General features: G+C 36.8%; 2 pseudogenes; one reads left to right on the top strand and one right to left on the bottom strand.

Annotated features, from left to right (window-relative positions):
- The first annotated feature begins 6,222 nt into the window (after positions 1–6,222).
- On the top strand, positions 6,223–6,311 carry LOC118730916 (annotated as a pseudogene).
- A 19,127-nt stretch (positions 6,312–25,438) lies between these two features.
- LOC118729627 lies at positions 25,439–44,636 on the bottom strand (annotated as a pseudogene).
- Positions 44,637–72,089: the final 27,453 nt, after the last annotated feature.

Here is a 72,089-nt window from a genome sequence, read left to right as displayed (position 1 = left end):
AGCTGCCAACTGTCTTCACCCAGTGGAGTCATGTAGACAGCACTATTTTCTTAGGACTGATTTGTGACAACATGTGTGAAGTATTGCTAACCAGGAAAGCTCACCCCAGCCTTAGTGTCCAGAAATTTTATTGGGATTAATCACATAGGCATTGATCACCCACATGACTGACCTTGGCGACTCAGTCTGCTGCCTTCCTCAGAAATCAATCTGATAACAGGACTTCAGGAATACAAAAGAAACCTTCACCATGAATCCCACAGTTAGCATAAACTATCTGGTATGGCCTAAGTCCATAAGTATACAAGAACTGCTATCAGGCAGGACAGTTTAGGTGCTCAGAGGTGGTCACCCGGGAGCCAGTCAAGAATTAGTCTTTTCTTTAAATTGTGCAGTTTGCCCTCCCTCCCTCCCTGCCTCCTTTAGCTGCTGTGTTAAGCCTATACTGCACACATATGGAAAGAAGTAAAGTCCAAATTTCTTCTACCTGACCATTTTGAGGGCAAGTCACTATGTGCTAAGCCCTGTATGCTGCATACTATTATATTAATAAGTTAAAGTTATTGCAAACACATATTTTAGGCATTGCCACTCCTTTTTGTCTCAAGATTATTTTAATAGTCTTTATTTTCAGATTTAATTTACTGATTTCTTTCAGAACTCGAGTAGTTGAATATTTACCTTCTTAATGCTTCCTTCTCATGTGCTTCCTCTAAAAGCCAGTGAGCATTATTATAATCCAGCCTCTTCCTCTTTTCCTTGGCTGACAGAATGTTCAGTATTAAGTTTTATGCTCATTATAGCTTATATTCTGACATTGTCTTTTCTTTTCCCTATTCAATGTGACAGAGTGGAAAGAACATGGCTTTGGAACTCAAAGGTTTGGAATCAAATCTCGCTGGCCTTAGACGAGTCACTTAACCCCTTTAAACATGTGCCCTCATTGGTAAAATGACTTTTCAAGGTTGTTGTAATGATTGGCAGTTAAGGCATAGAGTGCTTGGTGCTTGGCAAGTGCTGATTAAAGAATAACTGTTCTTATTACCATATCTTCCCTTCATTAATGATGTATTATTTCTTTGCCTGAGGTTTGTTGTTATTGTCATCTATTGTTGTTAATGTTAATGTAAACCTCCTGAAACTCTTTGTGAGAGTTAGTCACTTTATACGATGGATGTGTGGATGGGCTAGATGCTGTGTTCTGAAGTCCTTTGCTGCATCTGCACTGAGGCCACCTTGCCATAGTCTGCCCCCCTGCACGCGCTCCTCCCCACCCCTCTGCCCAGTGCCACAGGAATAGTAAGGCAGGCCCATTCTTTTGAAGTGTAGCATCCCTCTGAGGAACACTTTCAGCCCAGTGGTCTTCCTGAACTTTCCTTACAACTGTACTGGTGTCCAAGATGCATCCACCAGACCCCCCTTCCTTCCACCCTCTCACTCGAATCAGACTTGCACTGTGGTCTGATGACTCTCCCAGCCTATCCTGGATCCCATCTCGTTTTCATTCACAGATGTTTTCCATAATAAATTTCTTTCACACTCTATGTCATCTGGGCATCTGCTTCTTGGAGGCCATAGTCTGTTGACCTAAAATGTGGTGATTGACAGAGTGGTACTAGGGCCTTCCTTATACTATGATCCGAGAACTTGTTCTGCAGCAAATATTCACATGCAGTGACCCCAGACCATTTCCTCACTCTTCCTTGGACTACTTGGTTGCATTCTGGAAGGAAGGAGTGGTCCACACAGCTTCCATCTGGATCATGAGATTGTTGTGGACAAAACATACATACACAACCCCACCCCCCCTACACACACACATACACACACAAAAAACAAAATCATAAAGAGGTTGTCTGGTCCTCAAAGGTGGATTGGGCTGTTTAAAACTTCTGATCTGTGTGTTTATAGGCAGCATGTCTCTTCCATAAACTAAACACCTCTCGCTAAGGGGTATTCTTCTTTACTGACTAAATTACATTTTAACATAGATTCTCAGCTGTTTACCTTGCCTTCCTTGATCAATAAGGCACCAAGAGCAAATAGTTTCACATCTATTAGCTGGATCAGTGTGAAAACATTGTTGAGCTTATTATGGTGCTTCTGTTCAGGGAACTGAAACGAATTGAAACTATTAAGAGCCCATGAATTTGAGGCAGTTTTGATGCTATCCTGTCTCAGCCAGGGCTCTAGCTCCTTTGAATATGTCTGTATTAGCAGAACATTACTTGTAATGTATTATACTCAGCTGGCACCATTTACCTGTTTCTAAATATAAACTCCAGTCACGTCCGTGGCTGAGGCAAGGAAAGGCTTCCGGCAGTGCTGAAGCCCAGAGGACGCAGCTGGGAAGAGGGGACTGGACGGACTGAGTGTGTGAAGAGCGCGGTGGGTAGCCAGAGGCAGGCAGTCAACAACAAGTGTGCAACTGGCCAAGATCTGAGCCTGCAGGTAGAACTTCGATGGGAGGGTCTGGAGGATGGAAATAGGCAGAAATCCAAGCACAGCAGTAGGTCAAGGCAGGGAAGTCCCTGTCTGGAGGTAGTGTGGCTTCATTCCCACAGAAGGCAGGGTCTTGGAAGGGAAGCACAGCACAGACACAGACTGGGGCAGAAAAAACCGAAAGCCAATTATTAGCAGAAGCCTGGTATGAAATACCAGGTGCTGGAAATTCATTCTGAGGCCAGAGTGGAAGGAGTAGCTGGCAGTGCTCCAAGGAAAAGCTCTTTATGATCCTTATGACCAAAGAGAAGATGGGTGTCTAATTAGAGTCTGGTGGGGAAGGGGGAAAAGGCAATAGGGGTGAGGAGAGGCTGAATTCCCTATAGGCCTCTTGGTGGGGCTGTGGCAAGAGGAATGAATATTAGAAAAAAGAGGTTAAAGTTAAGAAAGTCAAACAAATTGAGGTACAAGGAAAACAATATGGCAGGCAAAAAACATAAAAAGATCAAAATCTTGAAAAAAGGAACCCCATTTCCTCTGTGGAAATAGGTTTCCTTCCACTCAGCTGCCCAGCCATCTGGGCCTGTGCAGCATGGCTTCCTGCGTGAGGGACACGAAGGCTGCCTAGTCTCCTGTGGGGTCAGCATCCTCTGTAGCTAATGCAGCTCTAGGAGCGATAGTAATTCCTCCTTCCTCCTAATAGGGCTCTGCTAGATGCTCTGTGTCCCAGGTCCCCGCAGGCCCATTGCTGCCTCCCCAGTTGGCAATGCAGCCTGGAGCTTTCTTCATGAAAATGAGCACTGACCTTGGGATTTGTGAATGGCGACATCACTGTCGTGCCCCTGATACACTAAATTGGCCTCTTTTCCTTTCAGAGTGTGTCCAAGATTACCTGTGCATCTTCTTTCTCCTTAATAAGGAAATCAGACGTAGTTCCCCTTTACCATCAGTAGCTCCTGAAACTATGAGCCACTAGGAAGCCAGAGACTTTTGGTTCCTACTCTCCAGCCTGTCACGCATTCCCTCCGTCTTAGCCAGAGAGGTAGCTTCAGGTGTTCAGCCTCTGCTCCTACAAAGACACCCTATTGTCATTTCATTGCTAACTTTTCTTCCTTTCTGGGAACTTCCATTTTAGCTGCTCATTTGCTTAATTACCTCTATTGCTGATACTCACAAAAAAGACTTAACATGTAACAGATGGTACCTTGAGATGGATGGATGTTATAGGTGCAGAACTGTCAACACACCTATCTCGATCCCATTTTAACTTTCACATTAAACCCCCCTGTGGGCTGTTGGTGATGAGCTAAGCTGATGTGTTCTGCAGGAGCCCAGATTCACATCATCCTTGGTAATTCTTTCTCCCTCCTGAGCTTCCTCCTTCTCTCCCCCTTTTACTATATTTGGCTTCCCAGTGCTTTTTTAATGATCTCTGTAGCATCTTTAAAAACTATTCCACCTCATTTAAAATGTGGCATAAACAATGGGGTTTTGACAAATTAAGTAATAATAAGAAAACATTTTCAATATACTGTATTTTTCCATTAAGCTCCCAAATTAGGAGTACCATTCTCTCTCCACAGTTAATGATGTGTTAGCCCTAGTTTCATTAAAAACCTCATTATTCAAAGATTTATAACTCAGCCCAAGAAATATCCCCTGAAGTTGGAAATAGATCCAATCTCAGTTTGGAAACTAACTTTTAAAATATTTAAATGAGGATTGTGTATCCAGCAAAGATAGTGGTTGATAAATAAATGTTTCATGATGATGGGACAAAATCAACAGTATGTAACGAAACACAAGTTATTGTGGAGTGCTATAAAAGGCTGAAAAGTTATGAAGTAGAAAGAATGGATAGTTGGGACTTTGGTCCTGGCTCTGTTTCCAAATTGCAGTTGAGTAATTCACTGGAAATTTCTGGGTTACAGTTACCTCCTCCGTATGAAGAACTAGCTGGCATATGATCTCTACGACACATTCAGGCTCATGAAAAATCAGCTGATTAAAAAGTTTAGATTTAATTCCCCACTAAAAGAGACCAAGGCTTTTTGGAGAAGTGGCTGACTCCAGGCCTGGCATAGTGTGGGTGAGCCTAGAACATCTTTCTCTGCCAGAAAGTAAGGAGGTGCTCAAAAGAGTGATGGAGATATGATAAAAGAATGCAAGAGCCATCTAAAGTGCTCTCACTGGCCAAATCTAGGGCCATTTGAGCACCAACCTACATATAATGGTATTCTGCAAGAGAGAGGCAGAGAGACATAGACAGATCGAAAGAGCAAATGATAAAGCAAAGGGGATAAAATGTTAACAACAGTGAATCTAGGTAAATAATATGTGGACTTTTTTATAATAATATTATTGTTCTTACATATCTGAAATTATTTCCAAATAAAAAGCTTTTCATTTTATTTTTTAAAATAATGATCAGATTTAGAGCTACCTGGCTTTAGAGTGAAAGTAGGAAAAAGCAAAAACCCAGGTGATAAGCCAAATGTGCAATATGAGTTAAAGTATCCTATTCAAATATTGGAACACATATGGAGTGTTGGCATTAGTGCCTGCTGAATTATTTTCATTAAATGGGATTCTGAAAAACTTAGGTATATTTTCAGAAGAGTGACTAGAATAGTAAATGGTTTGAGAATAAGCTATAAAAGAAAATTGAAGGAACTAGCAAGAGAAAACTGAAGTGGGGAGATATCATATATTTCTACCTGATAGTTGATACGCAGTGTCAAATATTTAAAGGGCCAAAAAGCTCCAGACAATAAGATTTATTCATGTTAGCTCCAGGGAATAGGGTCATAGTTATATTTGGCTACACATGAAGAAGAAAGTATTGTATTTTCATTAGATCTTTCCATGAATGAAATAACTACCCAATCAAGAAGTGGATTTTATAGACTATAAGTTTAGACTCTATAGTCATTGATCAGGAATACTGCCTAAAACCGTGGTCGGCAAACTGCGGCTTGAGAGCCACATGCGCCTCTTTGGCCCCTTGAGTGTGGCTCTTCCACAAAATACTACAGCCTGGGTAAGTCTATTTTGAAGACGTGGCATTAGAAGAAGTTTAAGTTTAAAAAATTTGGCTCTCGAAAGAAATTTCAGTCTTGTACTGTTGATATTTGGCTCTGTTGACTAATGAGTTTGCTGACCACTGACCTAAAATATTGTTACTGTGAGGGGATGAGTGGTCTAAATTGGTGCTTCCCAATCCATTGGGTAGATTAACTTTGGAAATCCTTGGAATTATTTCAAGGGATGCTCAAATTCATGTGTACCCAAGTATCTTTAGATCCAAAAATAATGTTCCTTTTATTTGTATGTATTACTATTTTTCAAATGTATATAGATAATACTGATTAATAAGTACTATCATTTGAAGCCTTTCAGAATGTATCCTGTCCTTATAAGGTTACATTTTGTTTCAGTACCCTTCATAAAGTACAATTATAATCATTTGTAAGATCTGTATTTTTCTTTCTTTCTTTTGTTCTTCAATAGAAGAAGGCTTAAAAAATACAGTGAGTCAAACCATATTTTCCCATATAAAGACCCAATAGTATAAACATGTTAGTTGAGCCCCCTAATAGTTTATAAATGCAATGTAATTCTAATTAAAATCTTAATTATTTTTGTGGTGGACAGATGCAGGGAGCTTTGACAAACTGTTTCTAAAATTCAGTTGCAAGAATTAATATCCAAAATTTATAAAGTACTCACACAACTCAAAACTAAAAAAACCAAACAATACAATTTAAAAATGGACAAAGGATCGCTTCTCGGCCTTTTGGCTAAGATCAAGTGTAGTATCTGTTCTTATCAGTTTAAAAATGGACAAAGGAAATGAATAGACACTTCTCCAAAGAAGACATATAGATGACCAATAGACATATTCAAAGACACTCAATGCCACTAATCATCAGATAAATGCAAATTAAGATCACAATGAGATATCTTCTCACACCTGTCAGGATGGCTGTCATCAATAAATCAACAAACAACAAGTGCTGGTGAGGATGTGGAGAAAAGGGAACCTCATGCACTGTTGGTGGGAATGCAGACTGGTGCAGCCACTGTGTAAATACAGTTTGGAGTTTCCTCAAAAAACTAAAAATGAAACTGCCTTATGACCTAGCACTTCCATATGGTAAAGATCAAACCCCAAATACTAATTTGAAAGAATATATATACCCTAGTGTTCATTGCAGTGTTTTTTACAGTGGCTAAGATTTGGAAGCAGACCAGTGTCCATCAATGGATGAATGTTTTAAAAAAAATATTGGTACATTCACGCAATGGAAGACTACTTGGCCATGAAAGAAAAGGAAATGCTACCTTTTGGGACAGTATGGACAGACCTGGAAAATATAATGCTAAGTGAAATAAGTTATTCAGAGAAAGACAAGTACCATATGATTTTACTCAAATGTGGAATCTATAGAACAATATAAATGAACAAACAAAACAGAAATAGACTCATAGATAAATAGAATAGACTGATGGTTGGCAGAGTGGAGAGGAGTTGGGGGATTTAATGAAATGGTAAAGGAATTGTGAAGTAAAGACTGGTAATTATAAAATAACTAGGGACCCGGTGCATGAAATTAGTGCACTGGGGAAGGTCCTTCAGCCCAGCCTGCCCCCTCTCACATACTGGAAGCCCTCAGGGGATGTTCTACTGATGGCTTAGGCCCACTCCCTGTTGGAGTAGTCTGGCCTCCCTTTGAGGGAGGCAACCAGGTGGATCCAGGGAAGACACCAGCCCCATCACCCAGTTACTGCAGCTACTGCCAGTCACCACAGCCACCAAGGTATTTTCATCAACACGGACTCCACTCCCTTCACCATGGAAAAATGATAACTTTCTTTAGGCATTTTCAAGATGTGCCTTTCATAAGATATGTCATTTCTTTCTTTATTTTTCTTTTTATCCTCACCTGAGGATATGTTCCCATTGATTTTTTCCCCCTTCCCTCTGATTCCAGGCTCGGCCACAAAAGGAACAATTTAAGGACAGGGCCTTAATATAGAATACTAAAGCTTGCTTGTTAGGAGCCCTAATATCTCAACTCCTATAGAATGGGGTTTGGGGGAGGACGGGTAATAAGGTCATTCTATATTATTATATAGAATATGCAAATTGCTTAATATGCAAATTGACCAAATGGAGGAATGACCAATGGAATAACTAGTCACTATGATGTACGCTGACCACCATAGTGCAGATGCTTAATGCAGGAACTGCACCCTGGTGGTCAGTGTGCTCTCACAGCCAGCCTCCTGCTGCCAGCCAACCACCCACAGTCCCTCCCCCTGTCTGGCTGGCCCCCATTGGCCCCTAGTGCTAAACCATTTGTAGATGACCTGCTTCTGGGTGGGGGTTTCATATGTAACAGAGCAGTTCCCTCACTGTGATTTATTGAAAGTCAGTCCTTGACATCAGGGTTTGTCTTGCTCCTGTCCTCTCTCTTCCCTGGGGGCCACCTGCCTGCCTCAGTAGAGGCACGGTTGTGAGGGAAAGAGGAGGGAGAGAAGTGGGGAACCATGCAGTGGGGGGATGGCATCAGTATTTGGCATCCATTCTTTCAGCACCCGACCTGGTGACCACCATCTCCTCTTTTGACCCCACTGGGGCCTTCAGGCCTTGGGCTGGGACACAGAACTAGGAGTGGGTGGTGGCAGACATGGCTCCTTTCCCAGGGAAGCTGAGGGCTGGCTCCAAGGGTCCTCGAAGTCGGTGGTCAACCTCCTGTGGTCCCTCCTCCTTGCCAGCCAACCTCCCATGGTCCCTCCCTGCCAAGCATGAATTTGTGCACTGGGCCTCTAGTATTACTATAGTCTTGAAGAATATGCTATTAAAGTCATGACCTATGGAGCAGTAAGCTGCTGTCATCACTGCCTCAATTTCCAGCTGAAAAATGAATGTTGGATTATGCTACAAAAATGCCCCATGTTTAAAATCCCACATTAGTGCATCTACTTGGCAGCACCTAAATTGTACTGAAAATTCTAGTTGCAAAATCAGTGCTGGATTAGTAAGGAAGATTAGGTTAGGAAAGGTTGTGGGTAACAGAGTGCCTGAAACCAGTATTAGCAAGACAAATTTATCATAAAAAAAACCCACAGTAGTCATTTAGTATTTCTATTTTGAAAAATGGTCCAGGGCCACTCACAATAAAAAAAAAGAAAAAGAAAAAGAAAAAGAAAAACAGAAAACCACTAGATCAGAGGTTAGTAAAATTTTTTTCTATGAAAGACTAGATAGTCTATTTTTTTCAACTCTGTGAGCCATGTGGTCTCTGTCCCAACTACTCAATTCTTCCACTGTAGCAGATAAGCAAACACAGATAATCCTATATATATAAAAAAAAGGCTAATATGCAAATCGACTGAATGGTGGAATGACTGGTTGCTATGACATGCACTGACCACCAGGGGAAAGACACTCAACGCAGGAACTGACTCCTTATGGTCAGTGTGCTTCCACAAGGGAGCACTGCTCAGCCAGAAGCTAGACTCACAGCTGGTGAGTGCAGCAATGATGTTGGGAGAGGCTCACTAAGGATGTGTGATTGACTCAGGGAATGAGGCCTAGGCTGGCAGGCAGACATCCTCCAAGGGCTCCTGGACTGCAAGAGAGCATAGGCGGGGCTGAAGGATTCCCCCCACCCCCTGAGTGCAAGGATTTTGTGCACCAGGCCTCTAAATGTGTATGGATGAGTTCCAATAAAACCTTATTTATAAAACAGGTGTGGGCCATACTGGCTCATTAGCTACAATTTGCCAGCTGGTGGTCTAAAGGATAGTCACAGAACTACTTTCTTGTATTAAGATTTTGTAACACTAAAAAATGTGCTGATGTGATTATTGATAGGTGCTTACTTATTGAAATCATTTTTATTGTAACCTTTTAGTTTAAAACTATCATTTGTAGCAATTTCATTTGAGAGTGGAATAATCTGCTGTGTGTTGTCTTTTTCAAAACAGAGAAGAAATTCTTAAAATGCCAAACTATATTACTTTAAAATCCCTTTAAAACCTGAACAGCTCATTAATTTAGACATTTTCACAGGAATGTGTGACAGATCAATATGTTCTGTGCTTATGTCCTTGCCTTGACAGAGGGAGGAGAGTAATCTAGAATTGGTATGTGTGAACCAAATCATGACCTTTTATTAAACTGTCACATTCTATCAACATTGCCGAAGAGCCTGAAAACAGGGTTCCTTTGAGGAAAGCTCCACTTTTTCTCATCATCTCCACACCAATGTTCTCATCTTCCTCCAAAATCACAAGCACACTCTCCCACACATGCACACACTTACACTCATTCACATACGCACACACACAGGGTGCCATTTTTTATGACACAATTTATTAGCAAGTTTCCTCTCTCTGAGATAGTCAACATCATATAACCAATTCCTATGAGCTCATAACCATTATTTCTATTCCCTAATGCTCAAGAGTCCTAGTTAGAATTCAAATCATGTTTAGGCTAAGAAGCTGTCGATCAATATTCCCACTGATGTTAGCTGACCTTAACTCTCCGTTTATCTGACTGGGAATTTTACAGCAAAACAAACATTCTAAAATCAGATTATTTTTGAGATGGAATAGACTCTTGAGATTATCAAGTCCAACCCTTCCTTTTTTAGTAGAGGTGAACTTACACAGGTTATTAGTAGAGCTCAAATCTACATAATCTTTTGGTGATTAAATCTAACAAAGTTTTCTTATACAACAAATGACTTTTAAAATGTTTTAAAAATATGAAAGACCTAGGGAAAATCTTATTGACATTTGTTTGGAAGAGTTAACTTTATATGAATCAGTTTTCACTGTAAGCTGTTCACTCTTCTCTTGTAATGTCATAACAGTATTTTAACTTCTGTAAGGTAAGATAGACTTCTCATTCAAATTTTTTGTAATGTATTCACTATTTGGGGGCCTTAGTAATGTGCAAATGACCAAAGAATCTGTATAGTAAATAGAGCCTCAAAAATTCAACTTCATTTGTGAAGCCAAAGCAGAAATATAAATATAATGTCAAGAATAATTTTTCCATAATTTATGCTACATTGACAGATACAATTCCATTTATGTAGGAAAAACATATTACTTATCCCCTGCTCATGTGCCTTGGATGCATGTACAACTTGAATTCCACTCGCCCACTAGGATAGGAATTAAAATAACTCACGTTGTGAATATTTGGGAAGCTGACCTTCAATCCTGCCATCTTCTTCTGAGTTTTGCCAGCTTCTTCGGTCTGAACATTTGGAAAAAGGATCTTGTCAGCAAAATCTGGAACCTAGTTATCTTGGTGAATAATGGGACCGTCTAGTCTCAGTAGAGGAGATTAATGCTACCTCTGTGGAATAAACTCTGATATCTGGAGCAAATTTAATATCAGAGGCCAAAGTGTTGGTAATGCACTTAAAAATTTGTATTGCCCAAACATGATATATGATAGAAAATTCATCCTTTATAACAGTATAGAAAAAGATCTAGCTTCTACGTTATCTTAAAATTTACTAATTTTTCTTAAAGTGAGACAAATTACACTTCTGTGGTTTAATGTGTATAGCAAGTTTGAGAAAAATGTAGAATATTAGAATATTATAACATTTAAATGAAGATTTTTGATAAATGAATACTAATTATGTACCCTCAGCAAAAGTGTGGAGTAAAAGTCTTAAGTTTGTAGACAGACATGGGATTTTTAATTTTTATCAGCCTAGAATTGAAGAGAATAACAATAATAGGCATTTTTTAAAGGATAATTTTTAAATTTAGTGTTTTGAAAACAAGCTATCACATGACTTCTCAAAATCCAATTAAACCCAAGAGTTCCTTAATAAGTCCAGGACTATCTACAAGATCAACTAATTCTTCATTTACATTTATTAAACTGATGTTGAATTGTAAGAATGGGACATAGTAGGACAGTAAATAAGCACAGCTTAAACGTGCAGTTTTCAAAATAACATGAGATTGACCCTTGGTGGAAGAAGGAAAACTAAGCATAAGTTTGCTTGTTTTGTTATCTCCTCTCCCCTGCCAAACCATAAATGTGCTAAAAAAAAAATTGTTTTGGCCTAGGTAGGGTAGCTCAACTGGTTAGAGCATTGTCCCTGATAAGCCAAGTTTTTAGGTTCTATCCCTGGTCAGTGCACATATAAGAATCAACCAATGAATGCATAAATAAGTGGAACAATAAATTGATGATTCTCTCTCTTCCCTCTTCCTCTCTCTCTCTCTCTCTCTCTCTCTCTCTCTCTCTCTCTCTCTCTCTCTCTTTCTCTCTCTCTCTCAAATCAATCAATCAATAAAAAATAGTTTTAAAATTATTTAAAATAATGAAAATTGTTTTGGCAAATCTGAAACATTGTTGAATTTATGGAAGATACAATGCAGATAGGAGTTTATGTTACCTGTATAATATGTTAACTGCAGGGCACAGACCAAATATCACTTTTATAGAGTTGAAAATAAGATATTTTTTAATAATTAAGGGATTTTAAATAGTTTACTCATATCTTTTATGAAAAAAGTTACTTGAAGATATAGTTTAATGAATAAAAAGAGAATAAAAGAATAAGGAACACTGTGGGTTCATAGAAACAGTGGAGCTAGCCAGAATGAATTGAAAGAAATTCCAGGAAGAAATCTGTGCAGCAGCTACAGAAATACTGAGTACAAGTTAAAACAAGAAGACAGAGGCTCTATGCTAAATGTATGCTGAATGTTTGTTGATGCATAGTAACCTCCATCTTGTATAAAAAAACTGCTGTTTGAAACTCTGCTATTGTTAGATAGTCCCTAGTCCTGTAAACTCTGTCATTGTAAATGTTGTCACTTTAAAACAGTTATTCTGTAAAATGACTTTGTTTTTAGTTCAAATAATAGAAAAAGATAAACTTAACTGTCTGACCTTGCAAGCTAACCATCCAATGTAATCGACAAAAATCGACTAATCCCTGACTGTTTTGGCTCAGTGGATAGAGCATTGGCCTGAGGACTGAAGGGTCCCAGATCCAATTCCAGTCAAGGCCATGTACCTTGGTTTCGTGCACATCCCCAGTAGGGGGTGTGCAGGAGGCAGCTGATTGATGTTTCTCTCTCATCTATGTTTGTAACTCTCTATCCCTCTCCCTTCCTCTCTGTAAAAAAAAAAAAAATCAATAAAATACATTAAAAAAATAAAATAAAATAGACTAATACTGAAAACAATTTATTTTATACAAAATACCTCCATCTTGTATAAAAAAAAACCCAAACTCGTTATCTATTCAAGGTTACAGCTGTCTGTAACAATAACTCACCCAGAGCCCTTTGTAATATCTGCAAACAAAAAGGCTCAAGAAATAGAAATACAGGAGACTTCCTGTATGTGGTGCTCAGAGATTTGGACAAGACACCTCTCTCTGGGCCCCATGCAATAAACGACTCCTAATTAATGGCTTATTAAGGTATCTTGTATCTCATTCACTGATTTAGGATACAACACTGTCACTGGCCATGATTCAGAAGACCCTAGTGTTTCTCAATACCTCAAGTATGTCATGAGCTATGCTTGCTTATAGGAATTGAAAAGGAGTCCCCACTACAAAATGAAGAGGGCCAAGTGCAAAGACCAAGATGGCAATAAGGCATCGTGTGCAGAAAGAACCCTGTGCAGAAGGACCCAGTACAACAGTAACTATCTTACTGAAAATATGCAATTTAATCACTCCTCACTACAGCCTATAAATACGGAGCTCTCCTCTCCAGTTGTAGAGAAGGTGAGGTTAGAGAATGAGCTCACTCCCCTCCAGAACTTGCTTAAAGAGTAAAGTTTCTTTCTGCTCCGCTTTGGGGAGCTCTGTTTCCTTCTGTTGGCATGAATGGCACTGGCAGAAGGAACTTGGTTTAGGTCTCCGATCTTCGAAGGTCAGTAGCATCTTCAAGAAGGAAAATAAAGCCCGTTACCCAAAATTATCAGGTGAAGGCATATGTCTCTTCTGTTAACAAGAAAAAGAGACAGTTAAAATCTCCATGGGGGTGGGAGGAGGAAGGCAGAATAAAAAAGTCAAGATTCATATACATTAACACTAAAATACAGCATGATTTAAGGACCTTCAGTGTATAAGAAAATAGATTTATCATTATTTTGATAGTTTGAATGTCCTCTAAGGAAAAGTTTAGAAATTGTTACATAGGATTACATTTCTTTTTTTTTTTTTTTTTATGAAGGCCATCAATCTTTAGCAAGTCAGAAGTATTTGCATTCTAGAATGTATGCTCTTGAAAGTAAAATGGGGTATGTCTTATCCACTGCTCTCTCCCTAATGGTGAGGCTGGAGTTTGGGATATCACAAATACTCACTAATTATATGCAGACTGACTTACTACGCTGACAATATTGATTGCTTATAAAATAGCTATTCCATATAAGACCTGTTCCCACCCAGAATGTTTTTAAAAGCTCATTCAAAGCACCAATATTTTTAAAGTCATTGAATTAGCCCACTCTGAAAGCTTTTGACTGTGTGTGTGTGTGTGTGTGTGACAATCCCTTTGGTTAATTTCTGTTGAACATGTTTGTAACAGCAGTGGGAGATCTCCTAACTAATATGGAGGGTTTTTTTTTTTTTTATCAGAAGTAGAATGCTGGAAGTAATGGACACTAACTTCTGGAATTTGCTGAGGATAGGAGTCATTAAGGTATAGGACAGAGAGAGTCCTTGCTATCCAGGCTGGGCATTTGGTGGTTCCTGGTAGGTGAGAGAGAAACATTGATCATACTGTGAGCTATGTATTTTGGATGCAGACCATTTGCTGAATGGAGTTAGAGTGTTAAAAAAAAAAGTATTTCTCAAAGCTTTTAAGTAATATATTATAATAAAAAAGCCAAACACAGATTGAGGGCAGTCCATCCCAAAAGCAGACCATAAAGAAAATTTGTTTTTGCTGAAAGATTTTTTTTTCTCTTTATGGCTTGTAATGTACGTTAATGGAGAATACCATAGGAAAAGCTGCATGACCATCAGCAGAGGCAGATGGAACCCCATCTGAAGTTTGGTTTGAATGCTACACACATACTAAGAGGGCCTAAATATTTTTATTACTTACATAATTGAGGTCTCTGAGAAGAGATCAGGGCAGGCCTCTCAAGCAGGTCAATATAGGTTAGAGAGCAAGAAAAGGCAACTGACGTAGGTTGTTATTGTGGTTTGGGGGTGGGACTGGGGTAAGGGTTAGGGCATTATTTGAATCTCCCACTGGTGCTAAAAGAAGAAATACCAAGGCTTTATTTTTTAATTAAATGTATTAGGGTGACATTGGTCAACATGAACATACAGGTTTCAGGTGTGGGTTTCTATGTTACAAGATGTGTATATTGCCCCATGTACCCACCACCCAAAGTCAAATATAAAGTTCACCATATATTAGAATCTCCTTCTCTCCCCACGCCCTTCCCTCTGGCAATCACCACACTGCTCTTCGTGTTCATGAGTTTCAGTTGTATATCCCACATGAGTGAAATCTTACGGTTCTTAGCTTTTTCTGACTGACTTATTTTACTTTGCATAACATTCTCATGGTCCATCTTTTGTTACTAATGATGCTATTTCATCCTTTCTTATGGCTGAGTAGTATTCCATTGTTTTATATATATATACCACATCTTTATCCAGTCCTCTATCACAGGACACTTCAGTTGTTTCCATGTCTTGACTGTCATAAATATATATCTTTCTGAATGCATATTTATCCAGGAGAGGGATTGGTGGGTTGTATGGTAACTCTATTAATATTTTGAGGAATTGCCAGACTGCTTTTCATAGTGGTTGTACCAGTGTACATTCTCATCAGCAGTGAATGAGGGTTCTCTTTTTTCCACATACTCTCCGACATTTATTGTTGCTTGTCTAGTTGATAATGGCCACTCTAATAGGTGTGAGGTGGTATCTCATTGCAGTTTTGATTTGCATTTACTAATTACCAGCGAGGTTGACCATCTTTTCATATATCTATTGGATGTTTCTATGTCTTCTTGGGAGGTGTGTATTTTCAGGTCCTCTGCCCACTTTTTGATTGGATTGTTTGCTTCTTTAGTGTTAAATTTTATGAGTTCTTTATATATTTTGGAAATTAAACCCTTGTCAGAGCTGTTTGTAAATATAATCTCCCATCCGGTTGACTGATTCTTTGTTTTGTTGTCAGTTTCTTTTGCCTTTCAGAGGAAGCTTTTCAGTTTTATACTAGAGGCCTGATGCATAAAGATTCGTGTAAGAATAGGCAATCCTCCCCCTGGCTGCCAGCACTGCCTTTGCCAGCTTTCCATCTTCTCATGCTTCCTAGAGTCCCGGAGCACTACCAGAGGCCCTGGCTGCTTGGCACCCAAATATGCAAATTAACCTGCTGTCTTTGTTGGGTTAATTTGCATACTCACTCTTCACTGGCTGGTAGATGTTGTGAAGGTACAGTCAATTTGCATCTTTTTCTTTTATTAGTGTAGATAGTTCCATTCTTATATATTTTTTTGCCTTTACCTCTCTTGCATTTGGTGTCAAGCTCATATTATGTTCTCTATGAACAAGATTCATAAGTTTAGTACCTATTTTTCTCCTATGAGTCTTATTGTTTCAGGTCTTATATTTAGATCTTTGATCCATTTTGAATTCATTTTTATACATGGGGACAAATTGTAACCCAGTTTCATTCTCTTGCATATGATTTTCCATTTTCCTAGCACCGTTTTACTTCATTATGTTTCTGGCCCTTTTATAAAAAATTATCTGTCCATATCCATTTGGTTTTATAGCTGGGCTCTCTATTCTTTTCCATGATTTGTGTATTTTTTTCTTTGCCAATACCATGCTGTTTTGATTATCATAGCTCTGTAGTATAATTTGAAGTTAGGTAGTATGATACCTTCAGCTTTGTTCTTTTTTCTCAGGATTGCTTTGGCTACTCTGTGTCTTTTGTAGTTTCATACACATCTGATGATTTTTGGTTCTATTTCTTTAAAAAATGACATTGAGATTTTGATGGGGCTTGCATTAATCTGTATATTGCTTTGTATAATATATTCATTTTAACTATTGTATGTTGATTCTTCTAGTCTGTGAACACAGGACATTTTTCCATTTTGCTGTATCTTTTGCAATCTCTCTTTTTAAAAAAATTCTTATTGTTGAAAGTATTATATATGTCCCAAATTTCCTCCATTTACCCCTTCTAGCTTACTCTTGCCCCCACCCCAGGCCTTCACCACCCTCTTGTTTCTGGTCATGGGTTATGTATCTATGTATACAAGTTTTTGGGTCAATTTCTTCCTTCTCACCCATCCACTCCCATCTTATAATGTTTTGTAATGTTCACTATATAGATCTTTCATGTTCTTTGCTAATTTATTCCTAGTTATTTTATTCTTCTGGTTGCAATTATAAAATAAATGTTTTCTTTTTCATTTCTTTTTGTGAAGTTTTGTTGTTAGTATATATACAGAAAAGCAATGTTTTTTTTTTTTTTTTCACACTAATTTTGTATCCTGCAACTTGACTGTAATTGTTTATTATTTCTAATTGCTTTTGGTGGCATCTTTACAGTTTTTTTTTCTTGTGCCTAGTCTTTACAGTTTTCTATACAGCATCATGTTGTCAACAAAAAGTGAGTTTTACTTCTTTCTTCCCTATTTGGATGCCCTTTATTTATTCCTCTTGCCTTATTGCTCTGGCTAGGACTTTGAACACTGTGGGGAATAAGAGTTGTGAAAGTGAACATTCTTATCTTGTTTCTTATCTTAGAAGAAAAGCTTTCAGTTTTTCAACAGTAAGTATGATATTAGCTGAGGGTTTATCATAAGTGACCTTTATTATGTTCAGGTACTTTCCTTCTATTCTTTTTTTATTGAGTGTTTTAATCATAAATGGATGTTATATCTTATCAGATGCTTTTATGTATCTATTGTTAAGATCATGTGATTTTTATCCTTTCTTTTGTTAATGTGGTATATTGCATTGGTTTATTTGCATATCTTGAGCCATTCTTGTGGCCCTGTAATGATCCCAATTTGATTTTGAAGTATTATTTTTTGATGTACTGGATTTTGTTTTGGATTTTTGCATCTGTATTCATCAGAGATATTGGTCTACAGTTTTCTTTTTTGTGTGTGTTGCCAATATAATCCTGATGCCAAAAGCTGGCATGCTTTCTTATCAGCTTGTGCAGATATTGGGCACTAAGGGAAGGGGGAGGCATGAAGCTTAAGAGTTGCCAACAATAAAACATAAAAAAAATGGAGTAAGATTTCTTACTACTAAAGCTAATATTTTATGTTCCACTTCCACATAAAGTAGAACAAACAGAGATATAAAAAACAAAAGATTTAGCAAAAGATAAGATTGGTAAAACTGTGTCGCTAAGTCCCTTGTAAGAAGCTCTCCTAAGATTTCTCTGCTCAATGAAGGGGAGAAACATAGCGCATTAATCAGGTTGAGGGTGAGTGGTCTTTTCCCTTCTAAGATTTTTTGTTTCACTCTAACTTGAGGAAGGATCATGAACAAAGGGCAAATAGGAGGTCATGTTTATTAGTTTATGAAATTGCCTAGGAACAGATACACTGGAAGCCCACTCAGTTATTAAAGAAAGTATATTGCCAAATAAATTTTAAATATAGTGCCACAAACCTGTGACTGTTCAGTTTTTAAGGAAACATTAAGACCTGTGAGGAGGTGGGGTGTTAAATCTCTGAAGATACTAAATTTACAGCTTAATACAGCAACTGATGAGACTTAAGGTTTTCTCCTTTGATAAGTGACTAAGTATGTTTCATGTAGTATTGGGCATGTTTCAAAGTCCTGTTTAAAACAAAGTTTTTATGGTTGTTGGGTAACAAAGATAAACAGTGTTTCCTGCCTCCTTAACAAGTGTTTCTTTCCTTATTTCTTCCAACAGTATCCACATTATGTTTAGGTATTAATATACATATTATTGGCTTCACCCCAATCCAGGAGAGGAATAGTAATATATTTCAGGCAATCATGAGAACTTTATTTTTTCCCAAATAATTAGTTTATGCATTGGCATATGTTACAAAATTATGCAACCATAATCCTGGCCAATGAAATGTGAGATGAATCTTCTTAGGAGGGTTTCTAGAAAAAACTTTACCCACTGTTTAAAAGGAACATTGGTAATGACTGGCTCCTTTTTTATTGTATGTTGTTTTGTAAGGATATAATACCTGAAACTCCTGTACTTATATTGTAACTTTGAGGGGAAAGCCACAAAAATTATAGAAAAGTATACCCAAAGCCTAAAAATTCTTTAAATTCAAAATTAACTAACATAGTTTACTTATTAGGGGAAAATAAGCCCTTCAACTGTTTAAAAAACTTTTAGATAGATATTCTGTTACTTGCAGCCAAATGCAACCTAATGGAAATAATTGGTATTATCATAATATTATAAATACTGTTTTTTCATTTCAATATTTAGACTCAACATATAAAAAGAGCATGGAATAATTCATAGTTGTAAATTTTGAGGTAACTATTCATAAAACTTGATAGTGTTTTTCCAGAGTTGATGGCTCAAGAAAGAGAAAGCTTCAGTCTAGTAAACCTGGCTTTAAGCCTAAGTCCTTGTGTGTTTCTGCTTGCTCTCCCTCTGCCATTTGCCATCACCATAAGAACATGCATGAGCTAGTCTGCTGGAGGATTAGAGACACATGGGGCATATATCCCACCTGAGACCAGATTAGATCAACCAATGCAATCTGACCTTCTCCCCTCATGTAAGTAAGCAGGCACAACCAAGAGCAGCAAGACCATCTAACCAATGACCCCAGAAGCGTAAGCAATAAACACTAATGTTGCATGCCATAAGGATATCTCAATAGCTTATTATGCAGCTTTCTTATGGCAATAGAAACACACACACACACACACACACACACACACACACACACACACAAGCTGTTCCATATATTCTGATTCTCCTTTCAGACACATGGTAGGATTGTTTTCCCCTTATTTATTGCAGTTAAGCATGACCATGTGACTTTCTTTAACAAGTGAAATGTAAATATAAGTAATATATGTTTCTTCTGGGTGATGGTATTTAATTACCTATGTAAGACCAGGGAGCTCATCTTACTTCTATGTGGCGATGGTGCTAGTATGTGTTAAAATGTAACTGATATTAGCCTGGGTCTTTAGGTGACTATAAGATCAAGATCTACCCTTTGGACATGTGTAGACATGTGGAGTGAACTAGAAGTAAATTTGTTTTGTGTTAAGGCACTGAACTTTGAGGGCTGTTTATTCTAATGGTGTATTATGGCACACTAGTATACTGACTGGTGCAGGGAATTCATCGAAATGGTGACATTTGAACTTGGATTTGAAGGTAAAGGAGTTATTTGTGTGATATCCAGAAGAAATATATTCTAGGCAGAGAGAACAGCCAATGCAAAGTCAGGAGTGTGCCTAAGGTGTTCAAAAAGACCTATGTGAAGGGTGGGGTGAGGGAAATACAATAATAATATAAGATGATGTTAGGGATGAGAAAGTGGGATTGCAGGTCACATAAAACCCTGCAGCTCATTCTAAAGACGTTGGCCTTTAATCTGAGTGAAATAGGGAGAACTTGCAGAAGTTTGAGAAATAATGACATTTGTCTGACTTAGGTTTTCACAGTGCAAAGAATGAACTGCCAGGATATAAACAGGGGAGGGGCATTTAAAAACTGTAATCCAACAAAGCGATGATAGTGCTGGCTGGGACCAGGCAGTAGTTGTGCAAGTGATAAGAAGTGGTTGGGGTTCTGTACGTATTGTGAAGGTAGAGTCTATAGTATATTACTGGTGGAATGGGTGAATGAGAGAGAAAAGGAGAAATAAAGGATGATCCAAAGATTCTTGGTCTCATGCAAAGAAAATATGGAAGTAGACAAAGGTCTTAAAAGCCAGGAAGTTTGTATCTTAAGATAAAAAGAAAATCAATTTTTGGCTTAAGCATAACATGATTTAGAGGTTGTGAAGTCAGGAAAAGAATGTAGTAGATAGATAAAGATGATAACATACAAAGAGGGTGGTGTCAGATCAGATGGGAGCATTAAAGTAAGAAGGGATCCCAAGTAAATCTAAGGGCCATTAGACTCTGGGAATGACTCACACTGTTACAAAGGAGAAGAAAGACCAGAAGAGGAAAGTGAGGAATATGTAAAGGGGTACATAGTGCTTGTAATCAAAGTTAAATTTGCAGTTATGAAGAGCATTGTCACAGCCCTTCAGCAGGTTCAGGGAGAGTTTTGGCTCACCATTTCGTTAAGAAGATGATGCAAAAATCTCTTGGAAGTGAGTGGAAAAAATGACAGCATAAACCACCGCAGGGCTTCCCTCCTCTTTCCGGCTCATGCTGCTTTAGTTTAGAAAATGTTTTGATGTCAAGCAGAGGAACAGAAGGATAAACAGGTTCAGTGTCTTAACTAGAGTAGGCTTGAAATAAATTGACTGTGCTTAGCAACAAAGGAATAAATGCATCCAATCCACTGATAAAAATATGTGCTTTGACCTTATCAGAGAAGGATAATAATAATCCTTTATCTTTGTAAAGGACTATATGGTAGAAATAAAACTGAAGATTGCAAGACATGGAGGTGTATTTTTGTAGTCCAAACCACATTTCATTCTAGGTATGCATTCTAAACTAAGCCTTTCCTGAAAAGAATAATATCAATGACAACAAAATAACATTAAAAAGAATATAAAAATAAAGCTAATTTTTCTCTTGCGAGACAGAAGTTTCTAATCCATTCCTGGTCCTGCTGGTTAAAGAGAGAACACTTTGAATTACCATGTAACTTGTCTTATCTTTAAGTGTGAGAATTGATAAGTGCATTCATATAGAAAACTCTGACTTCTTAGATGGCCTCAAGGCCATTATGGTCTGTCCTCTATCACATCTCCAATGTCATCTCACTCCACTTCCTTCTCACTCAAAGGATGGCAACCACACAGCCCTCCTATTTCCAACACGCCAAGCCCTTGACCACATTAGAACCTTCACAGCTGCTATTTCTCTATCTGCACTGCTCTTTCCAAGCATTTCACATGGCCAATTCCTTCTGTAAAAGTCAGGTTCCAGTCTAGAAACAGAGTTCACACTGAATAGTGCACATGAAGAAACTTTAGAGGTGAGGCACCCAGAGAATAGCAACACCAATAAGCCATTACACACCAAGGGCTGAAGGAACAAGAGGAGGCAGTGGGATTATCTGAGCCTAAGGTAAGCTAGCCCCATGAGGAAGGAGTTTTCTGCTGGGGGTTATAGTTGTGAAGGATGCAGCTACTGCCACAGATGTGACACTGGATCATGGAGAGAGGATGAAGGGAAACCTTGACACCTGTATCCTTCTGCCCCTCAATCTAAGCCACTGTCTTACCTTGGCAGACCTCCACAGGAAGCCTGAGAACAGTAAGTAAAAGTCATGCAATTCTCAGGGACCCAGCATTCCTGGGAACCAGCAAGGTTCAGAAAGTCAGAGAATGATTGAGAGGGTGTGTGTGTGTGTGTGTGTGTGTGTGTGTGTGTGTGTGTATGTGTACGTACCTGTGTGCGATGTGGGAAATGACAATTACTCAGTACACTGTTCTTTCATTACCTGTCTAATTATCATCTCATCATAAAGGCCTTCCTTGACCATCCTATCGTCCTTTCTAGACTTTAAATTTTCTTTCATTCTCATCTGTAACTATTGTATTATCTGCTTATTTATTTTTTTTCAAATGCTCTTTCCTCATGATAGATGACAAAGCATCATTAAGGGAGGCACCCTCTGCTTTGCTCTGGGTAACTGGTGTCTGGTTTAGATCCCTGGCATGTACCATATACTGAGATATCTGTGGAAAGGAAGAAGGAAGGAAGGAAGGGGGGAGGGAAGAAAGTAAGGTAAAAGTTCTTTTTGTGTGTGTTTTTAAAAATAACTTTTTTAACTTAGTAAATGAATTCGGCAATGTGGCAGGATACAAAATTAACACCCAGAAAATCTATGACCTTTTTATACACCAATAGTGAATTTACAGAGAGATTAAAAAAGCAATCCCATTTACCATTGCACCAAAAATTAAGATAGCAAGGAATAAACTTAACTAAGGAGGCAAAAGACCTATACGTGGAAAACTATAGGACACTGAAAAAAGAGATATGGGAAGACATAAACAGATGGAAGAACATACCATGTTCATGCATTGGTAGAATCAACATCATTAAAATGTCCATACTACCCAAAGCAATCTATAGATTTAATGCACTCCCCCATTAAAATACCAATGGCATATTTCACAGACCTAAAATAAATGCTTCAAAAATTCATATGGAATAAAAAAAGACCCTGAATAGCTGCAGCAATCCTGAGAAAGAAAAACAAAGTAGGAGAGATCTCAATAACAAATAAAGCCAGTGTTCTCAAAACTGTCTGATACTGGGACAAGAACAGACATATAGACCAATGGAACAGAACAGAGAGCCCAGAATTAGACCCAAGCCATTATGCTCAACTAATATTTGACAAAGGAGGCAAGAGCATACAATGGAGTCAAGACAGTCTCTTCAATAAATGGTGTTGGGAAAATTGGACAGGTAGATAAAAAAAAAATGAAAATAGACTACCAACTTACACCATACACAAAAATAAACTCAAAATGGATAAAGGAATTAAATGTAAGATGGGAAACCATAAAAATCTTAGAGGAATACACAAGCAGCAAAATTTCAGACATACATTGTAGCAATATCTTCACTGATACAACTCCTAGGGCAATGGAAACTAAAGAGTAAATAAACAACTGGGACTACATCAAAATAAAAAGCTTCTCCACAACAAAAGAAACCATCAACAAAACAAGAAAGCCCACTGCATGGGAGAACATATTTGTTCATGTTATCACTGATAAGGGTTTAATCTCCAACATTTACAGGGAACTCATACAACTTAACAAAAGGAAGATAAACAACCCAACTGAAAAATGGGCAACAGACCTAAATAAGTACTTTTATAATTTATAAAATATAAAATAAATCTGTTTGTTGAAGTTCTCACTGCAATAATCTGTTCTTCTCCTAAGTTAATTGAGTATCCTTATAACCAGTGCTTTGAACTCTGCATCTAGTAGATGGCTTGTCTCCATTTTTAGTTCCTTTCCTAGTTTTGTTCTGCTCCTTCATTTGGAACATGTATCTTTGTCTCTTTCTTCCTGGTCTTGGTAGAGTGGCTTTATGTAGTAGGTGTCCTGTAGACCAAGCAGAGCAGTATCTCTGGTCACCTGAGCTGGGTGTATCAGCTATGTCCTTTGTATGGGTTGTATGTGCCTTCCTGTTGTAGTTGAGCCTTGATTACTGTTACATCAATGGGAGGGATTGATCCTTAGACTGACTGGCTTTGAGGACTGGCTATATGATAGTGGAGGAGCTGTTGCGCAAGGGCTAACCCTATAGGATAGGATTCACTTTGGCAAAGCTCTGGTGTCTGCTGAGTCTGCCCTTTGGGTGTGTCCTTAGTGGAGGTGGTTGGGTGGTGTCCTGTCGTGATCAGAAGTTGGGCCTCAGGTATCTTGTTTCTGGGATCTTGGGAGGTGCTCTGATGCAGGTCAAGGTCAGCCTCTGTTTGTGCCACTTAGTATGAGCTACAAAGTGAGCTACAAAGGAGGTGCCTGTGAGAGGCTAAGCTGTGAACTATGGCTGTCCACCACTTGTGCCAGGCTGGGGCTGCTTAGAAAGAGATACTGGGCATGCTAAGCCTGGATGTTTCTTGTTGAGATTTGTGAACCTTTGAGAGATTTTGGAACAATCCCTACCCATTCTAAGACAGGATGTTTGTGTATGGAAAAGCTACTGGAAGTGGCTTGGGTGAGCCCACAAGTAGGGTGGGACCAGGTGTTCGGGAATCACCGGGGTGAAGCGAATGGTGTTAGCCAGGTTGATAAAGATTTGATGGCCCCTTGTGCCAGCTGGAAGCAGGAAGGGCTCGACAAAAGTACAATGACTTCTTCCAATACTTCTGTCTGGGAGAAAGTTGCCCCTCCAGCTCTTATTGCAAAGCAAGACAATTCAGCCTCGGATGCTTTTCAAGCTTCTGCCTAACATATGAACTCAGAACAAGTGAGTCTGTGTGTGGGCCCTTTAAGAGGAAGGTCTGGGATTCCTGCAGCCCTCCTTCTCACACAAACAGAATTCCCTCAGTCACAGCCCCCTCTGGTTTCACAGTCAGAAGTTATTAGGATTTCTCCTGGCCCTGAAGGTCTGAGCTGGGGAGCTTATGTGGGGCTGAAACCCTTTGCTCCTCAAGAGGGACCTCTGCAGCCCAGACATCCCTCCTGATTTTTGTTTTTCCCACTTGGGAGTGAGACAAGGCTGTCCTGCGTCTCTGCCCCTCCTGCCAATCTTGACCTGGCTTCTTTTGTATATCCTTAGTTATAGGACTTCTGTTCAGCTAGACTTCAGGTGGTTTTGGGTTATGGTTTTTCTGTAGCTCTAATTTTTTAAAAAAAATATATTTTATTGATTTTGTACAGAGAGGAAGGGAGAGAGATAGAGAGTTAGAAACATCAATGAGAGAGAGTCATCGATCAGCTGCCTCTTGCACACCCCCTACTGGGGATATGCCCGCAACCTAGGTACATGCCCTTGACCGGAATCGAACCCGGGACCTTTCAGTCCCCAAGCCGACGCTCTATCCATTGAGCCAAACCGGTTTCGGCTGTAGCTCTAATTTTGATGTGCTCATGGGAGGAGGTGAGTACAGTGTTTGCTATTCCACCATCTTGACCAGAAGTCAGGAAAGTTCTCTTTAAAAAGATAAAGGTATATGTGTATGTGTGTGTATGCACATGTGTATTTTCTTTCTTTCTTTCTTTCTTTCTTTCTTTCTTTCTTTCTTTCTTTCTTTCTTTCTTTCTTTCTTTCTTTCTTTCTTTCTTTCTTTTTTTTAGAGCCTAGTGGTTAGTTTATTACAAAGTTCAAGCTGAGAGCTGTGAATGTACTACATCCATTTAAAATAAATAAATAATTTATATGAACTACAAATCTGGCATAGATATAAGATGTGAAAATCAAAATCAATGACTTGAACCTGTATGTTTCATTTGCTCATAAACTTGCACACACTAATATTCTGCAAAAAAAGGCAACTGCAGCAAAAGAGAAACTGCCTTTTTGCAAATCAGACTAAAAGCATCCCTCCAAAGAGGATGAATAAACATGCATATATGTATAAAGTGTTACTGTTCAACACAAATGTTATTTTTAGGAAAAAAATTAACTGCATAGGTTAAAAAACAAACAAACATACAATGTGCAATATCTTATGCCATCAAAGCACCAAAATAAAAAAAGAAACACCAAAAATCATTGTTTTTATGACAATTAACATACACAAATAAGAAATACTGATCAAAACTCAGGAGTAAATACCTGGACCGAAACAATGTCCATTGCTTGGGGAATTTTTTTTTAAATTTAAATGTCTCTTCTTATCTCTGAGGAAGCTGGCATAGGTGGCAGTGGCTCTGTCTGAGCAGGCCCCCTCTGAGCAGTCTCCTTCTGAGCAGGCTTGCTGCTTTTTCTATGTGACTTATTTTTCAGAGTTTTATTTGTACTTTTTTCCCCCACACAGTATTTCGCTTTTTATTCTCCTCCATTTTGTTCTCAGACGTTGGTATGTCCTGACTATTTTGGGGTTTGCTTTCTGTTTTTTTTTTTTTTTCTTTCTTTCTTTTTTTGTCACAGGTTCCTCATCATTAATAGAATCTTGCAAGTAATGCGCTTCAGCTTCCATATTCCTTTCTTGATTTTATAGCTTTGTTTTTGTTGTTGTTGTTTTGTTTTGTTTTCTGAATTGGCTCCTGAATGCACATCCATCTCTCTAGTTTCCATTGCTGATTTCTGAGTTCTGGTAGTCATCTGGATTAAAGCATTATTATAAGGCTTTTTCTCTTTTGAAGCATTATCCTTTTTTTCCCACTTTTAGAGACTTCTCATTTTTCTTTCCAGCTACATCCCCTTTATTTTTTTCTGCACTGTTTCTGTTTTTGTTGTTGTTGTTGTTGTTTTTTCCTATTGGCATTATTATCAGGCAAGTCAGCTTCTTGCTTTTTGTTTAATTAGGACAAGAGGGATTCTTAGATTTGAAATGATATTGCAGATTACACTTCTTGGAAGCTGCATAACTGCATACAGGACAATTGAATTGCTGTGGATTAACATGAAGCTCCAGATGTTTTTTGAAGTTATGTTTATCTGCTGTTTTATAGTCACAGTGCGGGCAGTTAAGAGATGTAGGCCCGTTGTGAACCCATCCTGCATGGCGAGTTACTTCATGTTGATTGAAGGCCACATAACTGCCCTGACGGCATTTCAATGCCTTCTCACCCATCTAACTCACGCTCTAGCAAATATTTCCAGGATGTATCCATACCCCACTGAATGAGTATGCTTATGTCTAGTTAGATGAGTCTTCTGAGAACTTGAGTAAGGGCAAAGTACACATTTATCTGGGCATTCTATTTACTGTATAAGTTTGAACATACTGAACATAATGTGTGTGTTTTTCTGTCTGAAAAATAGTGGCATTTTCCACACATGTACACTTTCCTTGGAAAATGGTTTCTTACACGTTTTCTCCAGTGATATTCGCTACTGTGGTATACGTGTAAATGATGCACTTGTAGACTCGCTCATTATCACCAGCTCTAATGTGGCATTTCAAGTGAGCTGTATAGTGATCCTGTCAATTGGTATTGTGGTCACAGTGGCCACAGCCATCAGAGTGAATGGGGCCTTTGGAGAAATCTCCCTCTTTAGCTGTGGAAGAGCCAGATTCCCTGGCCTTTGCTTGCTTCTCTGCAGTTTCTTCCACCAAAACCTTGTTGGTACTATGAACTCTGATGTGATGAACAAATGTTCTTCAGATTCTACTTCTTATTGGCATGGCTTACAGTGAAAGGGTTTGGTATTCAAGGTGTAGTTGTTTGTGGAGAAAGCTCTTTATTTGAGCTGTAAATTTCTGGGGCAGCTGATACCTCAAATACAGGCTATAGTTCTGCAACACTGAGTTCCAAACTTTCCAGTTCCATGTTTTCCAGTCCATTGGGTTTGCCTTTTATTTCAGGAGACTCCTCAAGTACTTCTCCATCACTATTTGAAGAGTTGTTATCCCCAACAGGCATCAACTCTGCCCTCTGCCTTTCTTCACCAAGTAGGTAAAGCAGCAGCCATTTGCTTCCCCAGTTAAGGCCACATGTGCCAACATGATGAGCTGAGGAGCAGCCAGTGTAGCTTTGGAGAGGTCATGCAAGTCATATATGTTGCCACTTCCATTGCACAGCCCTCCCTCCTCCTCCAGAAGTCTGCTCCAGAACCTGGGTGGCTGTAACTGTATTCGCCTTCCTTGGCCAGGAGGGGCTGGGGACCTGGCATCGCTGCTCCATCTCCCACTAATTTTCTTTGTTGTGGGAGTTTCAGAGGAAGGTGGGAAAGTTGGATGCTGTGGCCTTCAATGCCTGCAAAGGGCCAGGGATGGGGCTGCAGAGTGCTCAGGCTGCAGGCTCTCACCCTGCTATTCTGGCTGCCATTACTGAGGTCTGGGACTCTGAGCATATGTGTACTTTCAAAATATTTACTTGTCTCACTAAAAACAAGACAGAATAGTTAGAAAAATCAAAAACAGAAAATAAATATAACAACTGAGTTGGAGAGCAATGATAAAATAAAAAACAAAATTATTGATTGTTTACTCAGTACCAGGCATTTTGTACATTATTCCACTTAATCCCTGAGATAGTCTTACAAGACAGAGCATATTAACATTATTTTTTATGTGAGCAGCACAATTTTCAGAGATAGTAAGTGGCTTATTAATATTGCCCAGATCCTGAGGTGTGTTAAACCCATTTGACATGGCTTAGAAGCTTGAGTTCCTTCATTAGCCTTTGGGAATTCTGTGGAACACAGTAAGGATATGACGCTCTTTTTCCCTTCTTAGAAGACTCAGCATCATGTGTTTCTGGTTTTTATCTTAAAACTAGATAGAGGTCTGGCGCATGAAATTCATGCATGGGTATAGTCCCTAGGCCTGGCCTGTGATCAGGGCCATCTTCCCCAGCTGGCCCAACACCCTGCCACCACTCACCCCTGGTTCCCATTTGCCATTGGGCAGTTAGAGCCTGCCAGCTGGCAGGCAAGACAAGAGGTGGTCAGTGCACCTCATAGCGACTGGTTGAGCAGTCATTCTGGTTGTTCCACCATTTGGTCAATTTACATATTACTCTTTTATATAGATAGATTATATAGATATAGATATAGATATAGATATAGATATAGATATAGATATAGATATAATATTTATCAATCTGTCTATCTAAAAGTGGCTTTTGTGAAAGGTAATTTAGCAAAATGCTTTGTTTAAGGAAGGAAAGAAATCCCAATTATGCTATAAAGATGTATATCCTTGAGAACACAAGTAGGCCAGGTAATAGATTGGATGTTAATTGAGGCAGATGCCTTTGAGAATAATTTTTAATCTATGAATAATAAAATTAAGTGAGAACTCTTTCTCCTCCTCAAGCATCACTCACCTGTCATTCTCTTGCAGTTGTGAGAGGAGCAAAAACTCTACAAATAGAATCTCTTTGCTTTGTCCAAAAATGGTCCTTCAGACCAACTAACTATTCAAACATGCCATATAGTAAATAATGTACAAAATAATTACCTCATTCCATTGTCATTAAATTTTTACAGCATACATCAAATATCCATAGCACAGTGGCTAAGATGTGAATATAGATGTAGTGTGAAAGCAAAATGAAAAAATGAACATTTAATATGTAAATATGTGTTATATATAATTATATAAATACCATATATATAATGGCTTAAAGTAATAGCTAGCATAAGTAGCATACTGATTTGAATACAGAGGAGAGGAATATGTTGGAGCATTACAGTTTCTCTGTTATCTTTTTCATTCCATTCTAAATCATCCCCCACTATGCTAAATTCATTAGTAGTGTGTTTATTCTACTGTTTCTCCTCTTTTAAAATGTTAGAATAGCCTTTTCTAAAAATTTACTTTGTGTTTTAAGCATAAATTAACTTATTTCATTTTTCCTTGTTAAAAAGTTGAGAGTAAATGTTAGACTATTGCCTTGCACTGAAAACTCATAAAGTATAAGAACCAAGATTTAGGAAAGTTATACTGATTTGCTTCATTAACTAATACTAATGAGCTAATTTGAGTTTGAAAAATTTCTGCCTTTACTTACTTAAGGCAACTAACTTTTTAAACTATTTCAAATTATAATTTTTAGGTAATAAGTTACTTATCTATATCTAAGTAACTAATATTTGAAATATGATCGTCTCAATAGGAAGTCTTGTGCCCTATCAGACAATGCATTTCAGCTCTATCCTTTGTTATTTATCATGGAATTTGTTTTAGTTCTCCAGAATGATATAAATAACAAATCTTAAGAATAGATTTGGCTTCTAGTATAGTTGTAGTAGATTGTATTTTCCAAAGCTTTAAGTATATTGGGCAACTGTATCTCCCTTCCTTGAATTCCGGTAGAACCTTGTGACAGTTCTGATTAATAAACCAATATTGCAAAAGTGATGCTATTTGGATTGCAAGTATAGATCATAATAGCAATACAGCTTTTGCTTTGCTCAATACAGCAGTCACTTTGCTGCGTGGAGAGACTACATGAAGAAGACAGCCAAGAACCAGCATCAATTACTTGATATACGAGTAGACAAGTCTTTAGCTGATTTCACCAGCCATTGAGCTGTCCTGGCCCTACCCCAAGTTGGGTAGAAATGGGCTATCTTCATTGAACTTTGGCTAGTTTTTAGATTCTTGAACAAAATAAATATTAGGATTGTTATAAGCTAAGTTTTATTGTAGTTATTTGAACAGCTATAGTAACTCTTTCGATAATATTAACCATTAGTTAGCTTCTTAAAATAAATTAGATAAAAGCCAAATCACTTTTCTTACAAACACAAAGATAACCAAGTATTTAACATTTTATGCTTTCCCACCTGCCATTAGCATTCTTAAGCAAATAGGAATTACTGTTTGGGATTAGCCTTATAATATTATACGGGTCAGGATTGTTTTCTAACAGTGATAAGAAGATAATTTTGAAGAAAGTGTAAAATATTTTTCAAACCACTTTCAAACATTTGGACTAAAATATTTTCATTTCTCTGCAATTTTTATTTTTATTTTTAAGACTTAATTATTTTAAGAGATGTTGATTCACAAAATTGAGAGGAAGGTACAGAGGATACCCATATATCCTCTGCTCCAATGAATGAAAAGCCTCTCCATTATCAATATCCTCCAATAGAGTGATCATGTGGCCTGCAGGACCTGGCTGAAACCAGTTCTCCAACATCCCCTGAGGGGTCCTGGATTGTGAGAGGGCTCAGGCCAGACTGAGGAACTCAACCAATGCATGATCGGGCCAGAGAGGGACCACGGGAGGGCTCCAGGGTATGTCTGTCCCATTTCACTCAGTCCCCATCTGCCAGATCCCAGCAGCAAGCTAATCTACCAGTGGGAGCATCTGCTCCCTGGTGGTCAGTGCACATCATGGCGAGCAGTTGAGCAACCTTAGCATATCATTAGCATATTAGGCTTTGATTGTTGGGTTGTTCTGCGGTTCAGTCTATTTGCATATTATTCTTTTATTATATAGGACTTTAAAAATTCTTTGCATATTTTGGATAAAAGTCTTTTATCAGAATTTTTTTTTTTTGCAAATGTTTCTCACAGGCTGTCCCTGTCTTCTTATTAACTTGTTATTGTCGTTCACAGAACAGAAGTTGGGGTGGTGGACACACTAAACAGTGTACAGATGATGTGTTGTAGAATTGTGCAACTGAAATCTGTATAATTTTGTTAATCAGTGTCACCCCAACAAATTCAATACAAAAGAAAACTATAAAATAAAAATAATTAATTTTAATGACATCTAGTTTATCCATTAATTTTTGCATGAATCATACATATTTAAAAAGTCATCACCATATCCAAGAATATATAAGTTTTCTCCTATGTTAACTTTTAGGAGTTTTATATTTTACATTTAGGTTTGTGATCCATTTTAAGTTAGTTTTTATGACGGGCCTATACCTTGAATACTTTTTTTTTTTGTATGTGGACATCCAGTTATTACAGCATATTTGTTGAAAAGCCTGTTCTGACTTCACTGTATTGCCTTTTCTCTTTTGTCAACAATGTATTTCTGTGGGTCTATTTGTGGGCTCTTTCTTCTATTCCACTGATCTATTTGTCTATGTTTTGCCAATATAACTGTAGCTTTGAAGTCAGGTGGTCAGTTTTCCAACTTTATTCTTCTCCTTCAGTGTTGTTTTGTCTACTCTGGATCTTTTATCTTTTCATATAAATGTTTGAATTAATTTGTCCATATTCAAAATAACTTGCTAGGATTTTTATTGAGATTGCATTTACTCTATAGGTCAAGCTGGGAAGGACTGACATCTTGGCAATATTGAGCTTTCTTATCCATAAACATGGAATATCTATTTATATAGTTCTGCTTTGATTTTATTCATTAAAATATGGTAGTTTTTTCTATCTAGATCTGGTACATATTTTTTAGATTTATACCCAAGTATTTTAATTTTTTGGTGTTAATATAAATGGTATTGTGTTTTATTTCAAATTCCACTATTATTGCTGGTCTATAAAAAATTACATTTGTATTTTAACCATGTATCCTATAAATATTACTATAATAATTTTTTAGTGTTTTTGAAATAGTACTCCCTAAATCAGTGTGATGCGTGGGGAAATTTTGAGGTTAATAGATCCAGATTCAGATGTTGATGCTATCACTTAGACATATAATATTTTAGTTGTTCAATACTGATAGTTGTTAATATTTCTTCTATATTAAATACATATCTTAGATTTAGAACACTTTGTAATAATGATATTTGGAATTAGAAATACCAACTTTTTTGAATCAAATGTTATTCTAGGAGTACTTATTATGCTAAAGTCATCCTTAGTAATTAATTAGCTTATTAATGCTTTTACATGTTTCCAGGCTAATAAACCTGGACTTGCCCTTGTACTTGAACAACAAACATTTTATAGGTGAGTTGGGCATTACTGATATCTTGACAATATTGAACCTTATCCATAAACATGGAATATATAATAGTAATACCATTTGTAGTGAGTGTCCACCAAGTTAGAATTAAATCCTACCTAGAATATATAATATCTGGATAATCTATAATATCCTTTTTAGATATTTATCTACAAAAACATCTGAAGGAATTGGAGCTTTATGAAATCAATGTATGAGATAATTATTAAAAAGAAAATTTAGCTATTAAATTTATGTTTAATGTATTATGGCCTATAATTAACTTAAATAATTTATATGATGAAACAGAATATAATATTGTTCTGATACTAATTTTCAATTTCCATTGCTGCAAGTTAGAATCATTAATGTATTTAATGATTTTTCTCTTCTCTGGTTTAGATTTGTCTTCTTGAGTCAACCATGTTCTGGCAACCTTTGTCTGCTTAATGTACTGCAATTTTTTCAAGGTGATGATACAAAAAACTTTTTTAATGCCATTTTTGAATAAGAATTTTTCTTCAATATTACAACATGCCCAACAAGTGCTAGTCACCAGTCACTTATCAATCAGCTCAAGAATGTCACAGCCCTGCTCTCCATGCTGACCAATCCTGTATCATTAGTCTTCTGCCCTCTCTGTGTCCTATCTAAGCTGTGATGAAGTGATGAGGGTGCTTACCTCTTTTCCAGGATGAAAAATACTTGTATGATTAAGATTTCAAAGTGAAAATAGGTACCTTTTTTAGCAGAAACAAGACTGTTGTTATGCCTCCTGGTTAATTCTATTAAGGGTCCTCCTCAGCTGCTCAGTTTATTTACATCCACTGTAACATGACTGGCATTTTAAGATTTTGTGTGTCCTGGAAAACATCCCTTAAGATGATTATTGAAACATAATTCTAGGGAGAGGTAAGTTGGCCAGCACTTTCCCTTGGAAATTCTTACTTATGGATCTACAGCTCTGGGAGATTCTGTAGTAAAGACACTTAGCTTAACCTGAAATGTTCCCGACTTAATTTGAGCTAGACATTTATTTATTTTGTTTTTGCAAGATATGCATTAACCTTTTCAGGGACTTATCACCAAAGAGAAACATTGGGAATGCTGATATAAGGTTTTAAGGTAAAAAGCACTCCCATTAAAACTCTCATCTAAAAGCACAACATTTCTGAAGTGCATTCAGAGACAACCACCTAATTTTACTGAAAAAGAAGCTAATTTTTTAAGTAGTTAAGTAAAAGACAGGTTGTTTCATGTTGCTGAATGCTGAAAGAAGTGCTGATGTGACCTCATGTTTGTAAGAAACAGAAATCTCATTTGTTCAAAAAGGAAAATGCAATCTCTGTGTGTGCATGTTGTGTATGTGTGGGATTGTGCATGTTATGGGTGCATAGATTTGAGCTGGAACTCAACAAAGATTCTGAAAAGATGTGGATAGTTGAATTCAATGTGTATTCTGGCTGAGTTTACAAGATTGACCCCCCAGATCTGTTTTCACAGTCTCTAATATCACTGAAGTCATCACATTTTGTGGTCTGAGAAATAGAAGGTCTACTGGTTTAAGTACAAGTCCAGAAACACAGAACCTCTTGGTACTAATCCAGTACTCATAGTTCTTAAGAAACTTTAAGGATAAAACTCCTCTCAGTAATTTGGATGTCAATCAGAGAAATTAAGACAGTGGCTTCATTCTATTTCATTTTCCTTTGTTACCTGAGACTATGGTGCCACAATGAATCCTGCATTCTTACTTAGGCAGCCCCAGTTGTTGGCTACAGTCTTCCTGAATATCCATGACAAAGATTCTCTTTGTAAAAATTAACTGCCAAAGGACATGTGATTTTAAAGGGTTTTCCATGTTAGTCAGCAAACAACCAAAGTGCCCAACTTCCTGTTGCAGCTTATTAACAGGCTAAAATCTTGTTAAGTTGGAAATTTTCTCCATGTGGTTCTCTAGAGCTTCTGCTGATGAAACTTTAGCAATCCAATTGTCTTTTATGACTTTAAGAGATCTTTATCACAGCTTCATTGCTTTCATAGCCAAAAGCTCTTCAGAGTGAAGCTATTTTACCCAAACACAAGTCTGATGAATATGCTTACATACCTATTATATAGAAATTTTAGCAGGGAGAATAATGTTTTCATTATTTCTAAACTGATTTGAATGATTCATAGAAATTGAAGACTGAAGATTTCTATCTTACTTGTTTGTCTTCAAGAGGTGATATGCACAGTTATAAATGTGAGGATTTGTTTTAGAATCCAACTGAACCTCATAAAAAATCAGGTTGAATCCTGATTTAGTTTGACACTTGTGACCAGTTCTCTAATGTGGAGAAATGGAGTGTATTGTTAGGTGGTCTAGGATATCCTTATGTTAAAGCAATTGAGAATATAAGATCTGACAGCAATGTTTCAAAGAAAAGATTCTGTGTTTTGATTAGGATGCTAACAAAGCCTGTATAATATGTTAATTCTAAACTGGATCAGAGGCTCCTAGGCAAGCTATTAGCTACTGAGCCCTGCTGCCTGGGTACTGCCTTCCATTTCCACTCACTATTCTTGTTTAACAGTCTCTTCCTTCTCTTCATTTTTAAAAATATATTTTTATTGATCTCAGAAAGAATAGGAGAGGGAGAGAGATAGAAACATCAATGATGAGAGAGAATCATTGATCAACTGTCTCCTGCATGCCCCCCAGTGGGGATCGAGCCCACAACCCGGGCATGTGCCCTTGACCAGGACCCTTCATTCCACTGAGCCAAAGCTGCTAAGGCTCTCCCTTCTCTTCTATTCAAATTGACCTACGGATTCATATAGAATTGACCCTTGAACAACAATGGCTTAAGCTGCGTAAGTCCACTTATGCACAGATTTTTTTCAATAAATACTTTTACTGTTTTTAATATGCAATGGGAATCAGCAGATGTGCAGGGCCAATTGTATGTATTAATTTACACCATTTTACATAGGGGACTTGTGCACCACAGATTTTGATATCTGCTGGGATTCCCAAAGCTGGTGAATGCCCCTAAGCCCTGTGTGATTCCAGGGTCAACTGTAACTAGGTTTAGAATGTGTTAGAAGTGCTTGATGGTATGTGGAAACAGTCACGCTGAGGAAATTGATTTGTTCAAAGTCACATGGTTATTAGGTAGCAGAGCTAAAATAAAATCTATTAATTCTCAATTTAGCAACTTTACAACTCTGCCATCCTTCCTTCCTGTGCTGATGAAACCCAGGAAAGTGAGGGATAAAGGAGGGAGTGAGGAAGTTATGTAAGATTGCTGTGTAGTTTGAAAAACATGTTGACAATACAGAATTGCAGGAACTATGCATAGACTATAAACACAAACACATTAGGATGATTATAGAATATTAACTTGCATACATTAAATAGACATTCAAATTAAGTATAATAGTTCATGTTTTCTTATCCATAAAACTATAATTGAAAGAACTCTGAAAATAAAAATAATTTTTCCAATTTTTAGGAAAATCATTTGATAACACCTAACTCATATTTAAAAGGCCAGTTATAGAAATAATTTCCATTTTAGTGTGAATATTAAAACTTTTTCCATTTTAATATTAACATGTTTGGTTTTGAAGGTCTTTCATAAGCACCTTATTACTTTTTAAAAATTTTAAAAATTCTAATTTTATCCCAAAGGTTTTGAATAAAAGACTATGGGCCTATCTTTTATCTTGTATTTGGGTAAAATTTATACATTTTATAAATTAATTGTTTTTAATAAAAATTACACATGCTTATTATAAATAGTTAAGCAATAGAGAAAAATGAAAGAAGAAAGTTAAAAGTTAATCCAATTTCTACCACCCAGAAATAATTTCCATTTACATCAGGTGAATATGATCTGTACCATTTCTCTATACATTTACACTGATAGCAAGATTATTAGGCATAATTTTCTAAAATAAAATCATACTATATAGTACAAAAATATTTTATCATAAGAGCTATTAGTTTATACAATATTTCTCCAAGTTTAAAGAAAGATAATGAAAACATTATGATATTATAGTCTCGGTAAGAATATATATTTTTAGTTATATATTTCAAGTTTAGGCCTATCAACTGACTTTCTACTATAAATATGAGAAAATTGATCCTCTCGTACTCATCCTACCTACCTTTCTTTCAAATTCTTGATTTATACATATATATTCCGTTCATTTCTCATAACTCTCTCAGTTTTACAACATTTAATTAATGAATTATATGTTGACTGCCAGGGCTTTTGTTATAGGTCTTCATATCTGATTTTTTATTTTTAATATTGATTTATTCTTAGTTGAATAGATAAATGTCAAGCATTTGTTTTAAGTGAGGCTCCTGATATATGTTTTCTCTCATGTTTGAAAATGTCTGTACATACTTTCAAAGACAACTTGGCTGGGTATAATATTCTTGGGTCTAACTTCAAAAATTTGTAACAAAATTTTGTACTCATATTTTGGTATTAAATATAATAGAGAAGTATAAAAACAATGTAATTTTAAAGTTGTTTTTAATAATTTGAGTTTCCCACAGGGATTCCTGTGGGATCCTTTTTTGTCCTTGAATTGCATTAACTTTTCAAAGGTTCAAGACTTTATTTTGAGAATATTTTGCAATACTATATGGAACTTATGTGTCATTTGTTCTGTTATTTTTTAGAGACATCAAATAGACAGACAATGTTTAAATTCCTTTATCTTCAATATATGCAATCTTATTTCTAACAACTTTTCTTAATTTTTATATTATTTTGTGATTTTCTTTTGTTTTCAAACCACATGGTTGTTTTTATGCACATTTATTCTAATAGTTGTTTCTTATGTGGTTTTCGGGCCTAAAGCCATTTTTGTTTTTCTCTTCTATTTCTCCCATCCAAGTACTTACCAAGCCCAACCCTGCTTAGCTTCTGAGATCAGACGAGATCGGGCGCGTTCAGGGTGGTATGGCCGTAGACTCTCTTCTATTTCTTTCCTGAGTCCTGCCAGCTTACTTTTCATCTTCTGTTTATCATTCCTTCCTTGGTTCTGACAACTTTTCCTTGAGCTGTCTTTTAAGAAAAAATCCTGATGTTTTAAATTTCTTTTAAACAGATGATCTATTCCAAATTCACACACTCTTTACCTTGACAAACTTCAGGCCATTCCCAGGCAACCATCCATCCTTGCTGCACAGTCTCTCACCTTTAAACTTTACCAGACTAGTTTAGCAGTTGTACTCCATGAGCTGCTGAGAGTGAAAGGCTAGTTGTCTCAATGATCACCTTAAGTACACATCACTTTGCTTGATGAGATGAGAGAAGCAGGCCCTCTCTTCCACCATGGCAGAGTGAGGGTAAGAATGTAAATATGAGAGAGAAATGCCATAGATGTCCACTACCTTTTTCTAGAAGCATTCTTCTTCTCACTTTAATTTCAATCTATGTATTCCTCTGAGGTGAGTGTGGCTGAACAGAAGCAAATTCAATTTTCAGCCACATCCTTTGTAAATACTGAATTGGTCATCTGGCACCTCAATTTGGGAATATTGGGGGACTTGTTTGTTTGAGGTCTCTGCTAAAACTGAGTCATAAAATTTCCCATTTTGATAGTATGTTACATTTTACTTTAAGAAAAATCTCCATACATGGAGCCTGAAGAAGTGTCAACTCAGCTTCCTTCCTAATTTGGTGCAAATTTTATTCTATTTGGTAAATATTTATTTTGGTTTGTGGTTTGGTGTTGCATATTTTTTTTTCCCTCTCAAAAAATGGTAGTTTAACTTTTTAAAAATTCTTTTTGTTGTTTTTAATGGTTATTAAGGCAACAGAGAATATAAAATATGCCATTGTTTTTTATCCAGAAGCCTATATTTCATGGTGGTTTTATTGCATGTATCCCCTGAGGTATCTCAATGGAAGAAAGTCCTATTGTTACATTAAAATATTATTAATGATGCTGTTTTGGAAATGAAATTCTTCTTGTGTCATCAAGTATTAAGTAAAACATCACGGATGGTTTACTTAATACTAAGACCTGGTATCTCATATGTCCTATTCTCTATGTGGCTTCTATTGGCAGTAAAGAGGGAGAAACAGATTCATTTATTAAATAAAAGCAGAATGATTTGGTGTATAACTTTTTACTCAAATTATTTCTTAAAATTATTTAAAGAACTATTAACATAATCTATTAAAGTGTGCTCTTTGTTAAACCCATAATCTCTATTTTTACCTAGGGCCCATGCAACATATATTTTACCTCCAACTTATTCTCCATTAGGATTTAGTAGTTCAAATATTGTATGGCTGGATTAGGTATATGTCCAAAACCGAATTCCAGATATTGGCTCTAAACCTCATTCTTTCAGTTGCATAAACCTATAATTTTGGTGTATTTTTTATTTCTCTAATTATACTCATTGATCCGTCAGCAATTTCTGTTGGCTCCATCTTCATGAGTACATTAGTTTCCTAGAGCTGCCGTAACAATGTACCACCCCGTGGGTGGTATAAAACAACAGCAATTTATTTTCTTACAATTCTTGAGGCCAGAAGTCTGAAATCAAAATGTTGGCAGGGCCATGTTCTCTAAAGGCTCTAGAAAGAACCTGGCCTTCTTTCTCACACCTTCTGGTGATTGCCAGCAATTCTTGGTGTTCTCAGCTTATAGATGCATCTTTCTGCTGCCTCCATCTTCACATGGCCTGTCCCCGAATGTCCGTCTCCACATGGTCTCTGCCTTCTCATAAGGCAACAATCATTGGTTTTATATCCACCTCGGTCCACTATGACTTTATTTTAACTTCATCTACCACATCTACAAAAACCTTATTTATGAATGAAGTCTTATTCTGAGAGTCCAGGGGGAAGCAGGAATTTTTAGGGGATTACTCATCCAGTACAATGAGATTTCTAGGATTTAAATTCTTCCCAGTGCCACAATCCTGGAAAAGCCTCCTATCTAAGCTCTAAGCTTGTCTCTGTGACTCCCAACCCCAACTTTAATATATTCTCAATGCAGCAGTCAGTACAACACAAAGGATACTTCAGATGATTTTATTTCTTTGTTCTAACCCTCTAGGGCTCTAGGCTTTTTAAAAGATGCCTCGTATATACACAGCTGTGCATGATTTGACCTCTGGCTACCTCTCTAACTTCACCCCTTTCTAGTTTACCCTTCATTCAGTCCAGTCCTGCCACACCAAGCTCCTTGCTGCTCCTCAAACATGCCAGGTGTGCTCTTGACTCATAGCCCTTGCATTCTGTTTGCTGTGCCTTGAATGCAAATAAGTACTTATTTAACTTATTCATTATCTCTCTATCTCACTGACATGTAAACTCCAGTAAGGAAGGGATTATTATTTATTTGCTCACTATTGTATCACTAATGTCTAAGAGAGTGTCTGGTACATAGTAGGTGTTGAATGGGTATGTCCAGAATGAATGAATGAATCCACAAGTCAAATTCCCTTACTTGCTCCAAATTGTTAACTGAAGTGACACTATCTCAGCCACTATCCAGAATCATGGCTGTGTCCTGACATTACCAGTCATTTTCTCTACTTTATTTTTCTTTGTAATAGCATCTAGTATTTAATATATACTCAATATATATTATAATATATTCTGTACTAGTAGCCTGATGCATGAAAATTCGTGCAAGAGTAGGTTTTCCTTCCCTTGGTTGCCAGCATCAGCTTTCCTCTGGCACTGGAGACCTGGGCTTCCCCACTCTGGCCTGGCTTGGTCAGGAAGGATGTCCGGAAGACCTCTGGTCTAATTAGCATATTACCTTTTCATTATTATAGATGGCTGGATTAGGTAAATAGATGGTTTAATCAAAACTTTCCATTAGATAAAACCTCCTTATATCTTATTATTTAGATATATATATAGTACTTATTTCACTTTTTCATTACCTGTCTACCTCACTGACATGTAAACTCCATTAGGGGAGGGATTATTGTCTATTTGCTAATTGTTGTATCACTAATGTCTAAAAGAGTGTCTGGTACATAGTAGGTGCTGAGTGGGTATGTACAGAATGAATGAATGACCATGTTCCATATATAAATCACATCAGTCATATTTTTGGCAACAGAAGAATGTTTTAAATTATGCCTTCATCACATTTCATGAAGCGAGAAATAGATACTGGTTTAATTTTAAGATCCCTTCAAAACTGCCACTGAGCTGCCAGGCTTCCTCATAGTTACTCGCTCCCATTCTCTTAACATGAAGATTCCCTTTCAGATTCTGTGGGGGACATGGAAGTAGATTAAGAGGCCCATAGTAGTAAAGGGCCTTTTATTTGAAAAGAGGGAAAGTGAATAGAATGAAGGCCTTCTTTCTTTCCTCTGTGATAACCAATTGCTTTTTAATAAGTGATTTCCATTCACAGGGCAGTTAACTTGGATTTGTCCTCACACTAAATACAGTCATTCCTAGAATATGTTTTATTTTTAGGTATTGAGAGAACCTATGACAGCAGTAGACACAGCTTGACATTCTTTGATTAGTATGGAGACAAAGGTTGCTGGTAGTTACACATCACTTACTTTTGGATACTTCAAGGGCAGGGTGAAGGAGGGCAAAACAAGATCAATTAGATAAGCAGAGGTAAATTGGCTATTTAATCAAGTACCTAAGCCATGAAGCACACAGTTCTCTTAAGAAACGCCATTACCCTTAATAGAGTTCTTTAGAACATCTTTAATTTTTCTAATGAAGACAGAAAGCCCCATTTTTGATAAGCGCTTTTCTTTGCTTGTCTGACCACAGATTATCTATTCAATTCAATCACCTAGAGGGTTGATGCTCTTCTCCTTTGTTTCTCATAGATTTATATCCAAAGGATATCTCTCCAAATTATTTAATCAGATTTTTCTGGCTCTGGCCAAAATAAGTGCTTAAACATCCACACTTAATACATTTCCCTATGATATTCACTTATCTAAAATTACCCCTTAACTGGTAGGATATATAAACAAAAATACTATTAGACAAAATGTTAAATGGACTCAAACCATTTAGAATGTTTTCATGCCAACTCCTGAATTTGCTTCATCTCCAGTGAGCAGTCTAAAAAGATAGAATTGAATGTTTACTACAACTAGTCTGAAAAAGTGAAGGAAAAAAAAAAGGTTGAAGAGGTGACAAATAAGGTAAAGAAAAAATGTTTCTGTCTTTAGTGTCGTAAAGTGCACAAAATCCTATGATTTTTTATTTGGTTCATGAATTTCTCAGTTTTTATTGAAGGAAATTAGACCAATGCATTTGGAAATAATGGTTCTATGCATTTTACACAAGTTGGCTAAAATAGTGTTGAATATATTAATTAAAATCACAATTTATTTAAAGCTGGGTTTATGAGATATAATTTACATAGAAGAAATATTACTCTTTAGGGTGTACAGCTTTACAAATGTTGGCATATGTAAATATCATATAACCACCACACAATAAGTACATAGAGCATTCTATCACTCTCCAAAATGCCTTGTCTCTATGGAGTCAACACCCTTCCTCTATCCTAGTCCCTGGCAGCCACTGATCCTTTTCTTCTCCCTATGGTTGTACCTTTTCCAAAAATGTTGTAAAATTGGAATCATACATTAGGGAGCCTTTTAAGTCTGGCTTCTTTCACTTAGCATCATACAGTTAAAGTTTATCCTTTTAGTCTTGAAGAGTATTTTATTCTATGTAAATAACAAGTTTGGTTGTTCATTCACCAAATGGTTATGGACATTTGGTTTGTTTGCAGATATTATGCATTAAACCAATATAAAAAATGTGCACAAGTTTTTTGGCATACGTATATTTTTTGCTTTTTATTTTTCTTAACTTAGGAGTGGGATTGATGACTTATATGGTAATTGCCTGTTTAACTGTATAGGAAACTGCCAAACTGTTTTCTAAAGGGCCTGCACCTTTTGCATTCCTATCAGCAATAGACAAGCATTCTGTTGCTCTGGTACTAACAATTGGTATTATCATTAAAACTTTTTTTTAGCCACTTAATTGGTATGTAGTGATATATTATTATAGTTTTACTTGAATTTTCCTTTTGACTAATGATTCTGAGCATATTTCCATGTGACCATGTACAATCTGTGTATTATATTATATAAAGTGAGTGTTTAAATATTTTGTCCATCTTTATTGAACAATGAGTGTTCATTATATATTCCAGATACCAGTTTTATATTCCATATCCTTTTGCAGAGGAAATATTGATTTTTACCCAAAATTTGGTTCAAGATATGGAAATTTATAATGGCACACATACACCAAGAGGATAAGAAAGGGTTCATTACTCACATAATGAAGCTTTCTGGGGACAGCAGGGCAGACAGGCCCAAAAGCTGATTAGAGAGCATAGAAATGAGACTGGCTTGGAATTTATGTGTAAAATAGTGGGCTGAGTGAGGGTTCTCATTCCCATGGACCAGGGCTTGCATGGTTTGATATCCCACCAGTGCTAAAGGAAGTAGACCTGGGCTTTCTGATCGGCTTACACAAAGTAGATAGAAGTCAGGGGAGCACCATGGTGCTTAAAAGCTGTTAGCTGTCAGGTCCCAAAAATGGAGTCCAACTAAAGCACAAGACCATTGTCATATATGAAAATCACATTCTTAATATCAAAAGGAACGACTCAATAACATTTCATGTAAATGTATCTAGCACATAGATTATACCTGAATCTTAAATGTACTTCAACTTTTTTTAAAAGATTATCATGGAAGAATTTATTATTTAGGTATTCTCTTGGGGAAATGTCCATTCTAAATGAAACAGGTTCATGTCTTAGGAAAAAAGGGCTATGAATATAGGAAATAAAAACATGGATAACTATGAGAACTGCAAAATCTATTTTCCCTATTGTGAAAACAGAACTCTATCCCCCTCACTGACCACTCAGTGGAATCACAGCACAGATCAGTGTTTTGATAAAATGATTGTCGCAGGTCCTGCATTTTAGTAAAGATCTGAGGTCTGACTGGCTGAATGGCTGGCTGTAATGCAGTAGGTCACATTCCTGCAGGATGATTATAATTTAATTGCAAAAGTATTATGCAGAAATTCATCACCTGTTAAAAATGAGCTGAACACCTATTGTGTGCCAGGCACTTGCTAGGTTCTGCAAAGTTAAATAAAATACAGTTGTAGCTGTCAAGCTATCTAATGTTTATTGAAAATGAAATACTTGAATCACATCATTGTTGAAATTGCTTGAGGTTGATTTTGAAAGGCATATAAATAAAAGAGTAGACTGGCAAATCATCCTTACAACTTCAATCCAAACTGAACAATTTTTATAGGTAAATGCAATGGAATAGTTTTGGACTCCATTCTCTGAAATATGCAAGCCGACATGGCATTTGGGAATCTCATTTTCAATAGACATCACTAACCAATCTAATGAAGCATGTTCCATATACTGATGAAATTCAATCTTTGAAACAGACAAAATGTGTTTTTACATCTCACTACATTGCTATATTATAAAAGTAATATTCTTGCCAAATGTTTTCTCATATTGGGTCTAAATTTCTCTCTTTTCCTAGGTGATGTGAAGGTAGCCATTTTATGATCAACACACAGGGAAAACATAGGAAAGAAGATGAAGAGAGGGAAGTAGTGGCTAATTATTTATTCATTTGTAGTCATGGTTGGATCAAGGCTCACAGGTGCCCCAAGCAAATTAATCATTAGAAACACCAAGCATGCTAATAACATGGAGTCCTTCCAATTTTGTTTAACCTTTTAAAATATTTAACTTTAGAAAGGAGGAGTAGAGAAGTAGGACTACTATGAATGTAATTAGCTTCTCTCTGCTTTACATCAATGGTTTTCAAAGTGTGGTCCCAGGTCAGCAGCATCAGCCTCACCTGAGAACTTGTAAGTACTTCCAATTTCCGGGCCTCACTCCAGACCTGCTGAGTTGGAAACTCTGTGATGCCCAGCAATGTGTTTTTAATATGCCTTCTAAGAGACTTCTGATACATGCTGAAGTTTGGGAATGGCTACTTTGAAGAGATTGAGCTCTGCCATAAACTCATATTCTCATTCAGAAAACCAGACTTATAATTTACCTATCTACACATATTAGACGATGTAGCAGACAACTATTGCTACTCAAGCATGTGCTTTGTGGGGCCAACTTTAACCCCTACCCTTGCTTCTCTTCAGACTACACCATTCTATCTGAACACATACTGGTAATTATCATTGAGAGGAGTTTTGTTAAATACAAAAATATTAATTAATATAATTTGTTAAATACAGAAACATCCTATTTTGTTACATTTCAGTGACATTTTAAGATCCTTGATGTATTGGTATCTTTATTTTATTTTGTTTAAAGTATTACAAATAGTAGTACATATGTCTCCTTTTTTTCCCCCACTGACCTTCCCCTGGCTTCCCCTACCCCCTGGAATACCATATGCCCTCACACCCAGTGTTTTTCGTCCATTGGTTATGCTTATATACATGCATACAAGTCCTTTGGTTGATCTCTTACCGCCCCCAACCCTTCACAGCCTTCCTGCTGTAGTTTGATAGTCCGTTCTATGCTTCTTTGCCTCTGATTCTATTTTTGTTTATGAGTTTATAATGTTCTTTATATTCCACAAATGAGTGAGATCATGTGGTATTTTTCTTTCACTGATTGGCTTTTTTCTCTTAGCATAATGCTCTCCAGTTCCATCATGCTGTTGCAAATGGTAAGAATTCCTTCGTTTTACAGCAGTGTAGTATTCCATTGTGTATCTGTATCTCAATTTTCTAATCTACTCATTTGCTGATGGGCATTTAGGCTATTTCCAAATCTTAGCAATTTGAATTGTGCTGGTATGAACATAGGTGTGCATATACAGTATCTTTTCTGATTGGTGTTTCTGTTTTCTTGGGATATAGTCCTAGAAGTGATATTACTGGGTCAAAGGCAGTTCTATTTTTAATTTTTTGAGGAAACGTCATACTGTTTTCCACAGTGGCTGCGCCAGTTCCCACCAGCAATGAAGGAGGGTTCCTTTTTCTCCCCATCCTCTCCAGCACCTGTTGTTTGTTGATTTGTTGATGATAGCCATTCTGACAGGTGTGAGATGGTACCTCATGTTGTTTTGATTTGCAACTCTTGAATGATTAGTGCCTTTGAGCATGTTTTCATATGTCTCTTCAGTTTCTGTATGTCCTCTTTCAAAAAGTGTTTACTTAGGTCCTTTGACCATTTTTTGATTGGATTGTTTATCTTCCTTTTGTTAAGTTCCCTGTAAATGTTGGAGATTAAACCCTTATCAGAGATAACATTTGCAAATATGTTCTCATATGCAGTGGGCTTTCTTGTTGTTTTGTTGATGGTTTCTTTTGCTGTGCAGAAGCTTTTTATTTTGATATAGTCCCATTTGTTTATTTTCTCCTTAGTTTCCATTGCCTTAGGAGCTGTATTGGTAAATATATTGCTACAACAAATGTCTGCTATTTGGTGCCTATGACTCCTTTTTATGATTTTTCTTTCTTATGTTTAAGTTCTTTATCTATTTTGAGTTTATTTTTGTGTATCTAGTTGGTGGTCTAGTTTAATTTTTTTTGCAAGTATCTGTCCAATTTTCCCAACACCATTTATTGAAGAGACTCTCTTGACTCCATTGTATGTTCTTGCCTCCTTTGTCAAATATTAATTGAGCATATTGGCTTGTGTTGATTTCTGGGTTCTCTGTTCTGTTCCACTGGTCTATATGTTTGTTCTTGTGCAAGTACTAGGCAGTTTTGAGAAGAGTGGCTTTGAGTATAGCTTTATATCTAGTATTGTGATCCCTCCACCATTGTTCTTCCAATACTGTGTCAAACAGGAATGGTGAGAGTGGGCATCCCTGTCTTCTTCCTATTCTTAGGAGAAATGGTTTTAGTTTTTACCCATTGGTTGTGGGTTTGTCATATATGGCTTTTGTTATGTTGAGGTATGATCCTTCTATTCCCACCTTGCTGAGAGTATTTATCAAGAAAGGGTGTTGGATTTTATCAAATGCTTTTTCTGCATCAATGGATATGATTGTATGTGTGTGTTTTTTTAATATCTCAGTTTATGTGGTGCATCACGTTTATTGATTTGTGGATATTGTACCATCGTTGCATCCCTTGAATAAATCCCATTTGGTCATGGTGTGTGATCTTTCTAATGTAATGCTGGGTTTGATTTGCTAGAATTTTGTTGAGGATTTTGGCATCTATGTTCATGAGGGATATTGGCCTATAATTATCTTTCTTTGTATTGTCTTTATCTGGTTTTGGGATTAGGGTAATGCTGGATTCGTAGAAAGAACTTGGAAGTGTTCTTCCTCTTAATTTTTTGGAATAGTATGAGGACGATAGGTTTTATTTCTTCTTTGAATGTTTGATAAAACTCCCCTGTGAAGCTGTGTGGTCCAGGGCTTTTGTTTGCTGGAACTTTTTTGATTACTGCTTCAATTTTCTCCATAGATATTGGCCTATTCAGATTTTTTTATTCCTCCTGGTTCAATTTTGTAAGGTCATATTTTTCTAGGAATATGTCCATTACTTCTAGGTTGACCAGTTTGTTGGAATAGAGTTGCCCATAGTATGTATGTATGTATGTATGTATGTATTTATACTAGTCTTCATATATCTGTGGGATCTGTTGTTATTTTGCCTCTTTTATTTCTGATTTTGTTTATTTGGATTCTTTCTCTTTGCTTCTTGGTAAGCATGGCTAGAGGTTCATCAATCTTGTTTATCCTTTCAATGAACCCACTCTTGGTTTCATTGATTCATTTGTATTGTGTTGTTGTTGGTTGTTGTGTGTTTTTTCTTCCCCTTTGTTCTCTATGTCATTTATTTTTGCTGTGACCTTTATTATTTCCTTCCTTCTGCTTACTCTGGACTTTTCTTCTTACCCTCTTTCTAATTCTTCGTGTTGCAGAATTAAAAGGTTTATTACCAGTTTATTTATTTATTTATTTATTTGTGTGTGTGTGTGTGTGTGTGTGTGTTTTAATGCTATGAGCTTCCCTCTCAGGACTGCTTTCACTGTGTCCCAAAGATTTTAGATTGTTGTGTTTTCATTTTCATTTGTTTCCCATATGTTTTTTATTTCTTCTCTGATCTCTTTGGTAACCCACTCATTGTTTAATAACATGCGATGTGCAGCTTCCAAGTGTTTCAATTTTTGTGATTGTTTTTATTGTAGTTGATTTCTAATTTTATGCCATTGTGATCTGAGAAGATGCTTGATATGATTTCAATATTTGTGAATTTTGAGACTTTGCCTATGTCCCAATATGTGGTCTATCTTTGAAAATGTCCCATATGTGCTTGAGAAGAATGTATATTTTGTAGTTTTGGTGTGGAATGTTCTAAAGATTTTGATAAGGTCCATCTGATTTAGTGAGTCATTTAGGATTGCTGTTTCTTTGCTAATATTTTGTCTAGATGATTTATCCAGTGATGTTAATGGGGTGTTAAAGTCTCCTATTATGATTTTTTTTTTTACTGTCAATCTCTCCCCTGATATTTTACAGTTTATTTATTTATTTTATTTTTTATTTTTTATATAATTGGGTGCTCATGCATTAGGTTCATATTGTATTGGTATCTTGACCCTTCTACAGTAACTTTTCGTGGTCCTGTGCTACAAAATGGCAACTCTATGAGGCTATTAAAAAAATCTCCTGGAGTGGTGGAAAGGGTGGGAAAACTGCTTTACTACCAATACAATTGTTGGACTGTTTGTATATATTTCTCCCTTAAGAGTAATTACAATTGTGCTTATGCAATGGAGTTACTACTGTTGGCTTTAAGGAGAAAACCAGAAACTTGACTTAGATAACATGATTAAAAGGTAAAGTTTCTTATAGGTAATACATTTTCACTTTAATTTATTCAAAAAAAGATATTGTGCCCTAACCGGTTTTGCTCAGTGGATAGAGAGTTTGCCTGCAGACTTAAGGGTCCCAGGTTAGATTCCAATCAAGGTCATGTACCTTGGTTGCAGGCACTTCCCCATTAGGGCATGTGCAAGAGGCAGCTGATCGATGTTTCTCTCTCATCGATGCTTCTAACTCTCTATGCCTCTCTCTTCCTCTCTGTAAAAATCAATAAAATATATGTTAAAAAAAGATATTGTGATAACAGATTACATAATTTATACCTCTCAAGAAATGAGAAAGAAGAACAAGAAGTAGGAAGGAAAATCAATATATCCATATCTATAACCATATATATAATATTGTTTTATGTTATTATTTTATGTTAATTTCAGACAGAGAAACTTCAAAATAAGGAAAGTTACCAGGAATAAAGAAGGGGATTATATAATGGTAAAAGAGTCGATTCTTCAAGATCACATAACAATCCTTTACCTATATGCATATACCTAGCAACATGGGCTCAAAGTATGTGAGGGGGGGAAAAATTGAATTACACAGAGAAATGGGGAAATCAACTTACAGTTGCAGACTTCAACATCTCTTTATCAGAAATGGACAGATCCAGGAGGCAGAAAATTAGTAAGGACATAGTTAAAATTATAATACCATTAATCAATAGCTGGACATAATTGACAGCTATAGACTGCTTCTTTCAACAATGGTAGAATACATATTTTTCTCAAGCCAAGCTCACATGAAACATTCACCAAGACAGACCACATTTTCAGCCATAAAAACACAGCTTAACAAAGTTAAAGAATATAAATAATTTTCAAGAGAAATTTTAAAATAGTTTGAGCTAAATAAAAATGAAAACACAACATATTAAAATCTGTGATAAACAGTGAAAGCATAGCTATGGGGGAAATTTATACTTTTGTATAAAAGTCACTTTGGAGAACAGTTTAGTGCTCTCTTATAAAATTAAAGAGACTCGTACCATCTGATCCAGAAATCATGCTCCTTGGAGCATATCTAAAGAACTGAAAATTCATGTCCACACAAAAATGCACATAGGTGTTCACAGCAGTTTTTTTTTTTTTTTAACTTGGAAGCAACCAAGATGTCTTTTAGTATTAAGTAGATAAAATGTGACACATCCAAACAATGAAATATTATTCAGTGCTAAAAAAAAAAAAAAAAAAAAAAAAAAAAAAAAAAGAGCTATAAAGTTGTGAAAAGACATGGAGGAACATTAACGAATGCTTCTAAGTACAAGAAGACAATCTGGAAAGGATGATTGCTGAATGGTACCAACTATATAAAATTCTGGAAAAGGCAAAGCTATGGCGGCAGTAAAAACAAACAAACAAACAAACAATAATCAATGGTTGCCAAGGATTGAGAGCAGGGGGAGAGCAGGGGAGTAGGTGGCATATACAAGATTTATAAAGCAGAGAGAATACACTATATGATACCATAATGATGGATACATGTCATAATAAGCTTGTCCAAACCCACAGAATTTACATGGAGTGAACTGTAATGTAAACTATAAACTTTGGGTGGTTATGATGTATCAATGTAGGTCTATCAGTTATAAAAAATTATCACCCTGTTGGGGGATGTGGATAATGATGAAGGCTATGCATATGAGGGGCAAAGGGCAGATGGGAACCATGTTTACCTTCCTCTCAAACTTGTTGCAAACCTAAAACAAATAGATTCTTAATTTTAAAAAAATGTGAAGAAAAATTTATATGAGTTATGTAATTTGTTTCTATTTTACAGATAAGAAAACTAAAGTATAAAATACATCAATTTTTGCAATGTTCTATGTTTAATAAGTGGATTGGTAGGACCAACCCATCTCTGACTCCATACCCCATGCCCTAAATTTTGATTTGATTTTCACAAGTGTTAAGTCAAAAGGGAATTTTAGACAGAAAGAAAACATGTAAAAAATGGTAAGGTTTCTTAAAAAACGTATCTATTTAAGTACAGGTAATGAGGTGGGAGGCAGAGTGATAGGTGAAGTATGAGACTAGAATATGTTGGGATCATCTTGTAGGGAGATTTGAATGTTCTGTCGGGAGTCTGCAGACAAAATAGAGAGAATGACAAGTTAAGAGGAAGTTAGGAGATATTTTGGAGATAAAATTGGCCTGGCTGACTTATCAATTGGTATGATATGGGAGGAGTGTCTCATATAAACAACTTAGTCTGATGGTGTCACCCAAGTTAAGGAACAAAGGTTGAATAAGTTTGGAAGAAAAAAGCACTGATGTGTTTACTTTAAATATATGAAGTTGTAGGTGCCTATGAACATATCCAGGTAGAGATGCTCAATTGGGAATATAATGTGAGGCTCAGAAACCAGATGAAATCAGGAAGTTTAAAATTGAGAGTCACCAGAAGATCAATTTTTAAAAAATGTAGTTTTCTGCAACATTGGAAATGATACTATCCCCTTGGGTGGGGATGGAAGATAGAGCATACAGAACAAAAGGAGAAAAGAGCCATATGGAAACTGACCAAATGGAATAGATAAAGAGAAACCCAGTGGAAAAGACTATGAAATAGGGGTCAGACAGAAAGAAGGAAAATGCAGGCAGCAAAATAGGAAGTTAAGTGAAAGGAAAATTTTCAGAAGAAAAGGGCAGTCCCCACCATAACTGTGGCAGTGCTGGTTCATGGAACCTTATATGAGTAGATGCTTATGCAGATACTGAAGACCAGTCATTGTCCTGTAAGTACAGAACTAGTCCCTGCAACATTTCTTGAATTTCTTACTCTATCTCTATAGTTACTCCTCATTGACAGGGTCAGACAAAGTTATAATGTAGAACTTCAATAATTATTAGCATAGGTCCTATTCTAGTTAATATATAACTGTACTAACTTAAAACCATTTGGTAGTGAAAAGCCTAAATTATGCAACGTTTTAAAACTGGTTATATAAAATCAGTTTTTAAAAATCCATGGTTTATAAAGGATTACGAAAGTGAGACTCGCTAAAGCTGCCTTGGTGGACAAGACAGCAGGCAACCTCTGTGTTTTGCGAACAGACACTACTGAAAGACAGAAAGAATTTTTAGAATTTTTGCAATTTTGTTTACAGTTTTTCTACACTTAGGAAATCCCTTTTCAAGGATAATTTAAACATTTTAGCCTCATTTGAAAAACTACAATTTTTATTATTTGGCTCAATTTGTGAGGTTTTACTACTTGTGAAATTTTCTACTCCATTTTCTGCATGACCCTCCCTCCCCACCCTTTCATCTCCTCCCAAATTCTTTCTTGCCACTCTCCTGGGTTTTGACAGACCATCCCTTCAATTCTGATGGCAACATTTCCAGTTAAATAACTACACTCTCCCACAGTGCCCCTCACATGTCTGGGAGATTGGCAGATTCTTGTTTAGAGGATTGGAAACAGCTGAAAGTGACATTTAAGGATTCAAAAACAACTTGGTTGGGAAATAAATCTTTGACTGGGGAAAAAATGACTCTCTTTGCCAGACAATAGCCTTATAATTTATCATTTATTGGAAAAGAAGACTGCATTTCGAGAATCACATCAGACTAAAACTGATTATGGATATTAAGCAATGTCTCTATGAGCTATTACTCATCATGTATGTGCAAGCTGAGTGCCTCTGGAAGGGGGGCTGATGAGTCATTGAATATGTTATATTGCACTGTCGTAATTGTAAGTGTCATAAACAATGGTATATGACGGGGTTAGAGCGGATTAAAGAGAATGAAGTGTTTTGTACAGTCTCCTGTAGAAAGAAACAAGACATTATTTCATTTTGACATTAACTATTGATTTGTGGTTTTGTTTATAGTTCCTAATGGTTATGATCATTTCAAAGAAGTATTCATGGCTTATTCATTTCAAAATCCACCATAAGTGATAGCTTAAGCTGCTCCAACTTTGATATTGCTTCTGAAACAAATAAAAGAGTTTTGTTTCAGTGTTAGGAAAATAGAAGAAATTCAAGAGAGCTAATCCAAGTGCTATGTACCCAAGACCCCAAAAACTTTAGACACTGGATAAAAATTATAATGACCAAGAAAAATGGGGCAACTTTCAGCAGTGAACTCACAGAGCCAGTCCTTCCCTTTATCCCTTTGGATATTTGTCACTTTTATGTTATATTTACTTCAGATAATGTTTTAATTACTATACTACTGTATACTAGAAACATCTCAAAACAGAGTTATATCTTACACATTTATTTTCTATCTTGTTAGAACCTAGCTCAATAACTTGTTATAAGCTGCAAAAATATTCATCTATTGCTTATTGAATAACATTAGTCACTATATTTATTACAACGTGTTTCCATTTCCTCAATCCTCTAAAAAGACAAAACCTTGATTACACAATGTTGCAGTATGGTGAACTGAAAGTTTTTAGAATGGGTATATGAAATTGTTTACATTTTCCCCACTAGTCTTTAGTTTTTACTTAAAGCAACGCTGGTAATATGTATACGTTAAAAACCGGTGCATGAAATTCGTGTATGGGGTGTCCCTCAGCCTGGCCTCCACCCTCTCCAATCTGGGACCACTTGGGGGGTGTCTAACTGCCAGCAGTCAGACATCCCTTTCACAATCCTGGACTGCTGGCTCCTAATCACTCTTCTGCCTGCCTGCCTGATTTCCCATAATCACTTCTGTCTGACAGCCTGATAGCCACCTAACCACTCCCCTGCTGGCCTGATTGATGCCTAACTGCTCCTCTGCTAGCCTGATTATCCCCAACTGCCCTCCCCTGCAGGTCTGGTTGCCCCTAACTGTCCCTTCTTCTGGCCTGGTCTCCTCCAACTGGCCTTCCCTATTGGCCTGATCATCCCCAACTGCTCTCCCTGCTGGCCTGTTCACCACCAACTGCCCTCCCCTGACAGCCATCTTGTCGTGGCCATCTTGTGATGATGTCTCAGAGGCCATCGTGTGTCGATGTAGTGTGATGTCATCTAGGCTTTTCTTATATAGGATCATTTCTAAAGAGTTTTACTTTTGATGAAGAAAGTATACCTTTTAATGTATAAAGAAATCATTTTAAGATCATGCCTTTCAGGAGCTCAGAACTTGCTGTTCAGAATATAAGGCAATAATAATTAGGGCCCAAAATTCCCTCTGGGTATCTCATTAAATGTGAGTATTTCTTAAGGGAAAAAAGTGTCTGTTAGTATAAATCTTGCAAATGCAAATAGACATGGATTACAAAATAGCAGGGCTAGCTCTTGAAGGACCCCAGGGACTAGACAAATACATTTTGAACATCCTCCATCCTCTTTTTTCTTCTTCTGGATATCCTTCCACAATGTTGATATCAGAAAGGAAAAAAAAAATGACAAATAAATATCCAGAAATTACATTAAAAAAGCAAAGCCATACAATGTAGGATAAAATTTATTTAAAAATTTAAAGCAAAACAGATTAAAAAAAACCATTACAAAACAGCAATGTAAAAACAGAAAAGATTAAAATAATATATATTTTCTGGTAAGACTGATCTAGAAAAATCAGAAATATCACAAATGAAAAGTATAACTATACTGAAATGTCAAAGGAATGACCCTTCAATGTTGAAATTTGAAGAATTAGTGATAAACTACTTGGATCATATGGGGAAGATTTCTTTTTGGCTAGAAATTATTGCTCCATGTCTCACTTAATAGCCAAGAATGATTATTATTCATAAGCCAAATGTCATTATATTAAAATGACTAAAGCTGAGGAATGTGCAAGATTAACTCTCAAAAATGTTTATAAATGACAAGCTGGATCTTAATAATAAAGAATCATCAAACATGAAACAACTAAATATGAAACATTGGGCTATAAAAATATTTTATTCCTAAGGTCTCTCAAAATCCTAGCCATTGCTCAAAGTCCTTTCAAGGGCTATCTGTTTCATCCTACTTTCTTTTATCCTTTCCTTTTAGATATGATCTTTTTCTCTTATGAACACCTATAACATTTTGTGTTTGTTATTATGAGTTGTAAGTAACCTTTTTCTTCTCATGCTTATCTATACTAATAAAAGCCTAGGGGGCCCTTGCGCACTCACGTCATCACAAGATGGCTGCCCCATGTCATCACAAGATGGCCGCCACAAGATGGTTGCCCCCATGTTGTCACAAGATGATCACCCCATGTTGTCACAAGATGGCCACCATAAGATGGCTGGCAGTGGAGGGCAGTTGGGGGCAATTGGGCTGGCAGGGGAAGGAAGTTGGGGGTGATCAGGATGGCAGGGGAGTGGTTAGGGGCAATCAAGCAGGCAGGCAGACTAGTGGTCAGGAGCCAGCAGTCCAGGATTGTGAGAGGGATGTTTGCCAGTTTAGGCCCGATCCTGCAGGGATTCCTTTGGGATTGGGCCTAAACCAGCAGTTGGACATCCCTTGAGGGATCCAAGATTCAAGAGGGTGCAGACTGGGCTGAGGGACACCTCCCAGTGCATGGATTTCATGCACCAGGCCTCTAGTGGTATTATAAGCTTCTTGCAAGGATGGTCTGGATCTTATTCTGTTTGTGAACCCTGAGAAAGAAGAGACCTACTAAGAAGAGACCTACTAAGAGACCTCCTAGTAGCTAAATGAGTCTAAATTTAAAATACAGAGCCTAGCAGCCATTTCTATACAAGGGTTTCTCATGTAACTGTACTTCAGAGAGAGGCTTGAACTGAACTGTCTGTCTGCATTGTGTTTCTGCCATCTGAACCAACCCTTATAAAGGAGTTCCTGGAATCCTATTTTAACCAATAGGACTAAGACTTTCCCCATCCAATCAGAGCTACACAGAATTGTCAAGCCAGAGCAGCTATATTCTGACCAATCAGGACAGTTCCTTTTAGACTAATCAAACTTCGAGGATTAGGAGTCCTCATTTGCATGAGGGCAGACCAATCAGGGACCAGAGATGAGGACTTCTGTCCATATAAACCAGCTTCCTTCTGGCTCTGGGAGTGCACTTTCTCTTTCTATTGAAGACTGTGTTTCCATGGCTAAGCTAAAACACTAAAAGTGTCTTGCCAAAGAAGAGTGGGGCAGACCAGCACAGGCCAGAGCAGACTGGTCAGAGTGCAATGGAGCAACCCAGCATAACACAAAGGAGACAGCAAAAAAAAAGCAGAGCCAGAGTAGACCATCCAGGAGCAGAGCACAGTTGTCTAGTGGGAGACAGACCTGGCCCAGGGAAGCCTGGTCCCTGGGCTGCCTCACAGCTGTACTGTATGACAATTAAGCTGTTTTACATTGAAGAAAGTTTCCTTGTTCACTGCACCCCAAATTGGGGATTTCTGTTGGCATTAAATTGACACCAACTAACTACCATTGGTTGACACATCTAGGTAATTCTAGTAGTAGAAGAGTCAATATTCAATTGTGATTAAAATTTCAGATGATCGGTGGTCAATAACTCCATGGGATTGGGTCACTAAAAATAGCACTAGTTCTTTGACAGGAATTCTGGGATATGGAAAGTGACAAAATCTTAGAGAAGGAGCAGTGACTAAAGATGCTTCACTACAAATCACACCAATATTGTTTCTAATGTCAGGGCCTTCTTAGGACACTTCCAATGATTGGTGGAAGTGACCTTTGTTGAATGGTCACTTTCACCAAGGACAGCACTGGGTGTGTAAATACAAAGCTAATATAAAATATAAACCACCACCCTCTACCCCCAAAAAAAGGATATAGTCTAGTGGTATAGATAGACAAGTAAATCCCAATGCAATTAAGATATGATGTAGTAAGAAGTTAGAATATGTTATAGAAATACATGGCAGGATATCTAAGCAAGGCTTAGGTCTGGAAGGTTTTGCAAAGAAAGTTAACATTTGAGTAGAGTGTTTAAAAAATAAAACTTACAGTTTATTTTTAAATTTCAAACTTTAAAATCTCTGGAGTGGTTTTGGGGATAGGTATGAGAATTTATTAAAGGAATACATGATCTCTACGAATTCAGAATTTAAATAGAGTTTTGATGGAAAGGAAGGAGATAGCTAAATGACAAGGTTGGGAAGGAACAGAGGGTCCAACATGTGCAGACCTTGGAGAGTTTATTTTGGAAGCAGCTCTCATGTTTCCGGTAAACCTTCTGTTTCCAAGCTCTGAATGTCCTGCTCCTTCAACTGGGAGGCTTGCAGCAGCAGAAATATATTTTTTCACAGTTCTGGAAGCCAAGCATCTGAAATCAAGGCAGCAGCAGGGCCACACTTTCTCCAGAGGTTTTTGAGGAGAGAATTGTTCCCTGCCTCTTCTGGTGACCGTGGGCATTTCTTGGCTTCCATCTCTATGCAGCTACCTCCTCTTTTGTCTGTGTCCATATTCTGTGTGCTTCTTATAAGAAAACCTGTAAATTTGGATTTAGGGACAACTAGGATATTCCAAGATGATCTGCTCATATCTAGATCCTTCCTTAATTACATCTACCAAGATTTCTCCCAAGTGAGGTCACTTTTACAGGTTCAAGGGATTAAAATGTGGACATAACTTTAGGGGGGCCACCATTCAACCTATTACACTTGGCGACTATAGGTCTGATTTCCAACTAGCATTCATTGTCTACCAGCCTTGCCTTGCAGAAGCGCTCAATAATGCTTAGTATCTTTTTATAAGCTCATAATTTAAACCATATTTGTCTGTCATTTTCCCAGTATCTTCATACTGTTCTTTACATTTTTATATTTGGTTACAAATTTAACAATATAATTTGGTTCTCAATTCCTTGGGAAATTGATAAGTTTTGGGGGACATGAGTTTTATTAACATTTTGAAACAGCTTTTTAGATTTCTGGTATTCCATATAATTAGTTTTAATAACATTGACACAGAGTTTACAAACACAGTTACAGGTACTTTTGCCGTAGCATCTTTGCCATAGACATCTTTGCTACAAACATGTTTGTCACAAATATTTTTACCACATAACTAACTGGCCATAAGGAAATTTTACTGTAAAAAATGATAAAACTGGTTGAAAGTTATTTGTTTTTGTTTATTTTTCTACTGAAAAATCAATCAAGTGCCTTCACCAGACTTGATGTATTTAAACTAGCTGTCAGTTTGGTTTCATTTTTCCAACAAGTTCTTCCAGTTGCTCCCATTTTTATATTGCATATAAATGTTAGCTAGCCCCCATAATAATCTATAGTGACTAGTAGATATAGTGGTGCTATTCAAATAGCATTTCATCCAGGTGATGATGATTTGCCCCAAGAGTTGGATTCTTATTTTGAATGTACTACATTGGGAGGAGAAACATAGGCCAAGTGCTCTCTTTGAGGGAGCAGCTAGTTGAACCCACATTTCCTATAAAATTAAGATAAGCAGTAATTTGACCATTATTGCAATGAAAAATACTTGAACAATTTTTTTGAAATTTCTGACAAATTTTATTTCATTTGAGCATAAGATAAAAAAAAACCACAGTTTAGTAAATATACACTGAAAATTTCAACCTGATTCCATTTTGCTCCATAGCACTTACATTTTTTTAATTTAATTTTATTTTTTTATTGTCTAAAGTTTTACATATGTCTTATTTTACCCCAATTGACTGCCCACCCCTGCAGCCATTCTCACCCCAGGCAAATCCCCACCACCCCAGTATCTGTGTCCATTGGTTATGCCAATATGCATAAAGTCCTTTGGTTTCTTTCTAATCCCCACCCCCTACTCCTATCATTTGTCTCTATTCTTCTTCATCAAATTATGTTGATCATTATATCCCAAATATGAGTGAGAACATGTAATAATTATAATAATTATCTTTCTCTGACTGGCTTATTTCACTTAGCATAATGCTCTCCAGTTCCATTCATGCTGTTGCAAATGGTAAAAGTTCTTTCTCTTTTACAGGAGCATAGTATTCCATTGCTGTAGATGTACCACAATTTTCTAATCTTCTGATGGGAACTTAGGCTGTTTTCAAGTTTTAGCTATTGTAAATTGTGCTGCTATGAACATAGGGGTGCATCCATCCTTTCTGATTGATGTTTCTGGGGACATAGTCCTAGAAATGGAATTACTGGGTCAAATGGGAGTTGCATATTTAACATTTTGAGGAAACTCCATACTTTGGAGAAACTACTGTCTTCCACAGTAGCTGCACTAGTATGCATTCCCACCAGCAGTGAAGGAGGGTTCCTTTTTCTCCACAACCTCACCAGTACTTGTCATTTGTTGATTTGTTGATGATAGCCATTCTGACAGGTATGAGATGGTATCTCATTTTTGTTTTGGTTTTCATCTTTCAGATGATTAGAGACTTTGAGCATGTTTTCATATGTCTCTAAACCTCCTGTATGTCCTATTTAGAAAAGTGTCTATTTAGATATTTTGCCCATTTTTTAATTGGATCATTTATTTTCTTTTTGTTAAGTAGTATGAGTTCTCTGTAAATTTTGGAGACATAACCCTTATCAGAAATATCATTAGCAAATATGTTCTCCCATAGAGTGGGCTTTCTTGTTGTTTTGTTGATCATTTCTTTTGCTGTGCAAAGGTTTTTATTTTGATGTGGTCCCACTTGTTTATTTTCTCCTTAGTCCCCATTGCCCTAGGAGCTGTGTCTGTAAAGATATTGCTGTGACAATGTCTGCTATTTTGCTACTTATTGAGTCTTGTAGGATTTTTATGGTTTCTCATCATACATTCAAGTCTTTTAACTATTTTGAGTTTATTTTTTTAGTACGGTGTAAGTTGGTGATCTATTTTTATTTTTTTGCATGTATCTGTCCAAATTTCCTAGCACCATTTATTAAAGAGACTGTTTTGACTCCATTGTATGCTTTTGCCTTCTCTGCAAATATTAATTGAGCATAATGGCTTGGTCGATTTCTGAGTTCTCTGTTCTGTTCCATTGGTCTATATGTCCGTTCTTTTGCCAGTAACAGTACCAGACAGTTTTGAGAACCATGGCTTAGTAATGTAGCTTGATATCTAATAATGTGATCCCTCCAACTTTGTTCTTCTTTCTCAGGATTGCTGTGGCTATTTGGGGTCTTTTTTTATTCCAGATGATTTTTTGGAGAGTTTCTTCTATAATAGATCTTTGAAATATGCTGTTGGTATTTTAATAGGGATTGCATTGAATCTGTAGATTGCTTTGGGTAGTATGGACATTTTAATGCTGTTGATTCTACCAATCCATGTACTTGGTATGTTCTTCCATTTGTTTATGCCCTCTTCTGTTTCTTTTTTTTCAGTTTCTTATAGTTTTCTGAGTACAGGTCTTTTATGTCCTTAAGTTAAGTTTATTCATAGGTATCTTTATTTTTTGGGTGCAATGATAAATGGGATTGCTTTTTTAGTTTCTCCTTCTGTGAGGTCATTATTTGTATATGAAAAGGTCATTAATTTTGTATCTTGCTATATTGCCCAATTCATTTATTAGGTCTAGTGGTTTTTGGGTGGAGTCTTTGGGGTTTTCTATGTATAGTATCATGTCATCTGCGAATAAAAACAGTTTTACTTCTTTTCCAATTAGGATATCTTACCATTTATTTATTTTTCTTGTCTTATCACAATGGCTAGCACTTCCAGTATTACATCGAACAGTAATGGTGAGAGTGGGCATCCCTGTCTTATTCCTGTTCTTAGGGGAAATGAGTTTAGTTTTTGCCCATTGAGTATGATTTTGGCTGTAGGTTTGTCATATAAGGTTTTTATTATGTTGAGGTATGATCCCTTTATTCACACTTTGCTGAGAGTTTTTAACAAGGAAGAGTGTTGAATTTTGTCAAATGCTTTTTCTGCATTAATTGAGGTGATTATATGATTTTTTTTCTCTCAGTTTGTTTATGTGATGTATCACATTTATTGGTTTGTGGATATTGTACCATCCTGGCATCCCTGAGATCTTTGACATGGTGTATGATCTTTCTAATGTAATGTTGAATCTGATTTGCTAGAATTTTGTTGAAGATTTTAGCATCTATGTTCATCAAGAATATTGGCCTGTAGTTCTATTTTTTTTGTGGTATCTTTATCTGGTTTTGAGATTAGGGTAATACTAGTTTCATAGAAAGAGCTCAAAAGTGTGCCTGCCTTTTGAATTTTTTTTGGAATAGTCTGAGGAGGCTAGGTTTTAGTTTCTCTTTAAATGCTTGGGAGAACTCCCCTACTCCTTGGAAAGCCATTTGGAACAGGGTTTTTTGTTTGTTTGTTTGTTTGTTTGTTTGTTTACTAGGGCTTTTGTTTGCTGAAAGATTTTTATTGTTGCTTCAATTTTTTTTTGTAGTTATTGGCCAATTCAGGATTTTTGCTTCTTGTTGATTGAGTTTTGGGAGCTTATATTTTTCTAAGAATGTCTCCATTTCATCTAAGTTGTACATTTTGATGGAATAGAGTTGTTCATAGTATTTTTTCATAATCATTTGTATTTCTGTGGGATCAGTTGTTATTTCACCTCTTTCATTCTGATTTTGTTTATTTAGGTCCTCTCTCTTTACTACTTGGAGAGCCTGGGTAGAGGTTCATCAATCTTGTTTATCCTTTCAGAGAACCAGCTCTTGGTTTTGCTGAACCTTTGTATTGTTTTTTGTTTTTGTTTTGTTTGTTTTTGTTCTTTGGTCTCTACAACATTTATCTCCAGTCTGATCTTTATTTCCTTCCTTCTGCTTACTCTGGCTTTTCTTGTTCCTCTCTTTCTAACTCTTTGAGCTGTAGGGTTAGGTAATTTATTACCATTTTTTCTTGTTTTCTGAGATAGGCCTATAGAGCTATGAACTTACCTTTCAAGACTTCTTTCTCTGTATCCCATAGATTTTGGATTTTTGTGTTTTCATTGTCATTTGTTGCCATGATGCTTTTTATTTTTTCTTTGATCTCTTTCATAACCAAATTATTGTTTAATAGCATGCTGTTTAGCCTCTAGGTTTTTTATTTTTTAATTGTTTTTATTTTAGCTGATTACTAGTTTTATGCTATTGTGATCTGATAAGATGCTTGGTTTGATTTCTATCTTCTTGAATGGGGAAGACTTTGCCTGTGTCTCAATATGTGGTCTATCTTTGAGAAATAACCCATGTGCACTAGAGAAGAATGTATATTCTGTAGCTTTGGGGTGAAATGTTCTGAAGATGTCAATTCATTGCATCTGATCTAGTGAGTCATTTAGGATTGATGTTTCTTTGCTGATTTTTTGTTTAGAGGATTTCTCCAGTGGTGTTAGTGGGGTATTAAAGTCCCCTACTATAACTGTATTGCTGTCAATCTCTCCCTTGATAGCCTCCAGAATATTTTTTTATGTATCTGGGTGCTCCTAAAGTGAGTGCATATATGTTACTAGAGTTATATCTTCTTGTTGAATTGCTCCCTTTAGTATTATGAAGTGGCCTTCCTTATTTATTGTTATGGTCTTCACTTTGAGGTCTAATTTGTCATAGATAAATATTGCTACCCCAGCTTTTTTTTTTCTATTTCAATTTACCTGAAAACTTTTTTCTATCCCTTCACCATCAATCTGTGTGAGTCCTTTGTTCTGATGTGTGTCTTTAGTAGATAGCATATATATGGATCATGTTTTCTTATCCACTCACATGTCTTTGATTGGGGCATTTAATAATTTACACTTAAAGTTATTATTTATAGGTACTTGTTTTTGCCATTTTATTCTCTATGCCGCATTCCTTCTTCCCTTTCTATTTCTTTTTCTTTCTATTTATTTATTTATTTATTTATTTATTTATTTATTTATTTATTTTTGCAGCAGACCCTTCCGTATTTCTTGCATTGATGGCTTGGCTGTAATAAACTTTCTTAGTCCTTTTTTATCCATGAAGCTCCTGATTTCACCCTAAATTTTTATTGATAGCCTTGATGGGTATAGTATTCTTGGATCCAGACCCTTCCTTTCCAAATCTTTGTATATTTTATTCAATTACCTTCTGGCCTGATGTGTTTCTGTTGGGAAATCAGTCGCTAGTGTAATGGGGGATCCTTTGTAGGTAACTTCTGTCTTTCTCTGGCAGCCTTTAAGATTCTTACTTTGTCGGTGTTTGCCAACTTAATTATAATTATAATGTGTCTTGGTGTCAGTATTTTGGGGTTCATCTTGTTTGAACTCTGAGAACTTCTTGGACTTGTGTGAGTATTTTCTTCCCTATATCAGGGAAGTTTTTTCTTATTATTTTTTCAAACAGTTTTTCTATTTTGTGTTCAGTTTCTTCTCCTTCTGATATTCCTATTATGCAGATGTTGTTTTGTTTTGTGTTGTCACAAAGTTCCCTTATGCTCTCCTATTTTTTAAGTTTTTTTTTTTTTTTTTTTCCTAGATGGTGCTCTGCTTAGCATTTTTTCTTACCTTGTCTTCTAGTTCATGGATGCAGTTCTCCACTTCTTCTAGTTTACTGTTGATACTTTCTATTGAGTTCTTTATTTCAGCAATGTCATTTTTCATTTCTTATTGGTTCTTCATTGCTCTTGGTTATTACATATATTGTTGAATTTGTCTTCCATCCTTTTCAGTGACCTTATGGCCATTTCTCTGAATCCTTTCTGTGACATATTGCTTGCTTCCATTTCTTTAACTTCTTTTTCCAGTGATTCCTTCTTTTCTTTCATTTTGGGTGTTTGTTTGTCTCCCCATGTTTGCTCCTCTCTGGGTGTCTGGTTATGTAGCTCTCCTCTCTCACATTAACTTTCTCTAGTTGATATCTGACTTTTCTCTCCACAGATTGCCTCACCAGCTGTGTTTAACTTGCCAATTCTGGGTGGATGTTATGGGATTCAGCTGTTCCTTCTATCTGCTCTGTGAGAAGGTACAGGGTTCATCTGCATATTCACACTGCTTTGTCTTCCTAAGTGCCTGTGTGGGGAAGGCTGGAGTCCGGGTGTTCCTGGGTTTGCATCTAAGGCAGTTGCTCCCTGGATGTGGTGGTTGCATAGTCCCGGCCCAGCTTGTTTACACACTATCCTTTCGTTCTCTCACTCACACACTATTTTCCAGCCTGTCGTCCTATCAACAGCCATCTTGGATCTCTCTAAATGAACAAATTTTAAATGTATTCAAGTATTTGTATTTCACAATAAAGTATTTCTAACTGTGTTGTGTCCTTTGTAATGTCCTGTTTTCATTTTTCAGGATTTTATATTTTTTTACACAAAATTGCCTCATGGCCAATTAGTTAGGTGGCAAAATATATGTTGCAAATATCTGTGGCAATGATGTCTTTGGTAAAGATGCTTATGGTGAAAATACCAAACATAGACAACTGCATTGTGAAGCAATTTCCTTTTGAAGAACCAGTATATTGTTTCTGAATTCTTTGAGAAATCATGCTATTTTGATGAAATATTCAATTCTGAAGGCTGTCACTAGGAATGAAGAATTTTTTATTAGGAAATGTGTGCATTTGAAAATGATATTTTACTTCCCAAGAGGGAGCACTATCTCTTGTTATGTAGAAATGTGTTGTTGTTTTTTTTTTCAGCAAAGTAACTGCTACTACAAATTTTTAGAAACAAGGCTAGTATTTTGTTTCAACTTCAATGTTAAAATATTTTATAGGAAAATATTCATGTCATGGGTAATCTATAGAACAGTGAATATAAAAGATTGAGTGTGTATTCTGTAAGATGTGATCTTCATTATTTTTAAAGTATATATTTTTCTTGTTTAGAAGCAAAAGATGAGTTTTGGAGAAAATTTTGAAATGCTAAAAAGCTGCACAACTAAATGTAATATATGAGGTTTGATTATAAGGATTAGTAAATGTCCCATTTTACATATGTACATACTTGGTCAGTCAACTTTTATTAACTGATCAATTTTTGTTAAAACTGTCTAGTATCCTTGGTACAGATGAGTGTTGGTAAAAATGGATGCTCAGAAGCATATATCTGAGATAAATTCATTCTTTGGCCTTAGCAGTTCATTTTGTAGAATCATGGCCCTACTCTATGGCTATATCATGCCATCTAAAGGGGTACTTCAGATTGTTGGCAATCTAATTAATTGCTGGTTGAATTGAATTCTCTTTTCATACTGCATCACATGAGGAAAATAATAAATATTATTTGCCTTTTTCCTGGAGTGCCCCCTTCTTTACTACAGGAATCAATAGTCCTCAGTATCTTTCCTCCTTAGTTCACATTTTGGTGAAGATTCAGATCTAGAGTATCATGTCAAATTGCTTGGTCTCATATCTGTCTATTTAAAAATTTTGAAGTTGTAGATTTCAGGACTGAAGAATTTTCAAGAAGCCCTCCAATAGCTGCAGATCTCTTCTGAGATGTCCACGTGCTGAACCACTGCATCCTCTCTTCTGTATGTTTCCTTTCATATAGGTTTACCAAGCTTGTATTGTATATCTCTGTCACTCTAGCCACAGTAGATGGGTCCAAAGGAAGGGCCTTTCTGTGAGCTGGCCAGGGTGCTCAAGGTGCCTAGCACAGGACCCCTGCCCTAGCTATATGCACAAGGACTAGCAACCTTCAGCAGACTTTCTTTGGGGGAGCTTGAATGAGAGATCTAGGAAGTTAGTAAAATGCAGAGTGATCCAGACTTGAAGTCAGAGAGCACAAAGGTAGTGAGTAGGTGCTTTGAAGGACCAAAATCATAAGCAAGCAGAAGGAATAAGTAAGTTGAGAGGATGAAGAGCAAACAAGAATGGGGAAGAAGTAAGTTGGTATCAAAGTAGCAAAAATAAGCAGTTGAAGGAAGTCGTAGATACAGGAACTGCAACATGGCCCAGAAATAAAATTTGTGTTTCTGCCCTCAAATTATTGTCAAACTGTCAGAGCTGGTATAGTCAGCTGCATGCAGTGAATGGCATTCCAGTTCTCTGTGACTTAGCTATGTGTTTTTGAGACAGCATCCAGTTTTTCATACTTTCCCTGAATGTATATAATAATTAACTAACATGACCGGAACATATTTCTATAGTTTGAATCCCAAAGAGCCTAAAAAACATGATTTTCTCAAGATCAAGCAAAGACTACAGGTAGGAAAAGTTGAAATTAAAATATGAATTTATAATTTTGACACTGAAATATAAATATTTAACAAATATTTTTATTTCATCAACTGTATGCCAGGCAACGTTCTCTGATACATGAGCAGAGGACATGTGGAAAAGGCAGTTCTGGAAGCCAGAAAGCCTCTTTGGATTCTGGGTTTGAATCCAAAGTGACTGCTCTGAGCTTTGGACTGCCTAGAAGGCAATTTGATTGTTTATCCAGTGACTTTTCAGATAGCTGGGATTTTTTTTTCACCTTTAGAAGTGAAAGGTACAGGAGAGGGTTGCCCCAGCAACCTCACTCTGTGTCTTGTTGAGGTATTTCCACTGCTGAGGAGTCAAAAAAAATTTGTGCATGATTGTCAATCTGGCATCTAATAAACATTTTTCTTATTATATTAAATGTGTAGGAGAAGAGGAAATAGTTGTTAGTTTCCTAATATGCTGAGTTTTCCTCTTTGGGATCTAACACCTATTTCTATTTGAACAATGTAAGTGCACATTGTGTGTTCCGTGTTATATGTATCATCTTTAAATCAGGCTTATTTCTTCACAGAGAGAAAAACATTGCTTCATTGTCTTGCTTAGATCATTTCCCCCTTAGCAATTGAAGGACATATATTTGCATTTATTAAATGAAGTTGGAAAATTGTCCCTCTTCTGTGGCAATAAATGGCTTACCTATGCCTAATGGGGCAGAATGTCTTCTTTGTTAGGTGTGATTTTATTTTGTATCTGCCTCATTAAATTTGGGGCTACAACAGTTATATTGTTGAGCACAATGCTAGGAACTTTTAGATCTCTGGAAGTTATCATAAAAACTAAAGTAAAAGAATGCTATTAACCACAAATAATTATTTATAATTTAACCATTTCCAATGACGATTTCTAGTAACAAATACTATAGTAAAAGAAAAAAAGAACATAGGGTTTTAAATGAGAAGACAGGGCCTAAACTTCTAGTTCTACTATTTCCCCCAAATGTGGCCTCTGCAGTTCCTAAGCAGCTCAGGTTCCTCCTAGGTAGGGAATTAGCAACACTTACATATATATGTCTCCCAGGCAGGATAGGTCTGAAGTTCAAAGAAGGGGATTTGTGGAATGTGCTGTGCAAATGAAAATCTCTGTTCAAAAGCAAAGTAACTAGTGTGACTATGTGACAGAAGGCAGGCTTCAGTACTTTGTTCCTTGTAACCATTATTATGGGTTGGGAGCGGGGTGCAGACAAAATGGAAAGTGCTCAGAATAAAACATTCAAAATGCCCAAGAAACAAAATGACAGGTAGCAGCTTCTTTGGGATGCTACATTTACATACATATTTCTCTGTATGAAATTTTCAGATTGATTTTGGGGGCAACTATGCCGCTTTGTTCATTCCATTCATCTCTTAAAAGTATTGATAGAAATGAGCTGAATTTAACAAAATGAAATAGCAATTTAGCTTAATACTTGAAGACAAAGACAAGATGACAAATAAGATTCATTTTCCCTGCTTCCTTTCTGCTTTTCTCTCATTAATGTGAATAATTTGTATACTTTATATCTTGAAAGAAATAATTATAGTAATCAGAATCTGACTTTTTACTAACCATGAATTTTGAGAAGCTATTTATTCCTACTGGCATCAATTTAATTTTAAGTAATAAGTATCTTTACTTTAATCTATTGATTAGATAGCATATAGTTAGTGACACTAAGCAACAACATCCTGTGGTCAATGTCAAATGTATAGGAGTTGCTAATATAGATTACTAGAGGCTCAGTGCACAAAATTTGTGCATGGGGAGTATGTCCCTCAGCCCAGCATGCACCCTCTCCAATCTGGGACCCCTAAGGGGATGTCCAACTGGTGTCCTGTGGAATCAGGCCTAAACCAGCAGTCGGACATCTCTCTCACAATCCAGGACTGCTGGCTCTGAACCACTTGCCTGCCTGCTTGCCTATTTGCCCCTAACCACTCTGCTTCCAGCCTGATCACCCTCTAACTCCTCCCTTGCTGGCCTGATTGACAACTAACTGTTCCCTTGCCAGCCTGATTGCCCCCAACTGCCCTCCCCTGCCAGCCTGATTGCCCCCAATAGCCCTGCCCTGCAGGCTTGGTCATCCCCAACCTCCCTCCTCTGTAGGCCTGGTCCCTCCCAACTTCCCTTCCCTGACAGCCATCTTGTGATGACATGGGGGTAGCCATCTTGTGGCACCCATCTTGTGATGACATGAGGTGGCCATTTTTTGGCAGTCATCTTGTAATGATATGGGGCAGTCATCTTGTGATGATGTGGGAGTGGCCATCTTGTGGTAGTCATCTTGTGATGACATGGGGCAGCCATCTTGTGACATGGGGTGGCCATCTTGTGGTAGCCATCTTGTGATGACATGAAGGCAGCATCTTTTTTTAAAAATATATTTTATTGATTTTGTACAAAGAGGAAGGGAGAGTGATAGAGAGCTAGAAATATCAATGAGAGAGAAACATTGACCAGGTGCCTCTTGCACACCCCCTACCGGGGATGTGCCTGCAACCAATGTACATACCCCTGACCGATATCCAACCTGGAACCTTTCAGTCCGCAGACTGACGCTCTACCACTGAGCCAAACCAGTTTCAGCAAGAGCAGCATCTTGTGACAACGTGTGGGGTGGCCATCTTGTGATGACATGGGGGTGGCCATCTTATGAGTGTGTGAGGGTCAATTTGCATATTATCTCTTTATTATACAGGAAAATATAGGCAGAAGTAGTCCTGGTTTGAATGAGTTATGCATAAAACTTTCTGGGAAAGGATAAATTTTAAAAGTATACTCTTTGAAATAAAAATTAAAAAAATGGGGAGCAGTTATTTTGTTTTTCAGGATCTTCTCTCCCCCCCCCCCCCCCAGTATGAAAAAGTTTTGGGGGACTAGTGACGGTTTAATATACAGAGGAATGCTAGACTTCCAACATGGTAGATATTCCAAAGAGCGAGGAAATAGAGTGAGGAGTGGGGACCCCATCATTCTCTAGTTCTTTGGGGTATAGAGTCAAAGGAGTAAGTTCACATTTGGTTCTAATTCCCACTTATGGTGCTATTTTCCCATGTTGTTGTTTTAAAAATATATTTTATTGATTTTTTACAGAGAAGAAGAGAGAGGGATAATGAATTAGAAACATCGATGAGAGAGAACCATTGATCAGCTGCCTTGTGCATACCCCCTACTGGGGATGTGCCCGCAACCAAGGTACATGCCCTTGACTGGAATCAAACCGGGGACCCTTTAGTTTGCAGGCTGATGCTCTATCCACTGAGCCAAATCGATTTCAGCAATTTTCCCATGTTATTTATTTAAAACATCATTTACTTAAAATCTCATTTTAAATGCCCCATTCCTCCATTAGTAAAAAAAACTTTAGAACATGTATTAATGATTAAAAAGAAATATTATTCTAATAAATGATATTCTATATGTTTTAAAATTCTGATCATTCCCAAATAAAAAGTGAAACATCTCAGGGTAGGCAGGGTGTGAAGGAGGGAGGAGAAAGGAAATTATTTTCACCAAGGACATTTTCTCAGGTGGTTCTATAGAGCCTAAAGTATCTGAGCAAGATGGTTTCATTTCGTTCTGCTGCCCAGAAGGCAGTCTCAGATATATATTTTTAAATGAAAGTGTTAGGGCGTTACTTCTAACTCTAACTTTCTAGGACCAAATATTTCTAAAATTTTCCCTTGGCTTTATTAAAGCCCTTGCTTGTGTAGGTTTAAAGGATCCACCTGATTTCCCTCCTAGCTACCTTTCTCTTTCTCTGAATACCAGTATAACCAGCTGACTCTAGCTGACTGTAAGAGGAAACGGCCAAACACTTAGAAATGGGCAAAAGAGATAGCTGGTGTCCTCTCCCCTGGCTGTGCTGGCATTGTCTAACTGGGCTATTTTGCAACTCTGTAGGGGTAGAATGGAATTGTAGAAAATTGTGTGTAATGCGCATGATTCTTACTCATATAACAGTAACGACTTTTATCTAGTAAGTATATAAATGATTTCTGCCCTATAGAAAAGGTTACCCCAAACATATTTTATTGTCTTATGGGATATTAACCATGTTTGTATTTGTTAGCAAATTCGTTTTCACATTTTTGATTGCCTGATTTTTAAATTCTCCAATTCTCCAATAACATATTATTGATTCTCCATTTACGGCATATAAAAATAAATAAAATTTTTGTCATGCTCACTTTAGGTGAATTATGGTATTATTATTTTGAAAATTATACTTGAGCAGCAATTTAGCTAATGAAAGGTGTGCTTGTGTATGTGTGTGTGTGTGTGTGAGAGAGTTACTAACACCTTACTTGATCATTTGTTGACATTTACAACCATAAGTAATCTGTTGCCTCCACTGGGATTTAGCTGTTCCCACATTAAACCAGTATATTATGTCTAATTTAGAAAGTTCATCATGGCCTCAGTGAACTGCTTTGCAGCTTTGCTGGCATTTAATGTAATTATGGGATAATAATTACCATTTGTAAAAACTTTGGAGCATAGAAATGCTAGAACAAAACCTGTCTTCAAACTAAAGGGAGGTTGTGAAATAGCTAGTAGGTTCAATTGTCCTTTCCTCCCCCTCAAGATGTTCAATTATTGTATCTTTTCCTTGCCTAGATGAGGCCATGGCTTTACAGGAGTGTCCTTAGTATGGGAAGAACTGCTGAGGTACTGACATGAGACCGTTTTTATTACCCGTATTTTCCGGCATGTAAGACGAGTTTTGAAACAAAAAAAAGTCAACCGAAGATTGGGGGCAAAAGACCAAAATTGCACAAAAATTACCTGCAGATCTTGATGGCAAAGTAAGTCTTTTCTTTGAAGTGGGGGGTAGTCTTATACAGCAAATATAGGCCTAAACCTATGTTTTAACTGTAAAATTAGGGAGTCGTCTTATACGCCGGAAAATAGGGTATCTGAACTTGAGAAATCAGAAAGATTTTTCTTCCCACGTGGAAATGTTGCTGTGGAAAACAATGTAATTCCAATCAATACCAGTCTTTCCTAAATTGCAAAAGGCTTTAACCTTTGTTTTCACTTCAGGCTTTCAAATAAATCGATATGAGATAATTATCCCTTATATTTTTGAATTAAAGACATTGCTAGTTCAGCTAATCTAACAAACAGCAAGCTGGTGAAAGGGTTCATGCTGTCCCTGCTGGAGACAGACAAAGGTGAATCCATCTCAATTCAATCCAATCTACATTCCTCCTTACTGTGTATCAATACTGTGTGAATCCTGTATAATCTATATCTCCATCTTTCTGAATCATCTGGGGATAGACATGAATTACAAAATAATCTCCCAAACCACTATTCAACTTCTAATAGGTTTTTTATTTACATATTGGATATTGAAAAGTCAACTCTTACTGAAATGAAAACTCCTAAAATAATATTCCAATGTGGCAAGGCTGATAAAGTGGAAAGGTTGCAAGAGAGTCTATTTTTCTTTGCTAGGATGACAATAAGATATATAAATGTATATTGCCAAATCCTAAATAAATGAAATGTGTGGAATCAAATTTTTTATTAAGTAGACATATTTTTCTTTTATATCTTGTTTTGAAATCTTAGAACATTATCTTTATTGTATTTATTTATTTTCTATCTTAATAAAGTAGAAAATAAATCTTACTGTGTTTTGATTTCTGTGATCTTACAGTGTTTTTGATTATTATCCTGAGCATCAGTGATTATTAAACAGTGATTCCTGGGGCGGCAGCTGGATGGAAGTCTGAGCAGAATCCAGGGCCAGTATAAAACAACAAATTTTTCTAGTGTTGTGCAGTGCATTCTCTAGTATAAAGCTGTATCTTTCAGAGTCTAGCAGCGAGAACTGAACTCCAAACAGAATGAAAATGTGATCCCTCTTGGGATGGTCAGATCTCAGAAACTCCTAGATTGACCAGATCAATAGAGTCTGCTTCCTTCCCCCAGTCTTGTGCAAGACTGGCTCCTACTAGCTCCTAAGCTGATGAGAAAGGGATATAATATCCCTAGGGCAAAATGCATTCCTACCCTGATACAGTTGAATAATTATTTGTTGTTGACACAGTTGAATAGTAACTTGCTTTGGACAACATTGCTAATCTCTTCTCTCACAGAGGTATAAAGACACTTTCCCCACTCCTACATGCCCCCATGGTCCATGGGTCTAGAAGGGTCTGACCAAATAGCCAGCCGCATGCAGCGGGGTGTCATTGGTTGAATGCCGTGCTATGTGTGGGAAATGTGGAGGGCTAGGGGAGCTGCACCCCAACCGTGAGCCCACTGCAGGCTCTCTTGCTCTTTGCAGCACTCTTATTGCAGATAAGTTCTTGCTTATATCTGTTTAAGAAAAGACTCTAGACTTTGCCTGTGTATGTTAGAATTTTCGGTCAGTCACTGTCTCCCTGAGACAACCACCCACTACTGGAATTCAACTCAACATCAGAAACATCATCTACATCTCGGATAGGAAGTTTCATTGTCTTTTTTTTTTTTAATTCTAAAAATAGAAAATGAGGAAGTAGAAAGCAGAGTAAAAGAACCTTTTTGTTTGACTGTAAATGGAGGTATTTT

Source organism: Pipistrellus kuhlii, unplaced genomic scaffold (genome assembly GCF_014108245.1).
Source record: "Pipistrellus kuhlii isolate mPipKuh1 unplaced genomic scaffold, mPipKuh1.p scaffold_m20_p_3, whole genome shotgun sequence".
Lineage (NCBI taxonomy): Eukaryota > Metazoa > Chordata > Mammalia > Chiroptera > Vespertilionidae > Pipistrellus > Pipistrellus kuhlii.
This window is presented reverse-complemented; position numbering and strand designations above follow the sequence as displayed.